This window comes from Elgaria multicarinata, chromosome 11, assembly GCF_023053635.1.
Source record: "Elgaria multicarinata webbii isolate HBS135686 ecotype San Diego chromosome 11, rElgMul1.1.pri, whole genome shotgun sequence".
NCBI classification, from domain to species: domain Eukaryota; kingdom Metazoa; phylum Chordata; class Lepidosauria; order Squamata; family Anguidae; genus Elgaria; species Elgaria multicarinata.
This window is the reverse complement of record NC_086181.1, coordinates 35,800,619-35,872,707: the sequence shown is the minus strand read 5'-3', so window position 1 is coordinate 35,872,707 and position 72,089 is coordinate 35,800,619. Positions and strand designations below refer to the sequence as shown.

At 44.7% G+C, this 72,089-nt stretch overlaps 2 protein-coding genes across 2 annotated transcripts; both read left to right on the top strand.

Moving 5' to 3' along the window:
* The first annotated feature begins 19,465 nt into the window (after positions 1–19,465).
* LOC134406621 (vomeronasal type-2 receptor 26-like) lies at positions 19,466–21,385 on the top strand. The gene is made up of 2 exons (XM_063138128.1): positions 19,466–19,697; positions 20,475–21,385. Exons 1-2 carry the CDS (start codon positions 19,466–19,468, stop codon positions 21,383–21,385), a joined length of 1,143 nt encoding a protein of 380 aa, XP_062994198.1.
* An 8,446-nt stretch (positions 21,386–29,831) lies between these two features.
* Positions 29,832–46,249, top strand: LOC134405702 (vomeronasal type-2 receptor 26-like). Its single transcript, XM_063136946.1, has 6 exons — positions 29,832–30,122; positions 30,958–31,812; positions 32,739–32,875; positions 33,243–33,453; positions 44,948–45,074; positions 45,339–46,249. Exons 1-6 carry the CDS (start codon positions 29,832–29,834, stop codon positions 46,247–46,249), a joined length of 2,532 nt encoding a protein of 843 aa, XP_062993016.1.
* The last annotated feature ends 25,840 nt before the right edge of the window (positions 46,250–72,089 follow it).

Sequence of the window (72,089 nt, the reverse complement as noted above, 5' to 3'; positions counted from 1 at the left end):
ACTGTGATCAGCACTGCTATTATTGAAAACCCCACTGGCAACCAAAAGCCATGTGTGAAAACCATTCCAGACCTGCCCATTTTAACTTTAATGTGTTTATTTGGTGCACAGTGTATAAAGACTTCATCCCAAACCACATGGACTACCCTCGCCTGGAATGTCAGTTTGATATTGTGTCCACTTGAGGTTTAATACATTTTCTGTTAGACAAAGAGGCCTCGATTGGTGCATAGGTGAAATCTCTTCCTCCTTCTGTAGTAAAGTTGACTGTAACTCTTACCAGGACAAACGCTAGTTGGGCAAGTGAATCTTGGAGATTCATGGAGTCCATGGAGATCTGCAGCCGGGAGTTCAGGCAAGATTTTTTTGCACTCACTTTGATTTTGCTGCTGCTACAGGATTCGTCTAGCAAGAGTCTGAACTCCACCATCTGTAGATGGCAGACAACAACTCAAAGTCATTCATATAGTCGGACAGATGAGATTACCATTGGTGAATTTGTATCTCTTACACTTGCTAAAGTGATTCTGACTGGGTTTGTTGAAAATCCAGTTTCCTCCTCAACTGCCTTGTAAGTAGTTCTTTCTTTTCATTTTCTTTTCATTATGAAATGCTCTACTGGGCCAAATGATCATTGTCATCTCAACAAAATAAGTGATTCCCTCTTCCCCCACTCACACATTTTTGTTTTTATCATGCTGATATAGATTCAGGCTAATTTCCTTTATACTGCTTTTAGCTGGTAAAAAATGGGGCATTGCCAACTAACCCACCCGCTGAATTCAAGCAAATAATGTCTGCATTGCATATGCATAAATTGATAAGCTATGTGTTTTGCACTGGGCAGTGGAGTTTCATGTTTGAATTAAAATGGTCTGTTTTCTTCCCATTTACACATTGTACACACTGACTGACACACTTTGGACACTGCAATTGCTCTGAGGTTCCATGGCTTTAAGCAGTCTGTATTCAGTGAGTGTTAGCAAATATTGGGCCAGAAGACAGGTTTTGACATGATCCCTTTTAAATATGGATTTTCCTGAAATCAGATTTGCTCCTCCCAGGGCAGATGGTAGCCAGTAATGTGATGCATAGATAATAATAAAAAACCCAATTCCATACATACATAATAGAGTTGGTTCAATATGATGGGCTAGAGGCACTCAGCAAGGTTTTTAAAATAAGTCAGGCTCCATGTACTTTCACCATTCCAAAACATAACAGTGTGATTTTAATGTGAAATCCTGGAAAACAGTTGTGAGTCAACATATAAACAATGGGTGATCTAAAAAAGGTAGCATTGGAGACTCTGGGGGAGAGAGATAGGTTGACCATTTTTTCCATATTGCTAGGGTAAGGCGCGTGAATGGATTGGAGATTTGTTTGACGATGGTCCAGGAAGTTTTTAGGAAGGGGAGAGCTGGGATTGTGGGTTGTTGGAATATTGTTTCTATTTGTACCCAGGGAATACTAGTCTCACAGTTGATTATTTTGACTAGCTGCCTAAGCTGGAAGGCCTCAAAGTACATCAGTAAATTGGGCATTCCTAGGCCTCCTTTTGTGCGTTTCCTATATAACATCCCTTTATTTATACGGGAACGTTTGCCGTGATTGACAAAGCGGTCTAGTGTAGCTTGCCATTTGGAGAAGGACTTAGGAGGGATATTTATAGGTAAGGCCTGATAAAGGAATAATATTTTGGGCAATAAAGACATTTTTATTGCGGCTATTCTGCCAAGATATGTGAGTTTTAGTTGGCTCCTTTTAGTAAGGTCATGGAAGATCTGATTAGACAGTTTCCCAAAATTTCTTTTAGGCAGCTGCAGTGGGTCTTTTGTAATAGTCACTCCTAGGTAGCGAAACCCCCCATAGCATGGTTTGAAGCCTGTTTGGACACACAGAGAATTTGTAGTCTCTAGGGGAGTGTTCAGTGTCATAAGAATTGATTTTTCTTTATTAATTTCGAGACCTGAGACTTTTTTAAAGTCTTCTAACTCACATAGTAGCTGAGATAGGCCTCTAGAAGCGTTGCTGAGCATAAGAAGCATGTCATCAGCATAAAGATTTATTTTATGTTCTGCTCCCTGGATGTATATGCCCTTTATATCTTTGTTGGTTCTTATTTTGGAGGCAAGACTTTATATTATTATAGCAAAAAGGAGGGGGGATAATGGGCATCCCTGTTTGGTACCTCGAGAGAGTCGAATGGGACGAGAGTCAAGCCCATTGACCCCTACTGAAGCGATGGAAGTAGAATAGAGCTGGTTTATGATATTCTTGAACTTAGAGACGAAGGCCATAGCTTCTAAGAGTTCTTTTAGGAAGCACCACTCAATGCGATCAAAGGCTTTGAAAGCGTCGAGAGAGATAAGTATTGCTGGTTGTTTGGTCGTGTGGCAATATTGAACTATATTAATGACTCTTCGTATTGAGTCAGCTGCACTGCGTCTTGGTATAAAACCGGTTTGATCTGGATTGATATAGGAAGCTATAAATGTGTTGAGTCTTGCAACCAAGACTGCTGTAAAAAGTTTGGCATCTACATTTATCAAGGCAATGGGTCTATAAGACTCCATTTTTATTGGATCTCTGCCTTGCTTGGGGACCACCACTATTTTAGAGATCTTCCAAGACTCTGGAATCTGACTACCCTCCTGGATTGCTACAAATAAACGGTGCAGCCAGGGGATGAGTTGCTCTCTAAAAGCCATGTAGAATTCTGCACTAAAGCCGTCAGGACCGGGGCTTTTCCCCTTTTTTAAGTTTTTAATTGCTTCATTGATTTCTTCTACTGAGAAAGGGCTATCCAGGTAAGCCCTATGTTCTGTTGAAAGTTTATTAAGAGGTATCTGGTCTATATAAGATGATATAGTAGGTGCATCTGAGTTGTATAAGGAGGCATAGAATTTTGCAAATTCTTCTGTTATATCCTCTCTATCCGAGTATAGCTTGCCTGAGACTGAGCGGATTTCCTTGATCTGGGCCTTGTTTTTCCTTTTAGATAGCGCATGGGCCAATAGCTTGGAAGACCGGTTGCCAAATTCATAGTAGGTGGCCCTGACCCTAGTGAGTTTGATGTGGATAGCTTCAGTCTCTAGTTGGTTAAACTCATGCTCTTTTAATTGAAGTTTATCATATATCTCTTGTTTAGGGGAGATCTTTAAATCTTACTCCAGTCTCTTTATTTCTTCTCTAAGACTCTTCCTTGTAGTGTCCCTGGCTTTACAAAGACAGCCCTGCTCACTCAGGCAATGTCCCGGAGGGTCGCCTTCATTGCGTCCCATATTAAGTGAGGTCCAGCATCGATTATGTCGTTATCCATGAAATAGTTGTTAATCGCTGTTTGCAAGTTGGATTTGGCCTTGGCATCAGTTGCTAAAATTGGACGAAAGCGCCAAAATCTAGGCTTCTGTTTAAGCTGCCTTGCCAGGGCCATGGACACCATTGCATGATCAGATACCAATCTAGGGCCAATAGATGTCTTGTAGATTAGATGGAAGAGATCTTGAGATGTTAGAAAGTAGTCTATTCGTGAGAATGAATGATGTCTGCATGAAAGGAATGTAAACTCTTTGTCAGTAGGATGTTGCAGGCGCCAGACATCAACCAAACCCATATCATCAAGAAAATCCTGTATTCTTTGGCCCTCCTTTGATCTAAACGCTGAAGGGGGGCATCTGTCTATGAAGTTGTCAAGACATAAGTTGAAGTCCCCACCTAATATCAGGTGTCCTTTCTTAAATATCTTAAACATCTGCTGAAATTCCCTTTTCAATACAACTGTTAAAGATACAGGAGCACTGTCCTCCTTTTCATATGGTCACCCTAGCTAAGAGTGTTGGTTTCTTTAAATCATTAATTATTGCAGCAACATCTCATTTACTTAGATCAGGGATGGGCAACTTATGGACTTCTAATTGCTTGGCCCTAAAACTCCCATGGTCACTTACAATTGAATAGGGCTGATCAGAGTGGTATGTTTTGGCCCACATTTGGAGGACCAGTAGTTACCCACCCTCATCACAGATGGATACATCATAATGTAAGCTGTAACACACTTGATTCTGTGATGTAAGGATCGAAGTCTACATTCAAATCTTATTGCAGGATGATCCCTAAAAACTACCAGCATGTCCTTGCTTTTGTTTTTGCCATGGGTGAGATCAATAAAGATGCCAAGTTATTACCCAACATCACACTGGGAGCCAAAATCTATGACAATGCTTTCAATGCAATAAGGACTTACTGGACCACTCTGGATCTGCTATTCAGAGGACTGAGGAATCCTTCTACTTACAAATGTAACAGGAGAGAGGAACCCATGGCTGCCCTTGGTGGGCTCAACTCCCAAACGTCCATCCAGATGGCCAACGTCTTAAATATGTTCAAGATTCCACAGGTATGTGTGTAAAGCAGAGGAAGGCTAACTTTGTGAGCTTGAAGCTCATTTGAATTTTTGAGGAGGTATTGAGGGTCCCATTACAAAATTGGCTAGTGTTGTTGTTCTCAACAATTTGGGGTCAGAAAGAGAAAGAAAGAAAGAAAGAAAGAAAGAAAGAAAGAAAGAAAGAAAGAAAGAAAGAGGACACCTGCAGATATCTTGAAGTCTGGGAAATGGGGTTGATGAAATGTGGGACCTTTGGCATTCAAGGCATGCAATGATTCATTTTATGAGTGAACTCATACTCCCGCAGACTGGCAGACACACACAAAAGCTCACTCACTCACTTACACTCTCGTGGCACAGAGGAAGCAAGTGTTTATTGGGGTTGGAAGCCACTGAAACTAGGCACCTTCTGCATGCAAAGAACTTTGTCTTCTTCATAAGTGCAATCACACAGTTGGACTCTAGATTTCCTCAGCAAATGCTAGTGAACATGTTTAAACCATAGTTATGTTTTTAAATCAAGGTTAGTATTGGTTCACATGACACGGCTAAGACATGGATCACATAGCATGCTAAACCATAATGTTGAGCACAAAAATGCTTAACCACCGTGGCTTAGCATGTCATCTGAACAGGGTTGATGAAGGGGAAGGATCTGATTGGTGGTAAAGCTTAGTGACAAGTCAGAATTCACAAAAGAAGTGGCTTGTACATCTGCATTCCCACACACAGGGAAATGATGGTTAGAGCACATTTCCTTCGGATGTCCAGTGTCAGTTTCCATTGAAGAAAAAAATGAATGCCATTCACTCATTCACTCACTCACTCACTCACTCATTCAGATACGGCATCTTTCCCACTAGCTCAGCTATGGCTCCTTTGATCCAGTGTTGAGTGACAAAATTCAGTTCCCTTCCTTCTACCGGATGGTCCCAAATGAAGATCCTCAGTATGTCGGGATTGTTGGGCTGCTCAAGCATTTTGGATGGAACTGGATTGGCCTCATTGTCTCAGAGGATGACAGCGGGGAAACTTTCCTTTGGACCCTGAGACCACGGCTCCTGCAGAACACTATCTGCATTGCTTGGACTCAAGTGATCCCAACAGCGACAGAATATTTACCAAATAAGATAATACAAGAAAAATTGCTACCGATTAGCTCTGCCCTCTTTTTGAGTGACATCAATGTGGTCCTTGTGTATGGGGATGGTCAGTCTGTGGAGGGTTTTCGAATGGTTTTGTACTCAGCTGAATTCTTTTATAAGCGCCCATTGGAAAGGGTATGGATCATAACTGCTCAATGGGATTTCACTGCTGTATCCATTGGGGCAATGCTCACCTCAAGGACTTTCAATGGCACCTTGTCATTTACATTCCATACAAATCTGGTGCCAGGATTTCAGGACTTTCTTGAGAGCATCAATCCATTTCAGTCAACGATTTATTTCATCCAGCAGTTCTGGATCAATGCGTTTCTCTGTTCGCTCCCACAATATAACCTTTATGTGCCAAACAAGGAAAGCTGCACTGGGCAGGAGAAGCTGGGAAGACTCCCTGGACCTTGGTTTGAAATGGGGATGTCTGGCCGGAGTTACAGTATCTACAATGCTGTTTATGCTGTAGCACATGCTCTCCATGCCATGGATTCATCGAGAGCCCTGAAGAGAGCAATGGGAGATGAGGGGAAATGGAGCCTCCTGAAAGTTCAGCCATGGCAGGTAGCTGCAGCTATCAAACATAATCATAAATCCTAAAATAATGTAGAACCTTTAAAAACAAAATAAGGGAAACAAAAAATCTATTTAAAAATCAAGGGGACTGTCCAATTCCAGGCTCCCTTGAATGAAAATGAAATGATTATCTAAATCCATTTCAATCCAGCTTCAGGTTTGGTTCAGCATTCATCGTCACAATAAAAGGGCAGGAAAGAGGTAATGGGAGTGTAACCTTCTCAATAGCTTATTGTACTATTATCCATTGTATCCTTCTGAATCAATTATGTGAGCTGGGAGTTGAAGCGTGGTGAAATGTGGTTCAGATAGTTGTTGCAGGGTCAGTTCCGAAAGATTGTCCCGGTTGCTTTCTTCTTGTGCCCTTGAAACTTGCTCTAGATCATCCCACAGGTGACCATCTTGACCCTCATGCTTTTTATTATCAATGGGAATCTGCTGGTTATCCAGGAATTTGGACATCAGAGCAATTAGTATGTGGCGGACATACACCTCTACATCTCCAAGCATGCTATGTGATCTAAGTCTTAGCATTGCTAGTGAACCAGTACTAACCCTGGTGGTTACATAACCATGGTTGAAACATGTTCACTAGTATTTGCTACAAAAATATTAGCAGCTTGACCATAGTTTTGTGTGTTGTCTGCACAGGCCCAATGTCATGAAAGTCAGGTGAAGCTCTGGAAGCTCTTGGGTTCAGTAATGGACTGTATGAGCATTAACAAACTGAAGCTGGACCTAAACAAGCCAGAAGCGCTGTAGGTAAGTGGGCTTTGTGTCCAGCTATAGGCATGCCCAAGGTGTGTACCCGGTGTGCCCAGTCACACCCTTATGTCAAAAGCAATAAGTGCTGAATTGAGGGGGTCATTGAGTAGGGATCCAAACACAGGGGCAACAACTTTCTGGCTGCACTGCTGCCACACCTACAAACTGCTGCCTCCAGGAGAAGACCATTCCCCCTGGCAGAAGGAGCAAAAAAGGAATTGCTGTGCTGGGAGCCTCTCTGCCGGCAGCCATGCTTCAAAGAGGGCAGGATGAGGGTCCCCAAAGGCTAAAATTGCCTCATCAGCCCCTCTCCTGGCCAGTGTCACCACAAAGCCCAACCAATGCAAACCCCAACCCCTGCAATGGCCCTCCCATGGTCAGGCAACCCAAATGCAGGTTAGGAACGTTAATTTTTACTATTGATCTGCCTTCTGCCTTTGGATAGACTTTTTTTTAAAAGTGGCGTATCTGCAAAGTACATCATCTTGTGGATTTATGCCGGGCAGATACATTGACAAATGGTACTCAGGACATAACTTGGCTAAATTTCGAAGACAGAATGCTCACCCTTTCCACAAGATTGGCCTTAATTTGTATTTTTGTTTGTTTGTTTTCTTGCAATCTAGCTTCACTCTTTTCTCAGGAACATCAGATTTAACAATAGTGCTAAGGAAGAAATATCCTTCAATGAGAAATGGGAGCTTGCAAGTGGATTTGATATCATCAACCTGGTCACATTTCCCAACCAATCCTTCCAGAGAGTCCGAGTTGGAGAGATGGACCCTCAAGCTCCTCCAGGCAAAGAGTTCAAAATCAATGCAAGTGCTGTTACGTGGAACCCCAAGTTTAAGCAGGTGGGTGTTACTTTCATACCTCTTCCTTCATCATCATCATCATCATCATCATCATCAATCAGCATACCCTGTATAATGTTCAAATATGTCAGAGATGCCTATTTCTCAAAGTATGCTTGTTATTCTCTGCCCTTACTCTGGACAATGTGTGTGAGCACACACACACACACACACACACACACACACACACACACACACACACATTAATGTGATTTATTAAGTTCACAATTATCTGGAGCATACTTACTTTTTATGTGTGGAGGAAAAGACAGAATTGAATGCCAGCTGATGTCTTTTTTGGGCTCCTCTAAGTGAGTGATTATTGCATGCACATGATTGGCCACTCAGGATATTTGTGCATCAATTACACGATGTCGTCAACAACCAAGTTGTCTCCCAAGCTATTCCCTGAAAATCCATCTATGAAAAGAACCACTTTTAATGTGCTAATATCAACAACAACAAAAGTGGGATCATCTGGGGGCGTGGCTTGGCTCTGCTCAAGATGGAGGCCTAATCTCTTGCTGCTCTGAACCGTGGGTACAGTAAGCATTTGGAAACTGGCTATAAGCACTAGTTTTTTTCTTAAAAGTGGGGGGAATAGTGAGGGGATGCAACAGAGACTGCAGCCAAGGAGAGAAGCTGCAAAAAAAAAAAAAAAAACAAGTCTCAGAGGCTTTGACACTGACAGCCTATTTGACAGTGCAGATAAAACTGAGAAGGCCGCAATGGCAGCAACAAAGCCTAAGGCCGGAAAAAATAGCAGGGAATTAGAGGAGACTGTTAGCAATCATGATCTCCTTCAATACATCAAGCAATTAAAACATGATTTAACAGAAAGCTGGACTGTAGCCTTTAAAGCGCTCGAAGTCACAGTAAAAGAATTAGCCAACAAACAAGCTGAAACGGCCGTATCTGCAAATACAGCCGTGGAAATGGGAATGAAATCACAATCCCAAATTAAGAAAATGACAGATGCAGTGAGAGATTTGCACATTCAGCTGGAGGAACATCAAGATCACAGCAGACGTCGAAATTTTAGGGTACGTGGGATCCCAGAAAAAGAAGAGGGGAGAGACATGATCAAGTTCATAACAACCTGGCTTTCTGGCTTAAACTTAGGAACCCAGATTTCAGGAGAAGACATAGAAAGGGCACATCGATCCTTGGGAAGGGCAAACAACAATGGCGGTCCCCCGAGAGACATTATAATATGCTTTGAACGGTATACAAAGAAAGAGCAAATATACAAAGCTTTGCGCAATCTCCATAAATCAAATATGAGGGCGTAGATCTTCAGATTTATCAGGACTTATGCCCAGACACCCTAGCACGTCGTAAGCGTTTTAAACCTTTCACAGATGTTCTCTGTATGGCCAACATTCATTACCGGTGGGGCTTCCCCTTTAAACTAGTGGTTCAGCAAGATGGTTGTTTCTACACAGCCTCATCTGGAACCCAGGCGATTGCCTTATTGAAAAGCCTGCACTTGGATCCTCCAGACTGTGCTACAGGTGACACCCCCATGGGCTCATGTGGCCACTCTCCAGATTGGTCAACTGCTCGAGGGCACAATAGAAGGGTTGGAATTTGACGTCGTCTAACAAGGGCAGATGGTTCTCCAGACCACAGTCGCTCCCCTCACCCAGATTGAATATGGGTACTCATTGATTTGTACGGCTTACTAGGGAGGCTTGGCTTTCACCCAATCCCGTGTACTGCACCTCCTACACACATATTTAACAGGCTTTCCTTGAATACCTATAACCCCATCTATGTGGGCTTTCAGCAATGCCCACGGTTCAAAAGAACGTTATGATTTTCATATCAGATGTTTAGAATTATTTCCCCACCTGTTGCCCCCTGGAAATGCCCACAGGTGACGATCACTTCTAGTGATTTCGTGGAGGTCTCGCTTGTTCAGACCTCAGCCAATCGGTGGCATTTGTTTGTTATGTTGTTTTGTTATATTAACGTTGTTCAACATGGTAGTTCCCTCCACGTGCATGCTTTCACTGGGTGTCCTATATCCTCTACTTTGCTTTCTATGCAGTGGTTCATATCATCTAAGCACTACTTACCAATAGCTTTGTTTTTTCTGGACTCTGATGGCTGACAAACTGAAAATTCTATCATTTAATGTAAAGGGTCTGGGTTCCATACTAAAACGTGCCAAAGTGGAACTGCTGCTCAGGAAAGAGCGACCCGACATCGTTCTGCTACAAGAGACCCATCAGAAATCTCAATTGAAAAACAAAATTAAGGCCAGATGGATTAAACACTACGTATGCTCCCCTGGTTCTTCCAAATCAAGAGGAGTAGCCATAATTGTGGCCATTTCAGATCTTGGACACATGCTGTGATACACAAGGCCGTTACATTTTCATTTCGGGACTCTTGGGCTCTGAGCAACTCACAATTGGATCTATCTATGCCCCTAATGTTAATCAATGCTCATTCCTTCAGGGTATATTTTCTACCCTAGACACTTTTAAAAAGGGTCAGGTAATCCTTGGAGGTGACTTCAACACTGTACCCAATGATGAGATGGATCACTCTAAGGCTAAGTCTGGTCGACCCCAATCCTCAACTTTTCTCACGGACCTTCTTCAGGAACAGGGCTTGTGTGATATCTGGAGAGTTCTACATCCGCAGGATAGAGACTTTTCCTGTTTTTCTGCAAGACATCGCTCCTACTCCCGTATAGATCTCCTCCTCTTATCTGAGCCCTTAAAGGACAAAGTGACTACAGCTGACATAGGCAACATCACAATGTCAGATCATGCCCCAATTTGGATTGACTTGACACTTTCAGAAGATCGCACCAACTCTTATTTCTGGCGCATGGACCCTCATCTTTTAACTAAACAATCAGTTCGAGAACAACTGCAAAAAGATCTCTCTGAATACTTCCAATTCAATGACCTGCCAGAAATCTCAACTGATATCTTATGGGATTCTATGAAAGCGGTTCTTCGAGGATCGTGCATCAAAGAGGCTTCACAAATAAAGAAGAAGAGAGAGGCAGCACTCACCAAGCTACTGTACAACATTTCTCATCTCGAAGCGCTTCATAAACACACCGGCAGTCAAAGGACATATAGACAACTAATGGGTAAACGTGGTGAACTTATTGCTTTAGACACACGTACTGTACATATATCCTTGGCATTTCTTAATCGTTATTATCACGAATTTGGCAACAAAAGCTGTAGGCTTTTAGCCAAAGCCTTACGCAGAAAAACGGCTAAATCTTGGGTCTCACATATCAAGTCACCACAGGGGGACCTTCTTTATAAGAATGAGGAAATTTGTAAGGTATTTGAAAATTTCTACCAAAAATTATATACTACAGACAGCCCTGATGTGACCAAGATAGATGCATTCTTAGACAGGCTGATTATCCCTAAATTAAAAGTAGAACATAGAACTCTTCTTAATAGTCCCGTAAGAGCTGAGGAGATAGAAGAGACCATAAAACGTTTAAAAAATGGGAAATCACCAGGCATAGATGGTCTTGGGGGGGGGATTTTATAAAGCTTTTAAAGTCACCCTTACTCCCTATTTAGTGAGATTATTTAATTTTATTATTTATTATTACTATTATTACTTATTTATTTATTTATTTATTTATTTATTTATATAGCACCATCAATGTACATGGTGCTGTACAGAGTAAAACAGTAAAACAGTAAATAGCAAGACCCTGCTGCATAGGCTTACATTCTAATTAAATCATGGTAAAACAATAAAGAGGGGAAGAGAATGCAAACAGGCACAGGGTAGGGTAAACAGGCACAGGGTAGGGTAAAACTAACAGTATAAAGTCCAAACAACATCAAGTTTTAAAAGCTTTAGGAAAGAGAAAGGTTTTTAGCTGAGCTTTAAAAGCTGCGATTGAACTTGTAGATCTCAAATGTTCTGGAAGAGCATTGCAGGCGTAAGGGGCAGCAGAAAAAAATGGATGAAGCCGAGCAAGGGAAGTAGAGACCCTTGGGCAGGCGAGAAATATGGCATCAGAGGAGCGAAGAGCACGAGCGGGGCAATAGTGTGAGATGAGAGAGGAGAGATAGGAAGGAGCTAGACCGTGAAAAGCTTTGAAGGTCAACAGGAGAAGTTTATATTGGATTCTGAAGTGAATTGGAAGCCAATGAAGAGATTTCAGAAGTGGAGTAACATGGTCAGAGCGGCGAGCCAGGAAGATGATCTTAGCGGCAGAGTGGTGGACAGAAACCAACGGACTGATGTGAGAAGAAGGAAGGCCAGAGAGAAGAAGGTTGCAGTAGTCCAGCCGAGAAATAACCAGTGCATGAACAAGAGTCTTGGCAGAAGAGACAGACAAAAATGATCGAATCCTGGCAATATTATACAGGAAAAAACGGCAGGATTTATCTACTGCCTCAATATGAGGAATAAAGGAGAGCGAGGAATCAAATATAAAGCCAAGACTACGAGCTTCCTTGACTGGAGTAAGCGTAACATCATTGACAGTAAGAGAGAATGAGAGATGAGGAGAAGGTTTAGGAGGAAAAACAAGCAATCCAGTCTTTGCCATATTAAGTTTCAAACGACGATGCAGCAGCCAAGCTGAGATATCTGAAAGACATGCCGAGATACAATCGTGAACATCAAGAGAATGTTCCGGAGATGAAAGATATAATTGTGTACCATCGCCATACAGATGATATTGGAGGCTATGAGATTGAATAAGATTACCCAAGGGCAACATGTATAAAGAAAACAACAACGGGCCAAGCACCGAGCCTTGCGGAACCCCTACTGAAAGGGGAAAAGAGGAAGACAAGCTGCCATTAGCCAACACGCTGAAAGAGCGACCCGCTAGATAGGAGGCAAACCAGTTATAGACAGAGCCGCAAAGTCCAAGGTCATGAAGGGAATCTAAGAGAAGATCATGTTCAAAGGCTGCAGTTAGATCAAGGAGAATAAGAATGGAATAAAGGCCTTTAGACTTGGCAGTAAGAAGATCATTGGTGATCTTAGTAAGGGCTGTTTCAGTGGAATGCAAAGGACGGAATCCAGATTGAAAAGGATCCAGAGCAGAGTTACTAGAAAGAAAGTCAAGACAACAAGAGTAGACCACACGCTCCAGGATCTTTGAAACAAAAGGCAACAAGGAGACAGGTCGGTAGTTAGACAGAGCTAGCCTATCAAGAGTAGGTTTCTTGAGAATAGGAGAGACTGTAGCATGTTTAAAAGCAGAAGGAAATGAACCAGACGACAGAGAAAGATTAATAATATGAAGCAAGGAAGGGAGGATAGCGGGAATAAGATTAATAAAGACGCGGGAAGGAATCGGATCACGAGAACAAGTGGAAGGCTTCGAGGAGCGCAGTATTGTAGACAGTTCATTAGCTGAGACCGAAGGAAACGTAGAGAAATTTGCAGGAGGAACTGACAGAGGAGGAACAGGAACTGGAAGAGGAGCAGAGCTGGCCAGATCAGAGCGAATAGTTTGGATTTTAGCATTGAAAAAAGAGGCAAAGTTATTAGCAGACAGAGAGGTGGGAAGAGATGGTGGATTAGGCTTCAGAAGAGAATTGAAGGACGCAAAGAGCCGCTGAGGATGCATAGCATTTGACTGGATCAACGTTGAGTAATACTGCTGTTTGGCCAGTGAAATGGCAGAAGAGAAAGAGGAGAGTACAAATTTGTAATGGACAAAGTCCACTCAGTCCCTGGTCTTACGCCAAAGGCGCTCAGCTGCCCGGGAACAAGAGCGAAGGTAGCGGAGGAAAGAGGTGAGCCACAGTTGGGGTTGAGAAGGGCGAACTATCCGAGTTGTAGATGGAGCAAGATTATCAAGAGTTGAAGATAAGGAGGAATTAAAGAAGGAGACAGCAGAGTCCAAGGAGACAGCCGAAAAGACAGAGGGAAGAGAGGAGGCTAGAGACTGAGAAAAAGCCTCATAATTGATAGATTGCAAGTCACGACAAGAGCGAGAAGCAGGACATGAAGGAGGAGGATTATGAGTAAGATTGAAGGAAACTAGATGATGATCTGACAGAGGAAAGTCAGCAGTGGAAAAGTCCAAAACAGAGCAATTCCGAGTGAGAACAAGATCCAGACAGTGTCCAAGGGAATGTGTGGGTACATCAGACTAAAGCTTAAGATCATAAGAGGAAGATAAGGAGCGAAATCGTAGAGCAGAATCCTGGAAACGCACACGCTTGATAACCATTCCTAAGCCAGGACGAGATCCCCACCTAGTGAACTCTTATCTCCCAATAGCGCTTCTTAATCAGGATGCTAAACTCTTCACATCCTTGCTTGCTCATCGTCTGAACCAGTTTATAACAGAATATGTAGATGAAGATCAAACAGGTTTTATGACAGGTCGACACTTAGAAGATTCAGTGCGCAGGATACTTAACTTAATTCACCACAGCGAAAGCCAAAAGTCTCCTTTGGCACTGTTTTCTCTTGATGTTTTCAAGGCATTTGACCGCTTGGAATGGCCTTTTATTTTCTGCTTATTTCATAAAATGGCGTTTGGTAATCAATTTCTTAAGGTATTGAAGTAATTGTACTCTGATGCTAAGGCAACAGTATGTGTTAACTCTTGGGAATCAAAAAGGTTTCAAATAACTAGAGGCACACGTCAGGGCTGCCTACTCTCTCCACTTATCTTTGCCATTGCAATAGAAGCCCTAGCAACCTCAATTCGGGCAGACCCAGCTATATCGGGGCCTAGAATAAATGGGAGACATCATTGAATCAACTTTTTGCTGATGATATATTGCTTATGTTAACAGAACCTAAGGTTGCTCTTCCTGCTCTTCGCACACATCTGGATACCTTCAAGGAAGTTGCTGGTCTGGAGGTCAATTATGACAAATCTGATTTGCTCTGTGTTAATATCCCTTTGGCTGAACAGAAAAATATTCAACGAATTTTCAAAGTCACTTTAAGATTTGGCAGTTTAAAATACTTAGGCATTCAGATCACTAAGGAAATCTAACAACTGCGCATATGCAATTTTGATCCTTTATGGAATGCGCTAAGAAAAGATATGACACTGTGGAAGAAACTTAAATTATCTTGGCTAGGGAGGAATGCAGCCCTGAAAATGACTTTGTTGCCTAAACTGTCTTTTTTATTTCATACCCTGCCAGTAGAGATTCCTGGAAATGAGTTCAAACGTTGGCAACAAGCTCTATCCACATTCAGTGGAGGGGGCAACCGTGTCAATCAAGCGACACTATTCCGACCAACTAAACTAGGGGGGTTTGGTGTCCCAAATCTTAGGCTGTACCATGATGCTTTTCAATTGAGGCAACTACTCAAAATAATTAGAAATGAGACAGCAATCCCGTGGGTGTCAATTGAAAGCGCCCCCTGCATCCCTACGATCAGGGCGATCCCATTCCTTCCAACACTGAAAAAACATATTCAAACAATTAATAACCCGTTTTTGAAAGCAAATTTAAAGGTATGGGCAAAGTGGGCAAAATGGTTTGCACCATCCCCTTCCCCCCTAACCCTGATTTTAGACCACCCCCGATTCAGAGATCAATTTAAGTACAGACAATTTGCAGGTTGGGAAGAAAAAGGTTTTTTCCATATTCGTGACCTCTTTATACAAGGAAAAACCATATCAATGCAACAATTAGAGGCAAAACTGAGCCCACTCCCTTGCACCTGGCTCCAAAAACTGCAAATAGTCTCTTTTGCAAATGCTCTATATCGATTCCATAACATTCCACGCTCGCTTACTATATTTGAGAAAGCTTGCCTGACTTATTCTAGAAAGGTTAAAGGGGGAGCTTCTGATATATATCACATGATGTTGAATTGTCAATTCCCAGATAAGGGAGGGTTAAAAATGATTTGGGAACATGATCTGTGCACCAGTTTCACTGAAGGTGAATGGAAAAACTTATGGCAATCAGCACCCTATAAAACAATATCAGCAAAAGTTAAAGAGCTCACTCTGAAAATCACTCACAGGTGGTATATCACCCCTGTTAGACTGCACCATATTAGTGGTAATATATCCCCGCTCTGTTGGCGTGGTTGCTCAGTTCCTGGCACTTATATTCATCTTTGGTGGGAATGTCAACAGGTCAAAACTTTTTGGTCAAGGGTTTTCCAAACCATTACAAACATTATTAATGTTGAAGTAGAAACTGACCCAGTACTGGCTCTACTTTCTATTTTTAGGAATGCCAATAGAAACATTATTCCCAAAGCCTTGGTCACCCATTTGCTGGTTGCAGCCAGGTGGGAAATTGCCTAATTCTGGAAAAGTGACAGACCTTTTGACCATCAACGCTGGTTTAATAAGATTTGGAAACTAGCTTTAAATGATAAATTGACACAACATAGCAGGTTAGCAAGAGGAGAAATAACATCAGACACATTTGTGGAAAACTGGTTGGACTTCTTCACATTTATTAATATGAATCCTGGCGAACCTAGATCCCCAATGACTCAGGAATCCTTTTGGTCAGAGGTTCTAACTTAACCTGCATCTTTTTCTGTACCAGGTGCTTATTGAAGGAATGAACACCCATGTTTTTTTATAGTGGTGTTATGGGAACATCTATATTGTTGTTGAGTGCTTTCTTTTACTCTGTGTATTTATTGTATTTGTCCTTACTTGAAAATCAATAAAAATAGTATTAAAAAAAAAAGTGGGATCATCCACCACTAGATGGTGCTGTCTCAATGGAACTGAATTGAGCACACTTAGAGGGGAAGTATTCAAATCACATGGTCGCCCTCTGCATCCATGTAGTGCAGCCCATACCAATCATGCAAAAGGAGCAGGAAGCCCAAAGCCAAGGGTAAGCGATGCAATTTCCCTTTAAGGTTGAGGTGTTCTCAATCTCAGTTCTTATGATTAGGAAAGGATGAATCTATCTATTTCATTTCCTGTAATGCTAATACTTTCTCAGGAATTTTGTACACATATTTGACACAAATTTCCCCTCTATGCTTTTTGTATGCTGTTTTCATGAATGTATACATTTCTGTACACACGGTTTTGATTGGAGCACTGCAACACAAAATTTGGAGCAGAGTGAAAAATGAAGGATAATTGTATCCCCATTTGCAGATTAGTTTGCAAAGTGGATATTAGGTCCATTGATACTGAAATGTTTGTGAAGTTCAAATCATTTTTTGAAGCAGCTAAATTATAGCTATTTGGATTTCAGATATTTAGGAATGTGATCCTTTTGTTGCGTACTTTGGCAAAGCTTAAGTAGCAGTGCTCCAGCATTTGGCTCCCTGCACGGCTGACTGAGTGCCTTCCTCATAAGAAATACTCACATAAGTTGTTTCTTCAGCAATAGAGTTTACTGAGGCATATAATATTAACGTTCCTATACAAAATCTTCCTTAAACAACGAGAGACATACACACCACGACCATCATCGACCAGCAGGCAAAATATTCCATATGTGCATATATATATACACACACACACACACACACACACACACACACACACACACACATATATATATATATATATATATATATATATATATATATATACACACACACATTTCATAGACAGTATTATGACACAGTTTCATCATCCAATAATTCAATTAAGGAATGAGGCGAGAAATTCTTTCCTTATCTTCGACCTCCACAGTTCCAGCACAGAGGAGCAACACCTGCATGAAGCTCTGTGCCAAGTCTAGTTTTCTTCCAGGGCTTGTCTTTCTGGAGATAAATTTTCAGCCCTGACACCCTTTCAAAACTTAACAACAGAAAACTACATGATACAATAGATACAAATACATTCATGTTTTGCAAAACTCAAAACCTAGTTTACCAATTAATTCTGTATGATGTTGTATGACCAAAGGCTTTGTAACAGTTTGGTTTGACTCACAATACACCAACTTGATGAAACCTCGACTGATGTGCTCTTTAACATTATAATATTTAATTGCAACATGTTTGGTCTTGGATTTTAACATATCATATTGAGCTAAAGCAATACAGGATTGGGAATCTTCATTCACTTTCACTGGTAAAGAAAATGGTATTGTTAAATCCTTTAACAACTGTACAAACCAGGTCTCTTCACCACATAACTCTGATAAAGCAGCAAATTCAGCTTCACATGAAGAAGTCACCACAAAAGTTTGCTACCTTGAATTCCAACTTGTAAGTGAGTTCCCAAACTTGATTACTAAACCGCTGATGGACTTCCAGTCTTCCAGGCTTCCTGCCCAATCGCTATCTACAAAACACTCAAGTGTTTGGTTTTCTGCAGACTCTAATCGTAAACAGAGTTTCTCAGTAGCCTATAGATATCTCAACACTCTTTTCACACCTTGCCAAGCAGTAGTTGTTGGCTTAGACACATGTTGGCTTAGAATACCCACATGCTATATAGCACATGCTATATCTGGTCTTGATCATTGACTCAGGTATAACAAACTTCCAATCACTGAGTAGTATAACTCAGGGTCATTGAAATTCTCATTTCCTATGGTTTGGTGAAAATCTGTGGCCATAGGACTCTGTACATCTTTACAATCTTGCATTCCACAGAAATCTAGCAGGTTTACAATTTTTTGCTTTTGATTGAGTAAATAACTTCCATCATCAGTTTTTGTTATTTCTATACCCAAATAATGATTGACTTCACCCAAAGATTTCAACTTATAAAAACTTTCCAGTTGGCTTGTGAGCTTTTGAATGTGGCCTGTGGAACTACCTGCTACAAGTAGATCATCAACAAATGCCAGTACAATCATGTAATCACTACCTGTACCCTTGGTGTACAGGCATGGGTCTGCAATGCTTTCTTTGAATCCCATTTCACTGACCAATGTGGAGTTTAGGCAATTGTTCCAGCATCTGGCACTTTGTTTCAGACCATAAAAAGCTTTTTTCAGTAACCAAACCTTATCTGGCTGTTTCTCAAAACCAGGTGGCTGCTTCATATAAATCTCTTCTTCAGGCTCTACATTCAGAGCTTTGTAGGTGCTTCAGAATGTATAATTCAAATGTTTCACATTAGTTCCTTCCCCCATCACACACACATCTTAAACAATGTTCAATAATGCAGAGCCAAAGTCACACATACACTGTTATCAAGTGGATATGTTGTTTGTTTATTTACAATATTTATATTCTGTTGCATATCTAAAATAGATTCCGGCCACCACACCGAAAGCTCTTCTCCTAGTGAAATCCAACTGGGCCATAGATCCATGTGGAACTACCAGAAGCATGCTCTCTAATGTCCTCAAAGAGCAGGCAGGTTGGAAAGGAGGAGGGCACTCTCTCAAGTATCCTGGTCCCAAGTTGTTTAGGGCATTGTCACTAGTACCAAAACCTTAAACCTGGCCCAATAGCAAATAGGCAGCCAGTGTGGAGTTGTTTTAATAGTTATTAAAATATTTATAACCCATCCTTTGGCTTTAACACCCTCATGACTATAATAGTCTGAGATGCATCAGAGTTGGATCCCTAATCTACTTCCCATAGGTGCACACAACTACAATTAATAGTACCCAAAGCTCTAGCATAGAATAGATAACATCTGTATGCACTTAGAAGAAAAGAAGCACAACATTCTGATATACAATCGAACAATTCACATTTCATATGAAGGCAATATACATGCATGGACTTTGTATGGCTTAGCCTTCTGTACACTCAAGAAAGAACATGTTAGTTGTGACTCAGAGGCACAGACAATGGAATAAACTGCATCACTGGGGTAATGAACTGTAACGATGGATTGGATGTTTCAAACTTCAGAGATAAAAATCATGAGATTAGATCTTACGCAGCCAACACGAAGAGTCAAGGATCACTTGGGGTTTGTGGGCCTACACTCCTTGCCATGGGAATGGCGAATCCTTTTTGTCAATAGTATTGCCATTATCACCACCTTTCAGTTACCTGAGAGCCACCAGGAGAACCAGCAAAGTAGTGCTTGTAAACTCACCTGTCTTCTCCTTCTAGGTGGGTGTGAGAATTAGGTCCAGTAAGCCCAGTCTTCACCACCATCCGAAACGAGAGAGCAAGTGAGTGAGTGGCAAGAACTAGTTTTTACCAGTGGACCGTTTCTGTGTTTGGGGAAGAGAGTGAGTGACAAGGTGTGTGAGATGAATTATCACCAGGATTTATGGTGATGGGTGTTTCTCGGGGGTACATCCTTGACATCTTCACCACTTGAGATGCCAGTCACAAGTTGTTGCAATGTTGCAGGGCAAAAAAAGATGTAGTTGAGAATTAGAGCAATGAAGACAAACTAGCTTAGCCAAATGTCCTTCCTTGTGTTTACCATTAGATGCTGCCCAGTTCGACCTGTGTCGAGAGCTGCCGCCCTGGACAGAGCATGTTGATCCAACAGGGACAACAAATCTGTTGCTATGATTGTATTCAATGTGCTAAAGCAATGATTTCAATAATGATAGGTAAGTGAAGGAATCTCGATTTACATGGAAAACGTACCAGAACTTTAAAAATGTGTGTCTACTGTAACTCAGTCATTTTTACGTGTTTGTGTGTGTGTGATTGTGTTTGTGTTTATTGGAAAGAATAACCATTACTTTAACTTTTGTAAACCACACAGTGTGATTGTGTGTATTGCAATGTAAAACCATAAATAGGTGAAGGTGAAACTGAATACTACAGCTTTGTTGTCTAAGCCTAATAATGTGTTTTGTTTGTCACCATTAAAAATAGTAGTTGTCAACTAAGAACAGGGAGTACTGAGACTTTTCTCATGACTTTCAGATGCAGACCAATGTGAGAAGTGCCCAGAAGATCAGTATCCAAACAAGAACCAGGACCAGTGTATTCCTAAAGACATAAGTTACTTATCCTATGAGGAGCCTTTGGGGGCAATTCTTGTTTCCTCGGCTCTTTTCCTTTCTGTAATCACAGTTGTGGTGTCGTGGAGCTTCATTCAACATCAAAATACTCCCATCGTCAAAGCCAACAACTGGAGCATCACGTGTGCCCTGCTCTGCTCTCTGCTGCTCTGCTTTCTCTGCTCCTTCTTGTTCATAGGAAGGCCTGGGAAGGTGACCTGCCTTCTGAGGCAGACTGTGTTTGGCATTGTCTTCTCCATTGCAGTTTCTTGTGTTTTGGCCAAAACCATCACTGTGGTTTTGGCCTTCATGGCCACAAAGCCTGGAAACAGAATGAGAAAATGGGTTGGGAAGAGGCTGGCAGTATCAGTCATCATTCTCCCTTCTCTTATTCAAGCTGGCATCTGTGCAGTGTGGTTGGTAATCTCTCCTCCCTTCCCAGAGTTTGACATGCACTCCCACATTGGCCAGATCAATGTGCAATGCAACGAAGGCTCAGACATCATGTTCTACCTTGTCCTGGGCTACATCAGTTTTCTTGCTATCGTCAGCTTCACGGTAGCTTTCTTTGCCAGAAAGTTGCCCGATACTTTCAATGAAGCCAAGTTGATCACCTTCAGCATGTTGGTCTTCTGCAGTGTTTGGGTGTCCTTTGTGCCCACCTACCTAAGCACCAAGGGGAAATACATGGTGGCCGTGGAGATCTTCTCCATCTTGTTCTCTAGTGCTGGCTTATTAGGTTGCATCTTTCTCCCCAAATTCTATATTATTGTTCTGAGGCCTGAGCTGAACACCAGAGACCAGCTAGTAAGCAAGAAGGGTCGTAAGTACTGACTTTTTCCCCTTCTTCCCCTAATTTCTTTCCCCTCTTCTTCTGTACTGTCTTTTTGACTATTTTAAAAAAAGGTTACATCCATAGGCAATGCCATTTCTACTTTTATGTTAAGCATTTAGCAAGGTGTATGTACTCAAGAAACAATAAATAATAATTTATTAGCTCGTTATGTGTATTTATAATTCAGCAACAGGAAAAAAACAAAACCTTCTTTCCAGTTTCAAAAGGAGTCAAAAGAGAAGAAATATATCAAGGAAGAGGCTTCAGTTTCTTGGATGCCATTAGGTTTTAGATCGGATAGAATAGGACCCTGCACTGTCCTAATGTTCTGGTTGCTTTGATTTTTCTTCTACTCTATTGGACTGATACATGTGATATTGGCATGAAGGTGGGCCTATGCACACCATTTCAACGTGGAATTCAGAGAATAACTTCCTAGTGGTTTGTGCTTAGTGAGTAAGATCTGTTTCTCAGCTGTTCCATCCCTAATGACATAGGAATTGCAATAGCTGAGAATGAGCAGTAACCTTGTAGTAGGGCATCCTTTGATGACATTGGCTTTCACCTGCACCACATACAGAGGACGTCATGGAAGAAATGACAAAGGGATGGACTCCTTGGCTGCTTTGGGGAGAGCTAATCTATGTGTGTGAGGGCACATACTGGCTCAGGGTAAGGAGTCATGGCTCAGTGGCAGAGCACAAGTTTGAGGCTCCTTTTTCAGTCTCCAGCATTTGCTGCAAGGGTAGTCAACATATGTCTCTCCAGATGTTGAGGGACTGCAGCATTGACCATGCTTTTTGTGGTTGATGGAGTCCAACAAATCTGGAGGGCCCATGATTCCCTATCCCTGATCTACTCTTTAATAGATTGCATACCTGAGGGATCACCTTCTCCCCTACCAACCTGCCTGGTCAATGAGGTCATCTGAGGGCATGCTCCTGGTGATTCCACAAAGACCCATCCTTTGATTGGAGTCCACCAGGGGAAGAGCCTTCAGCATTGTGGCCCCCCTCCTATGGAACTCCCTGCCTCTGGAGGTCAGGCAGGCACCAACTTTTTATTCCTTTCAGCGCCTCCTGAAAACATCATTATTCCAGGAAGCTTTTCCTTAATCACCAGCCATAGTTCACTGTAAATTTTGCTTTTAAAAAAATCTATTTTAAAAGTGTTTTATTCTGTTTTTATATTAATTTATCTTGTACAGCGCTCCCAAAAAATTCAATTGGGGGCAGTATATAAATAACGTAAATAAATAAATACATGGGTGAGAAAGCTGGCCATATGAAAAAGAGTTCAGGGCTCCTGGATCTTTAACCATTGTGATGAAGAGGGAATGCTGCATGCATACAAATTAGGGCTGTGCACACACACCCCAATTCGCTTCGCATCAATTTGGACTCAGTCCGCCTCGCCTTGGATCTAAATCTGAATTGAGATTTGGATCGCAAAATCATTCTTTTTTTCAAGTTCCCATAGACTTGCATTGGGAAAAATAAACATCTATAAAAAAATTATTTTTTAACATAGAAATATGAAAGTTGGTGACCTTACTGATGCCCTGGATGAAATTGGTGCCAATTTCAGACACATCTGTCCAGTGGAATTTCTACAATCCACTGCTAAAAATGCAATTTTTCCAGAAACAGAGCAACCACTCAAAGCAAAGCTCAATGTAAGGTCTGTAATGAAGTTGGCACTATTCCTTCCCTCATCTCTCTATGTTTTTGGAGTGCAAATCTCCCCTACTTGAGTCTTCTTTGGTGTGTTCTGAAGCTAATACATCCCTGAGACTGTACCCATTCAGACAAGAAACAGGGAAAGCTGCCTGCCTGCAATACACACATTACCTGGCTGGGAGCCATATGCCTCAGAAATTGAGTCAAACCAGCCCTACAAGGCAGGACCATGCAGTAATATTGGGGAAGTGCACAGGCAGGCAGGTGGTAGCTAGCAGGTAGCTATGCGGGCATGAGTAAGTGAGCCAAGGATTGTCTCGATTCAAAGCCAGAAACACACACCAGGCAGCGAGGAAGCTATGTGGGTGGGCACAGAGATCCCAACAGAAAGCAAACAACAGCCCTGTGAGGCAGGCACAGAGGAGGAGAGGCAGCAGTCAGCTATGCCCATGAAGCACTGGGAGCAAGTATGCCTTAGGCTTGTGGGGTTGACCCACCCAGCCCATCTACATCTCCCAGGCACCAGGAGGTCAGAGAGACAGGATGGCCCAGAGAGGCTGGCAGAAAGCAAACAAACCGGTCCTGAATGGTTCAGAATATAGTCAGTTAGAGATTATTATTATTATTATTATTATTATTATTATTATTATTATTATTTATTTATTTATTTATATAGCACCATCAGTGTACATGGTGCTGTACAGAGTAAAACAGTAAATAGCAAGACCCTGCCGCATGGGCTTACAATCTAATAAAATCATAGTAAAACAATAAGGAGGGGAAGAGAATGCAAACAGGTACAGGGTAGGGTAAACAGGCACAGGGTAGGGTAAAACTAACAGTAGAAAGTAACAGTAGAAGTCTGCACAACATCAAGTTTTAAAAGCTTTAGGAAAAAGAAAAGTTTTTAGTTGAGCTTTAAAAGGTGCGGTTGAACTTGTAGTTCTCAAATGTTCTGGAAGAGCGTTCCAGGCGTAAGGGGCAGCAGAAGAGAATGGACGAAGCCGAGCAAGGGAAGTAGAGGCCCTTGGGCAGGCGAGAAACATGGCATCAGAGGAGCGAAGAGCACGAGCGGGGCAATAGTGTGAGATGAGAGAGGAGAGATAGGAAGGAGCTAGACCGTGAAAAGCTTTGAAGATTAACAGGAGAAGTTTATATTGGATTCTGAAGTGAATTGGAAGCCAATGAAGAGATTTCAGAAGCGGAGTAACATGGTCAGAGCGGCGAGCCAAGAAGATGCTTTGGCATCCCCTTAATAGGAGGCTAGGAGGAAGATAGTTTCAGGGTCCTTCAGAGTTAACTTACTCCCTGGTAAGCACAAATAATAATAATAATAATAATAATAATAATAATAATAATAATAATAATAATAATAATAATAGCCGCCTGCCTGTTTCTAATAGGAAAAAGGGATTGCAAAGCATCTCCTTAATCCCCTGTCTTGCTGAGACTCTCATTGTCTTCTACTTTGTGTGTGTGTGTGTGTCTGCTGTGTGTTGTGCACAAGCAGTATACAATAAAGCACACATTTATAAGAATTCCATCAAAATACAAGGGTTGAACCCATCTGCTTCAAAGTTGGAATGGCTTGAAGCCCTACTGAAGCCCTATTATGGTGCTAATTTTTATGCCTGTATCTGTAATTTCATTTCGTTTTGGGGAAACGTGGTTACTTCTCAAGGTGCTAGACCCCAATGAGGTTTGAGTTGGAACTTTAAAAATCCTCCCAAAAAAACAAGGGATGAACCAATATGCTTCAATCTTGGCATGCCTAAAGCCCTACTTATGTCATGCCCCTACTTGAGGAGTGCTCCTTAGAGAAGAAGCTGAAGCCCCAGACCAAAGACCACCATCAGATCCACAGGAGCCAGAGCCCTCATGGGAGGTAGTTGCAGGACCATCGCTGCCAGGAGAAAGGGACTCTGCCTCTGAGGCAGAGGCTGAACACCCCTCTGACCCCCGGGGAGCGACGTCGCCTCAAGCGACAGGCTAGTAAGACTCATGTGTGACAGAGTACTTGCCTGCAGAAAAGGTCTCTTCAGTAGGGCTCTGAAAGGAGAACTTTGATTACTGCAGCTGAGCTCTGGGTGGGGTCCAACAGGCTTTGGGCTTAAAAGCCGGCATTTGGAATCAGCCAGTTTTGGAACAACTTTGGTCCATCCTGCCTTGGACCGTGCTTCCTGATACCCGGTTTACTGACCTTTTGGACTGCCTATCAACTCTTCCTCTGGACTGTGTAATGTACTGATCTTTACCTGTTTCTGTGGCTACTCTAGTTTTTGCCTGACCCTCTTGACTGATTGACTGCATGTGCTCTGATCTCGGCCTGGATTGATTGTCCCTCTGTATATACCTGATCTGCACGTAGAGCATCCTACAGCCTAAGCAGGACAACATAGGACCTATCATGGTGCTACGTTTCCTCTCTTTATCTTTAAAAATGACAGTGTATTTGCAAAAACTTAAATTTAAAACATCAATTTTTAAAAAAATCCTCAAAATCAGTGGTTGAACTGAGATGCTTCACGCTTTGTAGAGATGAAGCACTACTGAAGCCCTATCGTGCCAATTTTTGATGTCTGTCTGCGCTTGGGAAAGTGTCCAAATCAATCTGAATCCATCCAAAATGATTCAGAAGATGCTGATCCACTTTGGACTGATGTGGACATGTTTTATTGCTCTTCAGATCTATTTCAAAACAATCCGAATCATCCTAATTCACCTCGGATTCAGGATTTGGACCCGAAGCAATGCACAGCCCTAATACAAATGATACCCGTGGAAATTCCCTTTTCAACACAACTGTTAAGGATACAGAAGTCCTGTCCTCCTTTTCATATGGTCACCCTAAGTGAGATGCTTTTTCCTGAGCCATTGCTAGTTAGAATAAACAATCCTGGGCTCTCTGTTCTCTAGAAAAGTTAGTCCATAGTCAACAAGGATAGCAATATAAAGTGGACTTTTCTTTCCTCCCACTGGTCAGGTCCGAATTCCTCTATTAGGCCAACTATCCAGATTGGAACTGAGCAGATTGGAACAACAATGATTTGCCATATAATTAACATTTTTTTAAAAAAAGGAAATTACTGTGATCAGCACTGCAATTTTTGAAAACCCCTTTGGCAAACAAAAGCCATGTGTGAAATCAATTCCAGACATGACCATTTTAAGTTTGATGTGTTTATTTGGTGCACAGTGTATAAAGACTTCATCCCAAACAACATGCACTACCCTCGCCTGGAATGTCAGTTTAATATTGTGTCCACTTGAGTTTTGATACATTTTCTGTTACACAAAGAGGCCCATGCCTCGATTGGTGCATAGGTGAAAGCTCTTCATCCTTCTGTAGTAAAGTGGACTGTAACTCTTACCAGGACAAAGGCTAGTTGGGTGAGTGAATAGGTGGCCATGGAGATCTGCAGCCGGGAGTTCGGGCAAGACTTTTTAGCACTCACTTTGATTTTGCTGCTGCTAAATGATTCTTCTAGCAAGAGTCTGAACTCCACCATCTGTAGATGGCAGACAAATACTCAAAGTCATTCAAATAGTCAGGCAGATAAGATTACCATTGGTGAATTTGTATCTCTTGTACTTCCTAAGGTGATTCCACCTGGTTTTGTTGAAAAACCAGTTTCTCCCAAAGATGGCTTGTAAGTAGTTCTTTTTTTCCCTTTTTCTTTTTAAATGCTCCACTGCGCCAAATGATCATTGTCAGCTCAACAAAATAAGTGATTTCCTCTTCCTTCACTCCCTCATTTTTGTTTTTGTCATGCTGATATAGATTCAGTCTAATTTCCTTTATACTGCTTTTAGCTGTTAGGAAACAGGGCACTGCCAGATAACCCACCCGCTGAATTCAAGCAAATAATGTCTGCATTGCATATGCATGAATTGATAAGCTATGTGTTTTGCACTGGGCAGTGGAGTTTCATGTTTGAATTCAAGTGGTCTGTTTTCTTCCCATTTACACATCGTACACATTGAGTGACACACTTTGCACAGTTCAATTGCTCTGTGGTTCCATGGCTTTAAACAGTCTGTATTCAGTGAGTGTTAGCAAATATTGGGCCAGAAGACAGGTTTTGACATGATTCCTTTTAAATATGGATTTTCGTGGAATCGGATTAGCTCCTCCTGGGGCAGATGGTAGCCAGTAATGTGATGCATAGATGGAAAAAAACCCACTTCCATACATACATAATTGAGTTGGTTCAATATGACGGGCTTGAGGCACTCAGCAAAAAATTTAAAATCAGTCAGGCTCCGTGTACTTTCACCCTTCCAAACGTAGCAGTGTGGTTTCAATGTGAAATCCTGGAGAGCAGCTGTGAGTCAACATATAAACAATGGGCTCATCAGCACCGTGCAGGATATTGCACTATAAAAGTGATATGTAAAAGGCAGGAGCCACACCAAGCAGTACATAGTGGTATGAAAGTAGTATATGGTATGTGTCAATGGCTCCCAACAGTTGTCAGTGCACTTCAATACCACTCTAAAGCAGTAGTGTGGCTCCTGCCTTTTATATACCACTTTCATACTGCAATGTGCTGCATGGTGTAGATGAGGCCAATATTGAGCTCAATAGACCAATACTCTGAGTTCGCGTAAGGAAGCTTCCTGTGTGCAAGGTGTTACAAACACAAAGACGCCAAGCTGATTTCATCCCTATCCATCTAAACACCCACGAGCATGTCACTTCACAAAGTACAGAGTTTTCTGCACGGCGGTGGGTGGGTGGGCAGTCTTACAGGTGGGGCAGAAATTGTTGCCAATTTCTTGTATTGTTCTTGTAATTATAAAGAGCAAGAGGGGAAGAGAGAAAGAGGAAAGGAGGTGGTTAAAGTGTGAGAGGGGTAAAGGAAAAAAAGACCGGTGGAAAGAAGGTGAGTCCCAAGGAGAGACAGGAGAGCAGCAGAAGGAGAGAGGGAAAGAAATGTTCCCCCATGGTTTGCTCAACCCTTAGGTAGAAAAAAGGGCAGGAAGAACGGTTCAATCTGCCATCCACCATGCGGGTTGTGTTCTAGCCTCTTCTTTCTTTGTATTCCATGCTTCTTTGGAAAACTTTGAAATAACAATATATCTTCACAACAACCCAAGAGGTAGCATTTTACACAAGCACTCTTAGGCCTAAAATACACCTGCCATTTATCCCGGAGTGGACTCAAGGTCATTGCTGTGGGTCCAAATGAGGCACAGCTGATCTTGGAGTGAACCGAGAATGACCACTCGGTTCTTCCATGATATCTGGGATTGCTTTTGTCCTGTTTTTTTTCTGGTCCTGGGACAATCCCAAGGTTCACAGGCGGTGTGGCTCTGCCTCCTGGTGTCCTCCCTCTTCCGCATGAGTAGTGGGGCTCAGGAAACGGGCAAGGAGTCCATGGGCATCAGGTGTGAGGGGGAGAGCATTTTTGCCATCTTTGTCAGGGCTCTCAGTGCTTTCCAGCACCAAGTTTGGTGTGTGTGTGTTTTTTAAATGTACCTTCACGCAGGATCATTCCAGTGCTGTTGTGCAAATGCCTCTGCTTGTAAAAAATCAATTGCACCCCAGAATGGCTCTGCTTTACTTCTGGGAAAACTCACTGGTGTCTGACCCCTGAGGAATGATCCTGGAAGCGGAAAACCGAGTGATCATCCCTCTGTACTCCTGGAAGACCTCCAGGTGTACATTAGAATCATAGAATAGCAGAGTTGGAAGGGACCTACAAGCCCATCAAGTCCAACCCCCTGCTCAATGCAGGAATCCACCCGAAAGCATCCCTGACAGATGCTTGTCCAGCTGCCTCTTGAAGGCCTCTAGTGTGGGAGAGCCCACAACCTCCCTAGGTCACTGATTCCATTGTCGTACTGATCTAACAGTCAGGAAGTTTTTCCTGATGTCCAGCTGGAATCTGGCTTCCTTTAACTTGAGCATGTTATTCCGTGTCCTGCACTCTGGGAGGATCGAGAAGACATCCTGGCCCTCCTCTGTGTGACAACCTTTTAAGTATTTGAAGAGTGCTATCATGTCTCCCCTCAATCTTCTCTTCTCCAGGCTACAAATGAACAGGGGTTTGGAGAACTTAGGTTTTTCATATCCAAACCAAACATGGGAGCCACTTCATCCTACTGGCTGTGCTATTTAAATTGCCTAAGACGGTTATCCTTGTATCATCAGTAAGGCTAACCTAGGGTGACCATATGAAAAGGAGGACAGGGCTCCTCTATCTTTGATAGTTGTATTGAAAAGGGAATTTCAGCAGGTGTCATTTGCATATATGAAGAACCTGGTATAATTTCTTCCAACACCACAGTTAAAGCTTCAGGTGCCCTGGCGTCTTTTAAATCTGGTCACCCTAGTATATTTCCTTCAGCTTTAACTATGGTGATGAAGAGGGAATTTCACCAGGTTCTTCATATATACCAATGACATCTGCTGAAATTCCCTTTTCAATACAACTGTTAAAGATACAGGAGCACTGTCCTCCTTTTCATATGGTCACCCTAGCTAAGTAGTGTTGGTTTTTTTAAATCATTAATTATTGCAGCAACATCTCATTTACTTAGATCAGGGATGGGCAACTTATGGACTTCTAATTGCTTGGCCCTAAAACTCCCATGATCACTTACAATTGAATAGGGCTGATCAGAGTGGTATGTTTTGGCCCACGTTTGGAGGACCAGTAGTTACCCACCCTCATCACAGATGGATACATCATAATGTAGCTGTAACACACTTGATTCTGTGATGTAAGGATCGAAGTCTACATTAAAATCTTATTGCAGGATGATCCCTAAAAACTACCAGCATGTCCTTGCTTTTGTTTTTGCCATGAGTGAGATCAATAAAGATGCCAAGTTATTACCCAACAGCACACTGGGAGCCAAAATCTATGACAATGCTTTCAATGCAATAAGGACTTACTGGACCACTCTAGATCTGCTATTCAGAGGACTGAGGAATCCTTCTACCTACAAATGTAACAGGAGAGAGGAACCCATGGCTGCTCTTGGTGGGCTCAACTCCCAAACGTCCATCCAGATGGCCAACATCTTAAATATGTTCAAGATTCCACAGGTATGTGTATAGAGCAGAGGAAGGCTACCTTTGTGGGCTTGAGGCTCATTTGAATTTTTAAAGAAGTATTGAGGCTACCAACCTAATGTTGGTGTTCTCAACAACGGGGGGGGGGGCAAAAAGAAAGAAAGAAAAATGACACCTTCAGATATCTTGAAGTCTGGGAAATGGGAGTTGATTAAATGTGGGACCTTTGGAATGCAAGGCATGTAATAATTCATTTAATGAATGAACTCATGCTCACACAGGCCAGCAGACACACACAAAGGTGCACTCACTCACCTACACTCTTGTGGCACAGAGGAAGCAAGTGTTAATTGGGGTTGGAAGCCACTGAAACTAGGCACCTTCTACACACAAAGAACTTTCTCTTCTTCATAAGTGCAATCACACAGGTGGACTCTAGATTTCCTCAGCAAATGCTAGTGAACTTGTTTAAACCATGGGTATGTGTTTAAACCAGGGTTAGTATTGGTTCACACAACATGCTAACACATACATAACCTAGCAAGCTAAGCCATAATGTTTAGCTCAAAAATGCTTAACCACTGTGGCTTAGCATGTCATCTGAACAGGGTCAATGAAGGGGATGGATCTCTAAGATGGTAAAGCTTTGTGACAAGTCAGAATTCACAAAAGAAGTGGTTTGTACATCACCACTCCCACACACAGGAAAAATGATGATTTATCAAAACGGCCAAATTAGTTGACTGAGCTTCTAAAATGCAGCATATTCCATTCGGATGTGCAGTGTCACTTTCCATTGAAGAAAAAAATGAATACCATTCACTCATTCATTCATTCAATCAATCAGATATGGTATCTTTCCCACTAGCTCAGCTATGGCTCCTTTGATCCAGTGTTGAGTGACAAAATTCAGTTCCCTTCTTTCTACCGGATGGTCCCAAATGAAGAAATTCAGTATGTCGGGATTGCTGGGCTGCTCAAACATTTTGGATGGAATTGGATTGGCCTCCTTGTCTCAGAGGATGACAGCGGAGAAACTTTCCTTCGGACCCTCAGACCAAGGCTCCTGCAGAACACTATCTGCATTGCTTGGACTCAAGTGATCCCAACAGTGACACCATTTTTACCAAATAAGATACTCCAAGAAAAATTGTTGCCGATTAGTAATACCCTCTTTTTGAGTGACATCAATGTGATCCTTGTGTATGGGGATGGTCAGTCTGTGGAGGGTTTTCGAATGGTTTTGTACTCAGCTGAGTTCTCTCATAAGCGCCCATTGGAAAGAGTATGGATCATAGCTGCTCAATGGGATTTCACTGCTGCATCCAATGGGGCAATGCTCACCACAAGGACTTTCAATGGCACCTTGTCATTTACATTCCATACAAATCTGGTGCCAGGATTTCAGGACTTTCTTGAGAGCATCAATCCATTTCAATCAACTATTTATTTCATCCAGCAGTTCTGGATTAGTGCGTTTCTCTGTTCGCTCCCACAATATAATCTTTATGTGCCGAACAAGGAAAGCTGCACTGGGGAGGAGAAGCTGGGAAGACTCCCTGGACCTCAGTTTGAAATGGGGATGTCCGGCCGGAGTTACAGTATCTACAATGCTGTTTATGCTGTAGCACATGCTCTCCATGCCATGGATTCATCGAGAGCCCTGAAGAAAGCAAGGGGAGAGGGGGAGAAATGGAGCTTCCTGAAAGTTCAGCCATGGCAGGTAGCTGAAGCTATCAAACATAATCATACAACCTAAAATAATGTAGAACCATTAAAAACAAGGGGGGAAACCAAAAGGCTATTTAAAAATCAAGGGGACTGTCCAATTCCAGGCTCCTTTGAATGAAAATGTAATGATTATCTAAAACCGTTTAAATCCAGCTTCAGGTTTGGTTCAGCCTTCGTCACCATAATAAAAGGACTGGAAAGAGGTAATGGGAGTGTAACCTTCTCAATGGCTTATTATACAATCAACCATGGTATCCTTCTGAACGAATTCTGTGAGCTGGGAGTTGAACCGTGGTGAAATATGGTCCAGAAAGTTGTTGCAGGGTCACTTCCAAAAGGTTGTCCAGGTTGCGTTCTCCTTGTACATTTGAAACTTGCTCTAGATCATCCCATGGGTAACTATCTTGTCCCCCATGCATTTTAATATCTATGGGAAGGGATTTGGAGATCAGAACCATTAGTATGTGGAGGACATGCACCTCTACGTCTCTTAGCATGCTATGTGAGCTGTGTCTTAGAATGGCTTATGAACCAATAATAACCCTGGTGGTTACATAAAAATGCTTTAAACACATTCACTAGTGTTTGCTGCAAAAGTACTAGCAGCCTGACCATGGATTAGTGTATTTTCTGCACAGGCCCAATTCCATGAAAGTCAGGTGAAGCCGTGGAAGTTCTTGGATTAAGTAATGGACTGAATGAGGATTAACAAACTAAAGCTAGATCCCAATGAGACAGAAGTGCTGTAGGTAAGTGGGCTTGGTGTCCAGACATAGGTATGCCTAAGGGATCCAGGCACACCTTGATGTCAAAAGCAATAAGTGCTGAATTGAGGGGGTCATTGAGTAGGGATCCAAACATTGGGGGGAACAACCCTCTGCCTGCTCTGCTGCCACACCTAAAAACTGTTACCTCCAGGAGAGCACCATTGCTCCTGGCAGCAGGAGCAAAAATGGAATCGCTCTGCTGAGAGACTCTGTCACGGCAGCCATGATCCAAAGAGGCCAGGATGAGGATCCCCGAAGGCTAATATTGCCTCATCAGCCCCTCCTCTGGTGAGTGACACCACAAGGCCCCACCAATGCTAGGGCTTGAGGAACATCTCAAGGAGGGCCTCCTCATCCCCTTGCCCCTTAACTGCAATGGCCCTCCCATGGTCAAGCAACCCAAATGCAGGCTAGAAACATTAATTTTACTGTTGATCTTCCTTCTGCCTTTGGATAGACTTTAAAAACAAAGTGGCATATCTGCAAAGTACATCATCTTGTGGATTTATGCAGTACTGATACATTGACAAATGGTACTCAGGGCACAATTTGGCAAAATTTCAAAGACAGAATGCTCACCCTTTCCCCAAGATTGAACTTAATTTGTATTTTTGTTTGTTTGTTTTCTTGCAATCTAGCTTCACTCTTTTCTCAGGAACATCAGATTTAACAATAGTGCAAACGAAGAAATATCCTTCAATGAGAAATGGGAGCTTGCAAGTGGATTTGATATCATCAACCTGGTCACATTTCCCAACCAATCCTTCCAGAGAGTCCGAGTTGGAGAGATGGACCCTCAAGCTCCTGCAGGCAAAAAGTTCAAAATCAATGCAAGTGCTGTTACATGGAACCCCAAGTTTAAGCAGGTGGGTGTTACTTTCACACCTCTTCCTTCTTCTTCGTCATCATCATCAATCAGAGTACCCTGTATAATGTTCAAATATGTCAGAGATGCCTATTTCTCAAAGTATGCTTCTCACCACTCAGGAAAACGGATATCGCCTGCCTGCCTGTTGCTGCTCTTCTATTTTCTCTCTGTCTCCTTTGCTTCTTTGTGGGGTTTATGCTATGTGCCTGGGAGGGAGGATACTGAGCCAAGTGGGGGAATCTGAGTCGGCGCCTGTTAGTGTAGTGATGGGCAGTGGAAGATATGGCGTTGTGAGAAGGACTTGCCAGTTTAGGGGAACACGGAGCAGACAGTTAATGGCTGTCACTTGTTCCGGCTCTCCTCGCACCTGCAGGTTTGTTGGTTGCCCTATCAGCCAGCCCTCGGGCCTCCAGATGCTGCTTTTAAATGCCAGATCAGTGCATAACAAGACCTCCCTCATCCACGACCTTATTGTAGATGAGGCAGCTGATCTGGCATGTATAACCGAGACCTGGGTGGGTGAACAGGGAGGAGTTAGTCTTTCCCAGCTATGCCCACCGGGGTATATTGTTCAGCATAAAGGTAGACCTGAGGACCGGGGAGGGGGGGGTTGCTGTGGTCTATAGGAACTCTTTCTCCCTCTGCAGGCTCCCTGTCCATGTGACTACTGGTCTGGAGTGTTTGCACTTTGCGTTGGGCCAACGGGAGAGATTAGGGTTCCTGTTGGTGTACTGCCCACCCTGCTGCTCAACAGGCCCCCTGGCTGAGCTGACGGAGGTGGTCTCAGATGTGCTGTTGAGAGCCCCCAGACTTTTGATTCTGGGGGATGTCAACATTCACGCCGAGGGCATCTTATTCGGGGCAGCTCAGGATTTCATGGTCTCCATGACAACCATGGGGCTGTCCCAATATTCCATTGGACCAACGCATGTAGCAGGGCATACTCTAGACTTGGGTTTTGCAACTGGACTGGGAGATGGTGATCTGAAAGTGGGGGACTTCACATCTGTCCCCGTGTCATGGTCAGATCACTGCTTACTGAGGTTTAGACTTACAGCGGCTTTCCCCCTCTGCAAGGGTGGGGGACCCATTAAGATGGTCCAACCCTGGAGACTAATGGATCCAATTGGTTTCCAAAGGGCTCTGGGGAGTTTTCTGGCTGATAGGGCTGGCTGTCCTGTCAACACCCTGGTAGACCTGTGGAATGCAGAAATGACCCGGATGGTTGACAGGATTGCTCCCGAGCGCCCTCTCCTGAGTACAGCTCCTACGGCTCCGTGGTATACCCCAGAGCTGAGAGCGATGAATCAAAATAGGAGATGGCTTGAGGACAGATGGAAGCGAGCTCCATGAATGGATGTAATCAACTCCTGGTAAGTGCGTACAATACAGCATATTCAAAGGCAGCAAGGGCAGCAAAAAGGCAATATCTTGCAGCCACTATAACATCATTGATCTGCCGCCCAGTGGAACTTTTCAGAGTTCTTCAGGGGCTATTAGATGCAGGCCCCAAGGGTATTGTAGAACTCTCTGAGGACCAGGCACTTCCAGGACAAAATCTTTGTCATCCGTCAGGACTTAGACTCCAGTGTTATAGCAGTTGCATCTAGTGAGGTATCCAGAGCGCAGGCTTGTCCTGTTTTCTTGGATGAGTTTCAGTTGCTACAGCTCGAGGATGTTGACAAGGTGCTTGGACAGGTCCGTGCGACCACCTCCGTACTGGATCCTTGCCCCTCTTGGCTAATAAAAGCTAGTAGGGATGGAACAGCTGGCTGGGCCAAGGAAGTGATTAATGCCTCTCTGTGAGAGGGAGTGGCCCCTGAAAGAGGCGGTAGTGAGACCACTCCTGAAGAAAACTTCCTTGACCCCGGAAAATCCTAATAACTATAGGCCCGTGGCAAATGTTCCATTTCTGGGCAAGGTCCTTGAGCAGGTGGTTGTGGGCCAGCTCCAGACACTCTTGGATGAGACTGATTATTTGGATCCATTTCAGGCAGGCTTCAGGCCTGGTTTTGGCACGGAAACAGCCTTGGTCGCCCTGTATGATGACCTATGTTGGGAGAAAGACAGGAGAGGGAGTGTGACTCTGTTGATTCTCCTCGACCTCTCAGCGGTTTTGATACCATTGACCATGGTATCCTTCTGGGACGACTCACTGAGCTGGGAGTGGGAGGTACTGCTTTGCAGTGGTTCCGCTCCTATTTGGTGGGTCCGATACAGAAGATGGTGCTGGGGAACGTTACTCGGCCCTGTGGACTCTCAAGTATGGGGTCCCGCAGGGGTCGGTTTTGTCCCCCATGTTGTTTAACATTTACATGAAGCCGCTGGGTGTGGTCATCTGGAGCTTTGGAGTGTGCTGTCATCAGTATGCTGATGACACACAGCTCTATTTCTCCTTTTCATCTTCAGCAGGAGAGGCTGTGGATGTGGTGAACCGGTGCCTGGCTGCGACAATGGACTGGATGAGGGCTAATAAACTGAAACTCAATCCAAACAAGACTGAGATGCTGTTAGTAGGTGATTCCGCTGACAGGACGGGGGGTGTTCTACCGGTTATGGATGGGATTGCACTCACCCTGAAGGAGCAGGTTCATAGCTTGGGGGTTCTTTTAGATCCATCATTGTCACTTGAGGCTCAAGCAACCTCGGTCGCAGAGAGTGCCTTCTATAAACTCTTGTTGGTGGCCCAGCTATGCCGCTATCTAGACATGGATAACCTGGCTTCAGTTGTCCATGCTCTGGTAACCCACAATCATCTGCAGGCAAAGAATTCAAAATTAATGCAAGTGCTGTTACATGGAACCCCAAGTTTAAGCAGGTGGGTGTTACTTTCATACACCTTCCTCCTCTTCCTCCATCATCATTATCAATCAGCATAGCCTGTATAATGTTCAAATATGTCAGAGATGCCTATTTCTCAAAGTATGCTTGTTATTCTCTCCCCTCACCCTGGGCAAAGCACACACACACACACACACACACACACACACACACACACACACACACACACTAATGTGATTTATTAAGTTCAAAATTATCTGGAGCATAATTACTTTTTATGTGTGGATGAAAAGACAGAATGGAATGTGAGCTCATGTCTTCTTTGGGCTCCTCTAAGTGAGTGATTTATTACACGCTCATGATTGGACACTCAGGGATGTTTGAGGATCAATTACACAATGTCATCAACCATCAGGATGTCTCCCGAGCTATTCCCTGAAAATCCTGCTGTGAAAAGAACCACATTTAATGTGATAATAGCCAAAAAAGTGGGATCATCCACCACTAGATGGTGCTGTCTCAATGGAACTGAATGGAGCACACTTAGAAGGGTAGTATTCAAATCACATGGTTACCCTCTGCACCCATGTAGTGCAGCCCATAACAATCATGCAAAAGAAGCAGCAAGCACAAAGCCAAGGGTAAGCAATGCAATTTGCCTTTAATGTTGAGGTCTTCTCAATCTGACTTGTTAGGATTAGGAACGGATGAATCTATCTATTTCATTTCCTGCAATACTAACACTTTCTCAGGCATTTTGTGCACATATTTGACACAAATTTCCCCACTATGACTTTTTGTATGCTGTTTTCATGAATGTATACATTTCTGTACACACTGATTTGATTGGAGGACTGCAACACAAAATTTGGAGCAGAGTGAAAAATAAAGGATAATTGTATCCCCATTTGCAGATTAGTTTGCAAAGTGGGTATTAGGTCCATTCATATTAAAATGCTTGTGAAGTTACAATCATTTTTTGAAGCAGCTAAATTGTAGGTATTTGGATCTCAGATATATAGGAATGTGATGCTTTCTAGGTGCTTCAGAATGCATAATTCAAATGATTCACATTATTTCCTTCCCCCGTCACACACACACATCTTAAACGATGCTCAATAGTGCTGAGCCAAAGTCACACATACACTGTTATCAAGTGGATATGTTTTTTATTTATTTACAATATTTATATACCGTTCCATATCTAAAAAAGTTTCCGGAGTGGTGAAAATATTAAATAAAAAACAGTAAGAAGATTTTAAAAAGATGAAAACAGCATATTAAAATTGTTTATTTCAAAACAATACCAATAAAAATGGTGGCTGGTCAGTTATGGAATGCTTCCTGGAAAAGAGCTGTTTTCAGGAGGCACCAGAAGCAGTAAAGTGTTGGTGCCTGCCTGAACCCTAGAGGCATGGAATTCCAAAGAAAAGGGGCCACCACACTGAAGGCTCTTCTGCTGGTGAACTCCAACTGGGCCATAGATCCATGTGGAACCAACAGAAGCATGCTCTCTAATGACCTCAATGACCAGGCGGGTTGGAAAGGAAGAACACACTCTCTCAAGTACCCTGGTCCCAAGTTGTTTAGGGCTTTGATGCTAATAAAAAGAACCCTTAAACTTGGCCCAATAGCAGATAGGCAGCCAGTGCAGTTCCCTCAGCAAAGGAGTTATTTTAATAGTTATTAAAATATTTATAATTCATCCTGTGGCCCCAACACCCTCATGACTATTAGAAACTCTTCATCAGCATTGGATCCCTAATCTACTTCCCATAGGTTCACCCAGCTATGATTAATAGTACCCAACGCTCTTGCATGGAATAGATAACATCTGTATGCACTTAGAAGGGAAGAAACTCAACACTCTGATGTACAATCGAACAATTCACATTTTATATGTAGGCAATATACATGCATGGACTTGGCCTTCTGTACACTCAAGGAAGAACATGCTATTTGGGATTCAGAGGCACAGACAATGGAATAAACTGCATCACTGGGATAATGAACTGCAATGATGGAGTGGACAATATGCAACTCAGAAGTGGTGGTATGGGTGATAAATGAAGAAGCTTTGGAATCGGAGTGATGATTCTAGTTTCAGAGATAAAAATCATGAGATTAGATCTTACAAAGCCATCACCAACAGTTGAGGATCACTTGGGTTTTGTGGGCCTACTCTTCTTGCCATGGGAATGGTGACTCCTTTTCATCAATAGTATTGCCATTATCACCACCTTTCAGTTACCCGAGACACACCGGATGAACAAGCAAAGTAGTGCTTGTAAACACACCTGACTTCTCCTTCTAGTTGGCTGTGAGAATTAGGTCCATTAAGCCCAGTCCTCACCACACCCGAAACACATGGTCTTCAATGTCTATATACTAATGCCCTGATTATGGGAAACAAACAGAATGAACTTGAATTTTTATTACATGAAGGCAAATACGACTTGATAGGTATAACTGAAACTTGGTGGGATGACTCCCATGACTGGAATATAGAGAGCATCTGGATTAAAATAAATGGGGCAAGGAATAAAAAGAACATGATAATCAGAGTCTAGTACCGACCACCCAATCAAGGAGAAGACGAGGACAAAACTTCTGAGAAACAAATTGCCAATGTTTCAAGGAAGTGTGATGTAGTAGTGATGGGGGACTTCAATTACCCTGATATTTGTTGGGAGACAAATTCTGCCAAAAGCGGCCCTTCCAAGAAATTCCTGACATGTGTGGGTGATAACTTTCTCCTACAGAAAGTGGAGGAAGGAACTAGAGGATCGGCAATCCTTGACTTGATATTAACCAATAGGGATGACTTAGTGGATAGAGTGGCAGTTACGGGAACTCTGGGGGAAAGTGACCACGTCATACTTGAATTCTTGATTATAAAGGAGACAAAAGCTGAGTGTAGCCATACACATACTCTGGATTTTAGGAAAGCTGATTTTAATAAACTCAGAACTAGGGGTGTGCACGGACCCCCCGCTCCGCTTCACTTGCAGATCCGCCATTTTTCGGAGCGGGTCGCTCCGCCCCGCCCCCGCTCCGCCCACTTCCGCTCCGCTCCGCTCGGAGCTCCGGATCGGATCCGGAGCTCCGTTTTTGCCCCCCCATAGGCTTGCATTGAAAGCTAAAAAAGTAAACAACTTTTTTTCCGTTGAAGTTAGAAACCTCACGTTTGGCACCATGACACCTCATGGGCGTATACACACACACGCCAAGTTTCAAGGCAATCCCATCATCCCCTGATTTTTGGCGAATTTTTGAAAATCGGGCACCCCATTCACACCCCTTGGGATAGCTCCGTCAATTTGCATGTTACAAACCTCAAACTCGGCACCAGGGCAGCTTATCCATGTGTCCACATGCACGCCAAGTTGCAAGCAAATCCCATCATCCCCTGATTTTTGGCGCGGCTCTACCCTCTAACGCACCTCCCATAACCCTAATTCACACCCCTTTAGATAGCTCCGTCAATTTGCACGTTAGAAACCTCAAACTCAGCACCATGATAGCTTATCCACGTGTCCACATGCACGCCAAGTTTCAAGGCAATCCCATCATCCCCTGATTTTTGGGGAATTTATGAAAATCGGGCACCCCATTCACACCCCTTGGGATAGCTCCGTCAATTTGCATGTTAGAAACCTCAAACTCGGCACCAGGAGAGCTTATCCATGTGTCCACATGCACGCCAAGTTGCAAGCAAATCCCATCATCCCCTGATTTTTGGCATGGCTTAACTCACCCCAAATTGTCCCATTCTACAACTACGTCAATTTGCACGTTAGAAACCTCAAACTCAGCACCATGATAGCTTATCCACGTGTCCACATGCACGCCAAGTTTCAAGGCAATCCCATCATCCCCTGATTTTTGGGGAATTTATGAAAATCGGGCACCCCATTCACACCCCTTGGGATAGCTCCGTCAATTTGCATGTTAGAAACCTCAAACTCGGCACCAGGAGAGCTTATCCATGTGTCCACATGCACGCCAAGTTGCAAGCAAATCCCATCATCCCCTGATTTTTGGCGCGGCTTAAACTTTTTAACTCACCCCAAATCAAGTCCCATTCTACAACTACGTCAATTTGCACGTTAGAAACCTATCCTTTGGTCCCATGACAGCTTACCCATGTGTCCCCATGGACACCAAGTTTCAAGGCAATCCCATCATCCCCTGATGTTAGGGGAACTTTTGAAATTTGAACACTCCAGTATGTCAGGGATTTAAAGTTGCAATTGCAGACAGCTCAATGGGGCCAGTTCCAAGGCAATCCCAACATGCCACGAGATAACCCTAAATCTTCTGGCACATTTGAAAAAGGGATTATTGAATTTGATAAAGTCTAAGTGAGCGCAGGAAGGACTTCTCCCCTTAGTCAAAGCAAGACACATACACCATCGCTGCAAGGCGGGAAGGGGAGAATTATTATTATTATTATTATTTATTTATATAGCACCATCAATGGAAAGCAGGCAGGCAGCATGCATTGTAGTGCCGCAAGGATGGCTTGAGCACTAACGCATAGCAAACCAACCCATAAGTGGGCGCAAAGTGAGGCAAAGATGGCTGGTTGTTTCTTTCTAAGCCAGCAGTTACGCCTTGAGGGGCACAGAGGAGGACGATTGGGAGCAAACCAGGCACCAGGCGGGCAGAGAGGCAGGCAGAGTAGGCGAGGAGTCAGTCCTGGCAGATGCCCCACCACAGCAGCACCCCGGGGGAGGCGGGCAGGCAGGCAGGCAGGCTGCGGGCATTTCTGGGGGCACAAGGAAGTGATGGCTGGTTTCTAAGCCAGCATTGCAGTTAGTCACGCATTGCAAACGCAAACCATCCCAGCGAGTCGGTCACCGAGGAGGACAGGCTAGCAGAGGGGCAGGCAGAGTGACATGTCATAGATCTAGTATTGGGGAGGAGTCAGTCCCGGCAGATGCCCCAACACAGTAGCACCCTGGGTGGGCATTGGAAAACGCCATCTTGTGGGTCAATACTTCCCCCACCCCATGTCCTGCAGGGTTGCCTGCCTAACCCTTGTGGGGATGGGAGATGGAGAGCTTAGAGTGGCAGTGCCAGCAGCAGCCTTCGGCTTTCCCCTGGAACCAGTCGCCTTGCCCGCCTCTTTCCCCAGCAAGATCGCCTGGTGCTGCCTATGAAGATGCATCTTCATGCTGCTGGTTCCATAATGCCCTGTCGATGAACCCCTGCTTAGGCTGAGTTTGCAGTGGCGACAGACAGCAAAGCGGGGATCCGCTCCCAACTCAAAGTGGTCCCACACGATGCTTGTCTTTCGTTTCTGTGGTGACACCACCAATTGCCCGCCTGAGCTCTCTGGTGTTGCCACAGAAACAGGGGTGTGGGATGAGACTGGGGAGAGAGCCTCGGCCTGCTGCTGCTCCTCCTCAGCCCCCACATCCTGGAGGCCCACCGCCTCCTCCTCCTCCCCCCCCTCCACTGTGCTGAGGACCTCGTCTAGGTCCATCAGCGGGCTCGTGGGCTGAAAGGAGAATGAAGGAGTTGGGGATACTCCTCCTCCTCTAATGGCACTGCTGCCACGTGCCTCTTGCAAACGGGCACTTTTCCCATTCCCACCCTCAAAAAGAGAACGCCGGGCACAAGTTGCAGAAGAGAGTGGCTCTGCCTGCTGCTTGTCCTGCTTCTGTTTTGGAGCAGTCAGCCAAGGAGTTGCCCGTTTGAGTTTCACAGGAGGAGAGGAAGCCCTGCTGGCAGACTGAGCCTTGCTGCTTTCAGCACGCCTGCTTTCTCTTTTCATGATGACTAACAAAATATTAATACTACTAATACTATGTATAAGGTACTACTAAGAATATGTATAAGAAGAATATAATATGTTTAAATGTAGGGAAATGGGACAAGAACAATAAAATATACTACTACTAATATGTATGAGAATATACTACTAAGAATATCTACAAGAATATAATAATATGTTTTAGAATATTACTAATAAATGTAGGGAAATGGGACAAGAAATGGGACAACCACTACTATAAGAAGAACAAAATATGAATACTACTACTAATATGTATGAGAATGTATACTAATAGACTACTAAGACTATGTCAAAGAATATAATAATAATATGTTTAAGAATAGGGAAATGGTGTGCGTATGCTTTCCCCAAAATGCTCAATCTGTGGCTGCCTGTTGAACTTGACAAAAGCAGCCCACTCCGTCGAAGTTACACAGAGAAGAAAAAGAGAATCCAATTTTTTTGGTATATTTGGTATATAGAAGATAGAAGGAAACACAATCAGGATTTAAGAGAGGGGAGGGGGAAAAAGAACCAACCACTACTATAAGAAGAACAAAATATGAATACTAATATAATATGTATGAGAATATATACTAATGGACTATGTGAAAGAATATAATAAAATATGTTTAAGAATATAAATGTAGGGAAATGGGACAAAAAGTGTGTGTATGCTTTCAAAAGAAAGCTTTCACAAAAGCAGAACAGTCAGGCTTTAATACAGGGAAGGGGGGGGCAACCAACCCAACCACACACTCCAAAATTCAAAAATAAAGTTTATATTAAATCAAAGTAAGGGGAAAACACAGGGCAAACTAAGCTACAAGTCAGAAAGAAGCAAACAAACACACACACGCGCCAAACTAAACCTATATTAAATTAATCTATCTCCAAAGCAGGAGCACTAGCTAAGTAAGTGTTCCCTCCACGAACGCCAACCCACAAAGAGACACAAAACAGAAAGTTCTCAGGGTGGGTCTGCCTTAGTCCCCCCTCCAACGCTGGGATTGGAGGAGGATGCTTTCTGAGGAGATGAATTCTCATCAGGATTGGGAGTTGAATGTGCCTGTCATCGCTTCCAAAAAAATAATAATAATAAAAAAAAAAAACCCAAACCCCGATTTTTAAAAAAATATTGCACGTGAACCACAGCACGCAGAAAGTTGAGAGTGGTCTCAAAATGACCCCCATCCACGACTCTCTGTGCACAAGAATTTTCAGAACGATAGCTTAACCCCCCCCCCCAGTTATCCCCGATTCTTTCCCTCAATGCAATCCTATGGGCGAAAAGCCGAAACGCCGTTTGAGCCCTGCGGTTGACCCGATTTTTAAAAAAATATTGCACGTGAACCACAGCACGCAGAAAGTTGAGAGTGGTCTCAAAATGACCCCCATCCACGACTCTCTGTGCACAAGAATTTTCAGAACGATAGCTTAAACCCCCCCCCAGTTATCCCCGATTCTTTCCCTCAATGCAATCCTATGGGCGAAAAGCCGAAACGCAGTTTGAGCCCCGCGGTTGACCCGATTTTTAAAAAAATATTGCACGTGAACCACAGCACGCAGAGAGGTGAGAGTGGTCTCAAAATGACCCCCATCCACGACTCTCTGTGCACAAGAATTTCCAGAACGATAGCTTCAAAAACAACGTAGTTATGCGCGATTATTTGCCGCAATGCAATCCTATGGCGAAATGTTTTCAAGATGGCGACCGGAGCGCTCCGACTGAACTCGGAGCTCCGAAAAATGGTCGCTTCTCTTCGCCTTGCTTCTAGGGGGTCCGCGGTCCGCTCCTACTCCGCCTCTGGGTAAGGCGGAGCAGGCCAATCCGCTACTGCTTCTACGCTCCTAATCGGAGCGGAGCACATCCCTACTCAGAACTATGATAAGTAAGGTCCCGTGGCAAGTGAGTCTAATGAGAAAAGGAGTGCAGGATGGGCTGGAGTATTTAAAAAAGGAAATTTTAAGGGCACAGTTACAAACAATTCCAACAAGGAGAAAAGATAGAAGACAACAGAGGAAACCAGTGTGGCTCCACAAAAAGCTTAGAGATGACCTGAAAACACAAGAGGATACATATAGGAAGTGGAAGGAAGGCCAGGCTACAAAAGAAGAGTACAGACAGGTGGCGCAGAAGTGCCAAAATGGCGTCAGGAAGGCTAAAGCTGAGAATGAGCTGAGATTAGTGAGGGATGCTAAAAGCACTAAAAAGGCTTTCTTTAGATACGCGAGTAGTAAAAGACAGAGGAGAGAAATGGTGGTTCAACTGCTTAATGAGGATGGCAAATTGATAACAGATGACAAAGAAAAGGCTGAAGTGCTCAATTCCTACTTTGCCTCAGTCTTCTCCCAAAAGCGGGTCTATGATCCCCCTGGAAAAAGTGACGCAGAAGTTGAGGGGGCAGGATTGCAGTTTGAGATTGAAGAAGAAATGGTCAAAGAACACCTAATTTCCTTGAATGAGTTCAAATGTCCAGGGCCTGATGAACTGCATCCTAGGGTAATGAAGGAGCTAGCGGAAGAACTCTCAGAACCTTTGTCTATTATCTTTGCAAAATCGTGGAAAATGGGTGAGGTGCCAGCCGATTGGAGGAGGGCTAACATTGTCCCTATCTTCAAAAAGGGAAAAAAGGAGGAACCTGGGAACTACAGTCAGTCTGACATCCATCCCTGGGAAAATTCTGGAGCAGATTATAAAGAAGTCAATCTGTAAACACCTTGAAATCAATGCAGTGATTACTAGAAGCCAACATGGATTTGTCAGGAACCAATCCTGTCAGACTAATTTGATCTCATTTTTTGATAGGATAACCTCCCTTGTGGACTGTGGGAATGTTGTGGATGTCATATATCTTGACTTCAGCAAAGCTTTTGTCAAAGTACCACACTAGCTTAGCCAAATGTCCTTCCTTGTATTTACCATTAGATGCTGCCCAGTTCTACCTGTGTCAAGAGCTGCCACCCTGGACAGAGCATGTTGATCCAGCTGGGACAACAAATCTGTTGCTATGATTGTTCTCAATGTGCTAAAGAAATGATTTCAATAATGATAGGTAAGTGAAGGCATCTCGATTTACATGGAAAATGTACCAGAACTTTAAAATGTGTCTACCGTAATTCTGTCATTTTTACATGTGTGTCTGTCTGTCTGTGTGTGATTGTGTGTATTGGAATGTAAAACCATAAACAGGTGAAGGTGAAACTGAATACTACAGCTTTGTTGTCTATGCCCAATAATGTGTTTTGTTTGTCACCATTAAAATTAGTAGTTGTCAACAAAGAACAGGGAACACTGAGACTTTTCTCATGACTTTCAGATGCAGACCAATGTCAGAAGTGCCCAGAAGATCAGTATCCAAACAAGAAACAGGACCAGTGTATTCCTAAAGTCATAAGTTACTTATCCTATGGGGAGCCTTTGGGGGCAGTTCTTGTTTCCTCGGCTCTTTTTCTTTCTGTAATCACAGTTGTGGTGTCGTGGAGCTTCATTCAACATCAAAATACTCCCATCGTCAAAGCCAACAACTGGAGCATCACATGTGCCCTGCTCTGCTCTCTGCTGCTCTGCTTTCTCTGCTCCTTCTTGTTCATAGGAAGGCCTGGGAAGGTGACCTGCCTTCTGAGGCAAACTGTGTTTGGCATTGTCTTCTCCATTGCAGTTTCTTGTGTGTTGGCCAAAACCATCACTGTGGTTTTGGCCTTCATGGCCACAAAGCCCGGAAACAGAATGAGAAAGTGGTTTGGGAAGAAACTGGCAGTATCAGTCATCATTCTCCCTTCTCTTATTCAAGCTGGCATCTGTGCAGTGTGGTTTGTAATCTCTCCCCCCTTCCCAGAGTTTGACATGCACTCCCAGATTGGGCAGATCATAGTGCAATGCAATGAAGGCTCAGACATCATGTTCTACCTTGTCCTGGGCTACATCAGTTTTCTTGCTATTGTCAGCTTCACTGTGGCTTTCTTTGCCAGAAAGCTGCCCGATACTTTCAATGAAGCCAAGCTGATCACCTTCAGCATGTTGGTCTTCTGCAGTGTTTGGGTGTCCTTTGTGCCCACCTACCTAAGCACCAAGGGGAAATACATGGTGGCCGTGGAGATCTTCTCCATCTTGGCCTCTAGTGCTGGCTTATTAGGTTGTATCTTTCTTCCCAAATGTTACGTTATTATATTTCAACCTGAGTTAAACACTAGACAGCAGTTAGTGAGGAAAAAGAATGAACAGCTTTGAAGTGGTGACCTCAAACCTTATTTTGTAGCCATAGACATCATTTATTTATTTATTTATTTATTTATTGCATTTTTATACCTCCAAAGCCAAAGCTCACCTGCATATTGCGCTTCTGAGGCTGGGTTACTGGGTTGAATCTGTTCCCCAAATGCTATATTATTATACATTGAGAGGTAGAGCAGCTGTGAAAGAATTGAATTCTCTTGCTTGACGCTTTGAACATTTTATATTTGCTGTATTTCCCTTCCTGGAGTAACTGCTCTCAAGCATCTTCTTTGATTCCACACATATTAGTGGTGGTTGGGCTGTATTTAAATGTTCTCCAACTGTTTTATTACCATTTACAAACTATCCGCATGGCAGAGAGCATCTTGGTGACCCTTTTGGTAAAAAATGGGGGTACCTGCGTTAGCCTTTCCCCATAGCTGATTTCGTATTTATTTATTTATTTATTTATTTATTTATTTATTTTATTACATTTATATACTGCCCCACAGCCGAAGCTCTCTGGGCAGTTTACAACAATTAATGGAGGAATACTGCTATGTGAGTTCCTCCTGCAATGTGAAATAATATAGAGTACGTGCAGGTTTACGAAGCTGCATTACGTTGAGTCCGACCATTGGTCAATCTGGCTCAGAAGTGTCTACACTGACTGGCAGCATGTATCCAAATTTTCAGAGAGGAATCTTTCCCACATCTTTCAAGGTTTAAGCTGTCCCATGGTGTTGTGTAGAATTGAGGGGCCTGGCTTGAATGCAGATGCATCTCTTGGGGAAGCTGCATGGAAAATTGGAAAGTTGCATAAATGACTGGAATCCATTTTGAAGGAAGAGCACCATTATTAAAACTAGCCAGGTACTTGACTGAGTGTCCAGAAACCACACAGGGTTTGATGACCTCTCTCTAGCCATTCCACAAGCTCAAAAGGGATTGTGCAAAGGATCCCAACATCCATAGTGAATCGCCAGGAATACATGTATATATATGAGGCAGTCTTGCCCGTTTGACCAAGAATTTTTGTAAAACCATTTTTCTGTGAGTTTTTTCACCTTGTAAAATAATTTCAAAGGAGTTTAGAGAAATTCATGGAAGAAGGATATCTCAATTAGGCATGTGATCTGCTCCGATTAGGAGCGTAGAAGCAGTAGCAGATTGGCCTGCTCCGCCTTACCCAGAGGCGGAGTAGGAGCAGACCGCGGACCCCTAGAAGCAAGGCGAAGAGAAGCGACCATTTTTCGGAGATCCTAGTTCAGGCGGAGCGCTCTGGTCGCCATCTTGAAAACATTTCGCCCATAGGATTGCATTGCGGCAAATAATCGCGGATAACTACATTGTTTTTGAAGCTATCGTTCTGGAAATTCTTGTGCACAGAGAGTCGTGGATGGGGGTAATTTTGAGACTACTCTCACCTCTCTGCATCGTGCCGGTCACGTGCTAGAATTTTTTAAAAATCGGGTCAACAGCGCGGCTCAAACGGTGATTTTCGGCTTTTCGCCCATAGGATTGCATTGCGGGAAAGAATCGGGGATAACTGGGGGGGGGCTTTAAGCTATCGTTCTGAAAATTCTTGTGCTTAGACAGTCGTGGATGGGGGTCATTTTGAGACTACTCTCACCTCTCTGTGTCATGTGGTTCGCGTGCTATATTTTTTAAAAAATCGGATAAACAAACATTACAAACAGGGACAGCGCGGGTCAAACGGAGTAGGGGTGTGCACGGACCCCCCGCTCCGCTTCACTTGCAGATCCGCCATTTTCCGGAGCGGGTCGCTCCGCTCCGCCCCCGCTCCGCCCACTTCCGCTCCGCTCCGCTCGGAGCTCCGGATCCGGATCCGGAGCTCCGTTTTTGCCCCCCCATAGGGTTGCATTGAAAGCTAAAAAAGTAAACAACTTTTTTTCCGTTGAAGTTAGAAACCTCACGTTTGGCACCATGACACCTCATGGGCGTATACACACACACGCCAAGTTTCAAGGCAATCCCATCATCCCCTGATTTTTGGCGAATTTTTGAAAATCGGGCACCCCATTCACACCCCTTGGGATAGCTCCGTCAATTTGCATGTTAGAAACCTCAAACTCGGCACCAGGGCAGCTTATCCATGTGTCCACATGCACGCCAAGTTGCAAGCAAATCCCATCATCCCCTGATTTTTGGCGCGGCTCTACCCTCTAACGCACCACCCATAACCCTAATTCACACCCCTTTAGATAGCTCCGTCAATTTGCACGTTAGAAACCTCAAACTCGGCACCATGATAGCTTATCCACGTGTCCACATGGACGCCAAGTTTCAAGGCAATCCCATCATCCCCTGATTTTTGGGGAATTTATGAAAATCGGGCACCCCATTCACACCCCTTGGGATAGCTCCGTCAATTTGCATGTTAGAAACCTCAAACTCGGCACCATGAGAGCTTATCCATGTGTCCACATGCACGCCAAGTTGCAAGCAAATCCCATCATCCCCTGATTTTTGGCATGGCTTAACTCACCCCAAATTGTCCCATTCTACAACTACGTCAATTTGCATGTTTGAAACCCCAAAGTCGGCACCATGATAGCTTATCCACGTGTCCACATGGATGCCAAGTTTCAAGGCAATCCCATCATCCCCTGATTTTTGGGGAATTTATGAAAATCGGGCACCCCATTCACACCCCTTGGGATAGCTCCGTCAATTTGCATGTTAGAAACCTCAAACTCGGCACCATGAGAGCTTATCCATGTGTCCACATGCACGCCAAGTTGCAAGCAAATCCCATCATCCCCTGATTTTTGGCGCGGCTTAAACTTTTTAACTCACCCCAAATCAAGTCCCATTCTACAACTACGTCAATTTGCACGTTAGAAACCTATCCTTTGGTCCCATGACAGCTTACCCATGTGTCCCCATGGACACCAAGTTTCAAGGCAATCCCATCATCCCCTGATGTTAGGGGAACTTTTGAAATTTGAACACTCCAGTATGTCAGGGATTTAAAGTTGCAATTGCAGACAGCTCAATGGGGCCAGTTCCAAGGCAATCCCAACATGCCACGAGATAACCCTAAATCTTCTGGCACATTTGAAAAAGGGATTATTGAATTTGATAAAGTCTAAGTGAGCGCAGGAAGGACTTCTCCCCTTAGTCAAAGCAAGACACATACACCATCGCTGCAAGGCGGGAAGGGGAGAAGGGAGGGAAAGCAGGCAGGCAGCATGCATTGTAGTGCCGCAAGGATGGCTTGAGCACTAACGCATAGCAAACCAACCCATAAGTGGGCGCAAAGTGAGGCAAAGATGGCTGGTTCTTTCTTTCTAAGCCAGCAGTTACGCCTTGAGGGGCACAGAGGAGGACGACTGGGAGCAAGCGTGCCGGAGGGTGCTGGCCACTAACCGCAAAGCCCATCTCCCAGGCACCAGGCGGGCAGAGCAGGCGAGGAGTCAGTCCTGGCAGATGCCCCACCACAGCAGCACCCCGGGGGAGGCGGGCAGACAAGCAGGCAGGCATGGGTTGGCAGGCCCAGAAAAGCTGGTACCTTGCACAAGTAAGCCATAGATCTGTGGGGGAGTCAGTCCCAGAAGATCCAGCTACCTCACAAGGATGGCTCCCAGGCAGGCGGGCAGGCGCCTCCACTGTAGTGGCTGTGCTCAACTCGGCGGGCGCACTACAAGACGAGTTGAAGTGAGAGCTCACTTCTCAGGAAACGTAGTGGCTGTGCTACGGGAGATCGGTGGACTGCTGGAGCTTAGCTTTTTCTCTGAGGGGAAGTCCATGAGTTGAAGTGACAGCTTGCTTCTCAAAGACAGGGTTACAGCGGAAGAGGGGTGGGACGAGACCGGGGAGAGAAGCTCGACCAGTGACTACTACTAATCCCCACATCCTGGAGGACCACAGCATCCCACACAAAGTGGCTGTGGTGAAGTCAATGGCTGTCATGAGTCGAAGTGAGTGCTGACTTCTCAGGAGGAAACTTAAACTGTCCCTAGTATGCACTAAGTGGCTGTGCTATGGGAGTTCGGTGGACTGTTGGAGTACCAGCCGCAATTGGGGAAGTGAATGAGTTTCAGTGAAAGGTTGCTTCTCAAAATCAGCACACAGATCAAGGACTCCATTTGATCCCCGAGCTATCTAAAGGGTGACCCGTGGACTGCTGGAGTTTTCCTCCGGTTCCCGGTGGCTGGGATGGGTCTCGGCTTCTCAAAGCCATGGCACTGCTGCATATGCAGTGCAGCTTCTCGAAAGAGAGCTGTCCCACGGAAAAACGGTGCATTACTGGAGCTTAGCTTTTTCTCAAAGGGGAAGTCAATGAGTTGAAGTGAAAGGTTGCTTCAGAAGTCTATGGCTTTCATGAGTTTCAGTGACAGCTTGCTTCTCAAAGAGGGCGTTACAGCGGAAGAGGGGTGGGACGAGACCAGGGAGAGGAGCTCGACCAGCTGCTGCGACTAATCCTCACCCACATCCTGGAGGACCACAGCATCCGCAGTAGTGGCTGTGGTGAAGTCAATGGCTGTCATGAGTTGAAGTGAGTGCTCACTTCTCAGGAGGAAACTTAAACTGTCCCTATGCACTAAGTGGCTGTGCTATGGGAGTTCGGTGGACTACTGGAGTACCAGCCGCAATTGGGGAAGTCCATGAGTTGAAGTGAGTGCTCACTTCTCATTAAACTTAAACTGTCCCTATGCATAAGTGGCTGTGCTATGGGCGTTCGGTGGACTGTTGGAGTACCAGCCGCAATTGGGGAAGTGAATGAGTTTCAGTGAAAGGTTGCTTCTCAAAATCAGCACACTGATCGGGTCACCCAGAGGACCACAGCCTGTACGTAGTGGCTGTGCTGAAGTCAATGACTTCCATGAGTTTAAGTGAAAGGTTGCTTCTCAAAGGCGAGGACTTGCCTGTTTCATTTTCGCAGCGAGACAGGCAGCTGCAGTAACACTCACAACCACACACACAAGGACAGCTTTTGCACAGAGGCTCATGAGTTCAAGTGACAGCTTACTTCTCAAAACCATACTTCGGGATCAGGGAGTACGTCTTCCACTCCCAGGGCACTCCAAAGGGCGACCCGTGGACTGCTGGACTTTACCTCCCTCAGTTGGGGAAGTGAATGATGAGTTTAAGTGAAAGCTTGCTTCTCAAAGACGGGTTACAGCAGAAGGGGAAGAGGAAGAGGATGAGACTGAGGAGAGAGAGGTTGCTTCGGAAGTCTATGGCTTTCATGAGTTTCATGAGTTGAAGTGAGTGCTCACTTCTCAGGAAAATTAAACTGTCCGTACACACTAAGTGGCTGTTCTATGGGCGATCGGTCGACTGCTGGAGTACCTCCCACACATAGGGGAAGTCCATGAGTCGAAGTGAAAGCTCACTTCTCAGATAACTTGAATTGCGAGACTGGGGAGAGACGCTCGGCCAGCTGCTGCAACTAATCCTCCTCACCCACATCCTGGTGGAACAAAGCATCCACCGAGAAGTGGCTGTGGTGAAGTCAATGGCTGTCATGAGTCGAAGTGAAAGGTCACTTCTCAGGAGGAAACTTAAACTGTCCCTATGCACTAAGTGGCTGTGATATGGGCGTTCGGTGGACTGTTGGAGTACCAGCCGCAATTGGGGAAGTCCATGAGTTGAAGTGAGTGCTCACTTCTCAGGAAAATTAAACTGTCCGTACACACAAAGTGGCTGTGGTATGGGCGATCGGTGGACACCTGGAGTACCACCCGCACATAGGGGAAGTCCATGAGTTGAAGTGACAGCTTGCTTCTCAGGAGGAAACTTAAACTGTCCCTACGCACTAAGTGGCTGTGCTATGGGCGATCGGTCGACTACTGGAGTACCACCCGCACATAGGGGAAGTCCATGAGTTGAAGTGACAGCTTGCTTCTCAAAGACAGGGTTACAGCGGAAGAGGGGTGGGACGAGACCGGGGAGAGAAGCTCGACCAGTGACTGTTACTTATCCCCACATCCTGGAGGACCACAGCATCCACAGTAGTGGCTGTGGTAAAGTCAACGGCTGTCATGAGTCGAAGTGAGTGCTCACTTCTCAGGAGGAAACTTAAACTGTCCCTGTGCAGTCAGTGGTTGGGGAGAGAGGCACGGCCAGCTGTGCCTCCACCGTAGGGGCTGTGCTCAAGTGTCTGAACTTGAAGTCGAAGTGAGAGCTCAAAATTGCTCCATATGAGACTGGGGAGAGAAGCTCGACCAGCGACTGCTACTTATCCCCACATCCTGGAGGACCACAGCATCCGCAGTAGTGGCTGTGGTGAAGTCAATGGCTGTCATGAGTTGAAGTGAGTGCTCACTTCTCAGGAGGAAACTTAAACTGTCCCTATGCAGTCAGTAGTTGGGGAGAGAGGCACGGCCAGCTGCTGCAACTAATCCTCCTCACCCACATCGTGGTGGAACAAAGTATCCACCAGGAAGTGGCTGTGGTAAAGTCAACGGCTGTCATGAGTCGAAGTGAGTGCTCACTTCTCAGGAGGAAACTTAAACTGTCCCTGTGCAGTCAGTGGTTGGGGAGAGAGGCACGGCCAGCTGTGCCTCCACCGTAGGGGCTGTGCTCAAGTGTCTGAACTTGAAGTCGAAGTGAGAGCTCAAAATTGCTCCATATGAGACTGGGGAGAGAAGCTCGACCAGCGACTGCTACTTATCCCCACATCCTGGAGGACCACAGCATCCGCAGTAGTGGCTGTGGTGAAGTCAATGGCTGTCATGAGTTGAAGTGAGTGCTCACTTCTCAGGAGGAAACTTAAACTGTCCCTATGCACTAAGTGGCTGTGCTATGGGCGTTCGGTGGACTGTTGGAGTACCAGCCGCAATTGGGGAAGTGAATGAGTTTCAGTGAAAGGTTGCTTCTCAAAATCAGCACACAGATCAAGGACTCCATTTGATCCCCGAGCTATCTAAAGGGCGACCCGTGGACTGCTGGAGTGTAACCTCCCTCACCCTCAATTGGGGAAGTGAATGAGTTTCAGTGAAAGGTTGCTTCTCAAAATCAGCACACTGATGGAGTCACCCAGAGGTCCACAGCCTCTATGTAGTGGCTGTGCTGAAGTCAATGACTTCCATGAGTTCAAGTGAAAGGTTGCTTCTCAAAGGCGAGGACTCGCCTGTTTGCTTCTCAAAAAACCATACTTCTGGATCAGGGAGTACGTCTTCCACTCCCAGGGCACTCCAAAGGGCGACCCGTGGACTGCTGGAGAGAGGCAGCCTGGCTAGTGGTGGTGGTGGTGCCAGGCATTGCCTTGCCCCCTGCTTGCACCTCACCTAAACGTGCAGTCAATCATGGACAAACGGTTGTAAACCGCCCAGAGAGCTTCGGCTGTGGGGCGGTATATAAATGTAATTAAATAAATAAATAAATAAATAAATAAATAAATAAATGGAGTCTTTTGGAACTGGGTGGAAAACTATCCGGATGAGTTGACTAAGCTGTACCGGACGCCACAGAAATGAAATGAACTCAAGTGCGGTGCTTTGCCCTCACAGTCAGTCACACACACGCACGGTGACAAACTCTGCCTAGTGCCTACAGAGAAAAAACCAGCCTGCCTGAACTGTAGTGTGCCTGCCAACCCAAGGAGGGGTGGAATTAAAGGGAGCCTGCCTGTCACTCCCACGAGGGCTTGAGGGTGGGGTATCCCAGCAGGGGGAGATTGCCCTTCAGAAAGACCAGCTGCTCCACCAAGTCTGGCTCCAAGCGAGAGCGGTGAGGGGTCACTATGTCGCCCGCCATAGAGAACACCCTCTCGCTTGGAACACTGGTGGGTGGGCAGCTGAGTCGATCCATGGCCACCCGCGCCAGGTCCGGCCAAATCTGAAAACGGGATGACCAGTAGGCCAGGGGGTCCATGGAGGAGTCCTCGATGGGCTCTGACAGGTAACGCTGCACGGTGGTTGCAGCGTCATCCTGGCTGGTGGCTGGGGAGGGTCTCTGCCCAAACACGGTGTGCAGAGCCTCTTCCCAATACCCCTCGCCTGTGCTGCTGCTGGGAGGGATGCAGGTGAGGCTGCTGCTGGTGCTGCTGGTGCTGCTGCGGGGAGGGGTGGCCTGCTCCTCTGCCTCACTCTGCCCCACCCTCTTGGCCCATGCCGCCCGCACTTCGCCCACCAGCGTTTCCACCCAGTGCTGCCTGCTATTTGGCCCACAAAGCCCATCCTTCACACGAGGGTCGCACATGGCTGCCAACATGTGGACCCTGTCGGTTTGGATGGGCTCCAGCCTCCGCGTCACGCCGTCCCTCAGCCTAGTCACCGCTTCGCGGACCTCGGGCTCGAAGCGCCTGCCGGTGACGGGATCCCTGTACTCCAGAAAGTCGCCCATCTGTTTCTGGAGATGCCTGCATACAGGGATCACCTGGCTGAGGAGGGCAGAGCTTTTGCTCAGGGTCTCGGTGGCGTTCAGGAACGGCTTGAGGACCGCCACCAGCTGGGACATGGCGTCCCACTGCTGCTTGCCCAGGTGGTGGACGCCCATGTCCCTGACCCTGAACAAGTCGTGGATGGCACGCTGTTGCTCCACCATCCGCTCCAGCATCAGGTAGGTGGAGTTCCAGCGTGTCACCACATCCTGCACTAGCCTGTGCTGCGGGAGATTCAACTCCTCCTGCTTCTCCCGCAGCAAGCGACTGCCCTTGACGCTGTGGTGGAAATGGCCTGCCACCTTTCTGCAGCTCTCCAGGAGGTTACGGATCCCGGACAGGGGACCGAGGTTGGGCTTGCTGCTGCCCATCCCAAGGCCATCCCTCACCACCAGGTTCCAGACGTGCGCGATGCAGCGGACGCCCTCGAATCCGCCGTCGCGCACCGCCTTCACCATGTTGGCTCCCCCGTCCGTGACCATGTAACCGCGGGTGACCTTCTGCCCAGCTAGCCACCCATCCACCATGCGGTTCATGGCCTCCGTAATCTCCCCTGCCGTGTGGGACTGGTCCATCACTTGCGTGTGGAGGAGGGCCCAGCAGTAGCCCTCCTTGCCAGTCCCTGTAGTGCTGGATCCTTCCTGCCCCACGGCTGCCCACCAGTGTGCCGTCAGGGACAGGTAAGCGTGCACTCCGCCCTCGCTGGACCAAATGTCCGAGGTGAAGTGCACCATCCGTGCCTCTGCCTGGCACAGACGACCCAGCACTAACTCCCTGCAGGAACGGTACAGGGAAGGCACCACCCGCCTGCTCAGGGTGGTGCGACACGGCAGCTTGTAGTATGGCACCACAAGCGCCATCAGCCTCTTGAAGCCTGCGTTGTCGACGAGGCTGAATGGCTGGTCGTCCAACGCCACCATCTCACCGATTGACGTGGTGATCTGGGAGGGCGTTGGAAAACGCCATCTTGTGGTTCCATACTTCCCCCACCCCATTTCCGGCAGGGTTGCCTGCCTAACCCTTGTGGGGATGGGAGATGGAGAGCTGAGACTGGAAGTGCCAGCAGCAGCAGCAGCAGCAGCAGCAGCAGCCGCCGCCTTCGGCTTTCCCCTGGAACCAGTCGCCTTGCCCGCCTCTTTCCCCAGCAAGACCGACTGGTGCTGCCTCTTAAGATGCATCTTCATGCTGCTGGTTCCATAATGCCCTGTCGATGAACCCCTGCTTAGGCTGAGTTTGCAGTGGCGACAGACAGCAAAGCGGGGATCCGCTCCCAACTCAAAGTGGTCCCACACGATGCTTGTCTTTCGTTTCCGTGGTGACACCACCAATTGCCCGCCTGAGCTCTCTGGTGTTGCCACAGAAACAGGGGTGTGGGATGAGACTGGGGAGAGAGCCTCGGCCTGCTGCTGCTCCTCCTCAGCCCCCACATCCTGGAGGCCCACCGCCTCCTCCTCCTCCTCCCCCCCCTCCACTGTGCTGAGGACCTCGTCTAGGTCCATCATCGGGCTCGTGGGCTGAAAGGAGAATGAAGGAGTTGGGGATACTCCTCCTCCTCTAATGGCACTGCTGCCACGTGCCTCTTGCAAACGGGCACTTTTCCCATTCCCACCCTCAAAAAGAGAACGCCGGGCACAAGTTGCAGAAGAGAGTGGCTCTGCCTGCTGCTTGTCCTGCTTCTGTTTTGGAGCAGTCAGCCAAGGAGTTGCCCGTTTGAGTTTCACAGGAGGAGAGGAAGCCTGCTTACTGCTGGCAGACTGAGCCTTGCTGCTTTCAGCACGCCTGCTTCCTCTTTTCATGATGACTAACAAAATATTAATACTACTAATACTATGTATAAGGTACTACTAAGAATATGTATAAGAAGATATAATATGTTTAAATGTAGGGAAATGGGACAAGAACAATAAAATATACTACTACTAATATGTATGAGAATATACTAATATATATATATATATATATATATATATATCTACTACTAAGAATATCTACAAGAATATAATAATATGTTTAAGAATATTACTAATAAATGTAGGGAAATGGGACAAGAAATGGGACAACCACTACTATAACAAGAACAAAATATGAATACTACTACTACTAATATGTATGAGAATGTATACTAATAGACTACTAAGACTATGTCAAAGAATATAATATAATATGTTTAAGAATAGGGAAATGGTGTGCGTATGCTTTCCCCAAAATGCTCAATCTGTGGCTGCCTGTTGAACTTGACAAAAGCAGCCCACTCCGTCGAAGTTACACAGAGAAGAAAAAGAGAATCCAATTTTTTTGGTATATTTGGTATATAGAAGATAGAAGGAAACACAATCAGGATTTAAGAGAGGGGAGGGGGGAAAAGAACCAACCACTACTATAAGAAGAACAAAATATGAATACTACTACTAATATGTATGAGAATGTATACTAATAGACTACTAAGACTATGTCAAAGAATATAATAATAATATGTTTAAGAATAGGGAAATGGTGTGCGTATGCTTTCCCCAAAATGCTCAATCTGTGGCTGCCTGTTGAACTTGACAAAAGCAGCCCACTCCGTCGAAGTTACACAGAGAAGAAAAAGAGAATCCAATTTTTTTGGTATATTTGGTATATAGAAGATAGAAGGAAACACAATCAGGATTTAAGAGAGGGGAGGGGGAAAAAGAACCAACCACTACTATAAGAAGAACAAAATATGAATACTAATATAATATGTATGAGAATATATACTAATGGACTATGTGAAAGAATATAATAAAATATGTTTAAGAATATAAATGTAGGGCAACCAACCCAACCACACACTCCAAAATTCAAAAATAAAGTTTATATTAAATCAAAGTAAGGGGAAAACACAGGGCAAACTAAGCTACAAGTCAGAAAGAAGCAAACAAACACACACACGCGCCAAACTAAACCTATCCTAATCTATCTCCAAAGTCCAAAGCAGGAGCACTAACTAACTAAGTGTTCCCTCCACGAACGCCAACCCACAAAGAGACACAAAACAGAAAGTTCTCAGGGTGGGTCTGCCTTAGTCCCCCCTCCAACGCTGGGATTGGAGGAGGATGCTTTCTGAGGAGATCAATTCTCATCAGGATTGGGAGTTGAATGTGCCTGTCATCGCTTCCAAAAAAAAAAAATAAATAAATAAAAAAAACCCAAACCCCGATTTTTTAAAAAATATTGCACGTGAACCACAGCACGCAGAAAGTTGAGAGTGGTCTCAAAATGACCCCCATCCACGACTCTCTGTGCACAAGAATTTTCAGAACGATAGCTTAACCCCCCCCCCAGTTATCCCCGATTCTTTCCCTCAATGCAATCCTATGGGCGAAAAGCCGAAACGCAGTTTGAGCCCCGCGGTTGACCCGATTTTTAAAAAAATATTGCACGTGAACCACAGCACGCAGAAAGTTGAGAGTGGTCTCAAAATGACCCCCATCCACGACTCTCTGTGCACAAGAATTTTCAGAACGATAGCTTAAACCCCCCCCAGTTATCCCCGATTCTTTCCCTCAATGCAATCCTATGGGCAAAAAGCCGAAACGCAGTTTGAGCCCCGCGGTTGACCCGATTTTTTAAAAAATATTGCACGTGAACCACAGCACGCAGAGAGGTGAGAGTGGTCTCAAAATGACCCCCATCCACGACTCTCTGTGCACAAGAATTTCCAGAACGATAGCTTCAAAAACAACGTAGTTATGCGCGATTATTTGCCGCAATGCAATCCTATGGCGAAATGTTTTCAAGATGGCGACCGGAGCGCTCCGCCTGAACTCGGAGCTCCGAAAAATGGTCGCTTCTCTTCGCCTTGCTTCTAGGGGGTCCGCGGTCCGCTCCTACTCCGCCTCTGGGTAAGGCGGAGCAGGCCAATCCGCTACTGCTTCTACGCTCCTAATCGGAGCGGAGCACATCCCTAAAACGGAGGTTTTCGCCCATAGGATTGCATTGCGGAAAACAATCGGGGATAACTGGGTTGATTTTTAAGCTATCGTTCTGAAAATTCTTGTGCACAGAGAGTCGTGGATGGGGGTCATTTTGAGACTACTCTCACCTCTCTGCGTCGTGCGGGTCGCGCGCTAGAATTTTTTAAAAAATCGGCGGAAAAAATACCTTTTTCAAAGGGCTGAGGGGCAGAGTCAGCTCCCAGTCATGATCACATGATCCCAAAGTTAGAGGAGGGCATAGGCAAAGCGGGTAACTTGGGATTCTGGGAAACTTCTCTTTCTTCATCTGAATGGACTTTTCCCAGTGTTTTTTAACACAGTAGCCCCACCAAATGCACAAACACAACCTGAAATCATATACTAAGCCAAGAATAAGAGATAGAAACACAGCACTGCTACCCACCCTAACTTTGGGGAACAACTGAAAAGATGTGGTGCAAGGGGATGAGCTCCCCTAGGGCATCTCATCGTGGACGTGCCCCCACTCTCTCCTGCACTGGAATGCCATTAGAGCCTTCCAAAGAGAGTAAAACGGTGGAGCAATGCCTATCATGAGTCGAAGTGAGCGTTTACTTCTTAGTGGTGGAGCGATGCCTATTCTGAGTTGAAGTGAGCGTTTACTTCTCAATCTCAGAGCTGTTGGTGAAGCAATGGCTGTCTTGAGTTGAACTGGCAGCTGCTTCCCCCTCCCCCGGGCACGTCCCCCTATTGCTGGTAAAAGACAGATATAGCCTTTTTTAAAAAATTCTTCTTGTTGTTTATTCAGCAACACTGCTGCTTTTAATTCCACCCCTCCTTTGTTTATTTATTGATTTATTCCATTTTATATGCATTACTGGCTTATCCTTGGCTCACTTCCTTATGCCCCCAGAAATGCCAGCTGCATGCCTGCCTGCCTTCCCTCCCTCCTCCCCTGCCCACCTCGCAGGGATGTTGTGTGTGTGTGGCTTTGACTCAGGGGAGAAGTCCTTCCTGCGCTCACTTGGAGTTTTGGAAGTTCCAAATTTTGCAGGTTTAAGCCCTGCCAAAAAACAGGGGATGATGGGACTGCCTTGGATAAGCTGTCATGGTGGTGAGTTTGAGGGGTTTTTTTAACGTGCAAAATTGACGGAGCTATGGAAAGGGGTGTTGGATTTTCATAAATTCCCCCAAAATCAGGGAATGATGGGACTGCCTTGAGTCTCGGCATGCGTATGTATCCCTGGATAAGCTTTCATGGTGGCGTGTTTGAGGTTTCTAACGTGCAAATTGACGGAGCTATGGAAAGGGGTGTGAATGGGGTGCCCGATTTTCAAAAATTCCACAAAAATCAGGGGATGATGGGATTGCTTTGAAACTTGGCGTGCTTGTGTATACCCCCATGAGGTGTCATGGTGCCAAACGTGAGGTTTCTAACTTGAACAGAAAAAAAGTTGTATACTTTTTTAGCTTTCAATGCAACCCTATGGGGGGGAAACGGAGCTCCGATCCAGATCCGGAGCTCCGATCTGGATCCGGAGCTCCGATCCAGATCCGGAGCTCCGAGCGGAGCGGAGCGGAAGTGGGAGGAGCGGGGGCGGGGCGGAGCGGCCCGATCCGAAAAATGGCAGATCTGCAAGTGAAGCGGAGCGGGGGGTCCGTGCACACCCCTAATCTCAATGGCACTTAGCCTGGGTACATAAGAGTGAATCAGAAAAACCAGAGCTCACAGAAGTGTCCCAAATTTCATCCTGAAGCTCGCTTTGACCCTGTTCAGATGACACGCTAAACCACAGTGGTTAAGCATTTTGAGCTAAACGTTATGGCTTAGCATGTCATGTGAACCATGCTTTAGTGTGCCATGTGAACCACTCCTAAGCATGGTTGCTACACAACCACAGTTTAAACACACTAACTAACCATTTGCTGCAAAGGGGTTAATGGCCTAACCATGGCTTAGTATGTTGTCTGAACAGGCCCTCTGACTTGAGTTGCATCTTTCTCCTCAAATTCTACATTATTGAGCTGACCAGCTAGAAAGGAAAAAGGGTCAAAAGTACTGACTTTCCCCATTTATTCCCCTAATTTCTTTCCCCCCTCTTCTTCTGTATTGTCTTTTTGACTATTTAAAAAAATGTTAATTCCATAGACAATGCCATTTCTACTTTTCTGTTGGTTAAGCAGTTAGCAAGGTGTATGAACTCAAGAAATAATAAATAATAATTTATTAGCTCTTTATGTATGTTTATAATTCAGCAACAGGGGGAAAACAAAACCTTCTTTCCAGTTTCTAAAGGAGTGAAAAGAGAAGAAATATATCAAGGAAGAGGCTTCAGCTTCTTGGATGCCATTCGGTTTTTAAAAGGATTGAACATGTCTCTGCACTGTCCTAATCTTCTGGTTGCTTTTATTTTTCTTCTACTCTATTGGATTGATACATGTGATGCTGGCATGAAGGTGGGCCTATGCACACCATTTCAATGTGGATCTCAGAGAATAACTTCCTGGTGTGTTCTGCTTAGTGAGTCAGATATGTTTCTCAGCTCTTCCATGCCTAATGACATAGGAAACGTAGCAGCTGAGATGAACAGTATCATTGTGGTAGGGCGTCCTCTGATGACATTGACTTTCATAAAACCTCCTCTGGATGTTGCACCTGCACCACATACAGAGGACTTCATGGCAGAAATGGCCAAGGGATGGACTCCTTGGCTGCTTTGGGGAGAGCCTATGTTTATGTGTGTGAGGGCGCATACTGGTTCAGAGGAAGGAGTCATGGCTCGGTGCCAGAGCACATGTGTGAGGCCCCTTGTTCAGTCTTTTGCTGCAAGGGTAGTCAACATATGTCTCTCCAGATGTTGAGGGACTGCACCATTGACCATGCTTTCTGGGACTGATGAAGTCCAACAACATTTGGAGGGCCCACAATTCCCTATCCCTGATATACTCTTTAATAGATTGCATACTTGAGAGAACACCTTCTCCCCTATCAACCTGCCTGGTCACTGAGGTCATCCGAGGGCATGCTCCTAGTGGTTCCACAACGACCCATCCTCTGATTGGAGTCCATGAGTAGAAGAGCCTTCAGCATGGTGGCTCCTTACTATGGAACTTTGTATTCCTTTCAGCGCCTCCTGAAAACGTCATTATTGCAAGAAGCCTTTCCTTAATCACCAGCCATAGGTCATTGTAAATTTTCTTTTAAAAAAATCTATTTTGAAGTGTTTTATTCCGTTTTTATCTTATTTTGTCTTGTACACCACCCTTAAATTTTCAAATGGGAGCAGTATATTAATGTTGTAAAAATAAATAAATAAATAAATAAATGGGAGATTAGGCTGGCCACATGTGGATTGATAATGTGATTTATTAAGTTGACTTTTCTGTCTTCCCACTGGTCAGGTCCCAATTCCTCTGTTAGGGCCAACTATCCAAGAGACATTAGTATCCTTTTTTAAAGTATGATTTCCTATAGAATAGCAGCGGTATTGTGGGATTACAGAGAAATGTTATCTTTGCTTGTGTCAAGACCTGAGCAGATTGGAACAACAATGATTTGCCATGTAATTAACATTTAAAAAGAGAGGAAATTACTGTGATCAGCACTGCTATTATTGAAAACCCCACTGGCAACCAAAAGCCATGTGTGAAATCCATTCCGAACCTGCCCATTTTAGCTTTGATGTGTTTATTTGGTGCACAGTGTATAAAGACTTCATCCCAAACCACATGCACCACCCTCGCCAGGAATGTCAATTTGATATTGTGTCCACTTGAGCTTTGATACATTTTCTGTTAGACAAAGAGGCCTCGATTGGTGCATAGGTGAAATCTCTTCATCCTTCTGCAGTAAAGTTGACTGTAACTCTTACCAGGACAAACGCTAGTTGGGCAAGTGAATAGGTGGCCATGGAGATCTGCAGCCGGGAGTTCGGGCAAGATTTTTTTGCACTCACTTTGATTTTACTGCTGCTACAGGATTCGTCTAGCAAGAGTCTGAACTCCACCATCTGTAGATGGCAGACAACAACTCAAAGTCATTCATATAGTCGGACAGATGAGATTATCATTGGTGAATTTGTATCTCTTACACTTGCTAAAATGATTCTGATTGGGTTTGTTGAAAATCCATTTTCCTCTACAACTGTCTTGTAAGTAGTTCTTTCTTTTCATTTTCTTTTCATTTTGAAATGCTCTACTGGGCCAAATGATCATTGTCATCTCAACAAAATAAGTGATTCCCTCTTCCCCCACTCACACTTTTTTGTTTTTATCATGCTGATATAGATTCAGGCTAATTTCCTTTATACTGCTTTTAGCTGGTAAAAAATGGGGCATTGCCAACTTATCCACCCGTTGAATTCAAGCAAATAATGTCTGCATTGCATATGCATGAATTGATAAGCTATGTGTTTTGCACTGGGCAGTGGAGTTTCATGTTTGAATTAAAATGGTCTGTTTTCTTCCCATTTACACATTGTACGCATTGAGTGACACACTTTGCACACTGCAATTGCTCTGTGGTTCCATGGCTTTAAGCAGTCTGTATTCAGTGAGTGTTAGCAAATATTGGGCAAGAAGACGGGTTTTGACATGATCCCTTTTAAATATGGATTTTCCTGAAATCAGATTTGCTCCTCCTAGGGCAGATGGTAGCCAGTAATGTGATGCATAGATAATAATAAAAAACCCACTTCCATACATACATAATAGAGTTGGTTCAATATGATGGGCTAGAGGCACTCAGCAAGGTTTTTAAAATAAGTCAGGCTCCATGTAATTTCAACATTCCAAACCTAAGGGTGTGGTTTCATTGTGAAATCCTGGAAAGCAGTTGTGAGTCAACATATAGACAATGGGCTCTTCTAGCAAGAGTCTGAACTCCACCATCTGTAGATGGCGGACAACAACTCAAAGTCATTCATATAGTCAGACAGATGAGATTACCAGTGGTGAATTTCTATCTCTTACACTTGTTAAAGTGATTCCGCCTGGGTTTGTTGAAAATCCAGTTTCCTCCTATGGTGGCGCGTGAGTAGTTCTTTAATTTCCTTTTTCTTTTTCTTTGAAATGCTCTACTGGACTATATGATCATCGTCATCTCAACAAAATACATATTTCCCTCTTCCTCCCCTCTCTCATTATTGTTTTTGTCATGCTGATATAGGCCATTTCTACACCTTCCTTTTCCTCCTGGGAACATGCCCAGATCGTCCCTGTGCATCCAAATGACACACAGGGGGTCCCGGGAGCAAGCAGGGATGATCCCTCCATTTTCCTGGGATAATCCTTAGGTGTAGAAAGGGCCATAGATTCAGGCTTATTACCTTTATACTGCTTTTAGCTGGTAGGAAACAGGGCACTGCCAGCTAACCCACCCACTGAATTCAAGCAAGTAATGTCTGCATTGCATATGCATGAATTGATAAGCTACGTGTTTTGCACTGGGCAGTGGAGTTTCATGTTTGAATTCAAGTGGTCTTTTTTTTTTACTTCCCATTTACACATTGTATGCATTGAGTGACACACTTTGCACGCTGCAATTGCTCTGTGGTTCCATGGCTTTAAGCAGTCTGTATTCAGTGAGCATTAGCAAATATTGGGCATGAAGATGAGTTTTGACATGATTCCTTTAAAATATGGATTTTCCTGAAATCGGATTAGCTCCTCTTGGGGCAGATGGCAGCCAGTAATGTGATGTATAGATGAGAAAAATAACACCACAGATTCATAATAGAGTTGGTTCAATATGTCAGGTTTGAGGCACTCAGCAAAGTTTTTAAAATCAGTCAGGCTCTGTGTACTTTAACCATTCCAAACCTAAGGGTGTGGTTTCATTGTGAAATCCTGGAAAGCAGTTGTGAGTCAACATATAGACAATGGGCTCATCGACACCATGCAAGTGGTATATAAAAGGCAGGAGCCACACCAAGCACTACATAGTGGTATGAAAGTGGTATTTGGTATGTGTCATGGGACCCAACAGTTGTCAGTGCACTTCAATACCGCTATAAAGCAGTAGTTTTGATCCTATCTTTTATATACCACTTTCATAGTGCAATATCCTGCATGGTGTAGATGAGGTCAATATTGAGCTCAATGGACCAATGTTCTGAGTTCGTGTAAGGAAGCTTCCTGTGCGCAAGTTGTTACAAACACAAAGACACCAAGTTGATTTTATCCCTATCCATCTAAGCACCCACGAGCATGTCACTTCACAAAGTACAAACAGAGTTTTCTGCACTTTGGAGGGGGGGAGTGTTTACAGGTTGAGCAGAAATTTCTGCCGAATTCTTGTATTTGTAACTCTTGTAATAATAAAGAGCAAGGAGGGAAGAGAGAAAAAGGAAAGGACGTGTAGTGAGAGATGAGTAAAGGAGAAAAAGGCAGGTGGAAAGAAGTTGAGTCTTAAAGAGAGACAGGAGAGGAGCAGAAGGAGAGAAGGAAAGAAATGTTTCTCCTTGGTTTGCTCAACCCTTGGGCAGATCAACCATTAGATAGAAAGAAGGGCAAGAAGAATGATTTAATCTGCCAGCCACCATGTGGGTTGTGTTCTAGCCACTTCTTTCTTTGTATTATTCCATGCTTCTTCGTGAAACTTTGAAATAACAATATATCCTCACAACAACCCAAGAGGTAGCATTATACACAAGCACACATAGGCCTAATCTACAACTGCCATTTATCCTGGGGTGGACTCAAGGTCATCGCTTCAGGTCCAAATGATGCACAGCTGTTCTTGGGATGAACCGGGAATGACCATTCAGTTCTTCCGGGATATCTAGGATTGCTTTTGTCCTGTTTTTTTTTTCCTGGTCCTGGAACAATCCCAAGGTTCACAGGAAGTGTGGCTCTCTCTCCTCTGGTCCTCTGTCTTCCCCATGAGTAGCAGGGCTCAGGAAACAGGCAAGGAGCTGTGCAGGCAGAGTCCACGGGCATCAGGGGTGAGAGGGAGAGCATTCTCTCCATCTTTCTTCATTGTGTGTGTTTTTTGAAACGGACCTTCGCGAAGGATCATACCCGCACTGTTGCGCAAATGCCTCCACGTTTAAAAAAACAATTGCACCCCAGAGTAGCCCTCCTTTACTTCCGTGAAAACTCGCTGATGTGTGGCCCCTGAGGAATGATCCTGGAAGTGCAAATCCCAATGACCATCCCTTCCCACTCCTGAAAGGCTTCCAGGTGTAGATTAAGCCTTAGTAAACTTTACAAAAGAAAAGAGGCTTGGAGAACTTGGGTTTTTTGTATCCAAACCAAACACGGGAGCCAATTCATCCTACTGGCTGTGCGGTTTACATTGCCTAAGAAGGTTACCAGTATGGCAAGCTGTGTTTATTTTTTTTAATAAAAATTAATTGATTAATTATTGCAGCAACATCTCATTTACTTAGACAAGGGGAGGGCAACTTATGGACTTTAATTGCTTGGCCCTAAAACTCCCATGATCACTTACAAATGACTTGGGCTGATAAGAGTGGTATATTTTGGCCCACATTTGGAGGACCAGTAGTTGCCCACCCTCACCACAGATGGATACATCATAATGTAAGTTGTAACACACTTGATTCCGTGATGTAATGATCAAAGTCTACATTAAAATCTTATTTCAGGATGATCCCTAAAAACTACCAGCATGTCCTTGCTTTTGTTTTTGCCATGGGTGAGATCAATAAAGACGCCAAGTTATTACCCAACATTACACTGGGAGCCAACATCTATGACAATTTTTTCAATGCAATAAGGACTTACTGGACCACTCTGGATCTGCTATTCAGAGGACTGAGGAATCCTTCTACTTACAAATGTAACAGGAGAGAGGAACCCATGGCTGCCCTTGGTGGGCTCAACTCCCAAACATCCATCCAGATGGCCAACGTCTTAAATATCTTCAAGATTCCACAGGTATGTGTGAAGAGCAGAGGAAGGCTACCTTTGTGGGCTTGAGGTTCATTTCAATTTTTGAAGAGGTATTGAAGTTGCCTTTACAAAATTGGCGAGTGTTGGTGTTCTTAACAATGTGAGGCCAAAAAGAAGGAAGGAAGGGGGAGGAGACAGAGGACACTGTTAGATATCTTGAAGTTTGGGGAATGGGGGTTGATGAAATATGGGACCTTTGGCATGCAAGGCATGTAATGATTCATTTTATGAGGGAACTCACACAGGCAGGCACACACACACACAAAGACTCATTCACTCGCTGACACTCTTGTGGCACAGAGGAAGCAAGTGTTAATTGGGGTTGGGAAGCCACTGAAACTGGTTATGTGTTTAAACCAGGGTTAGTATTGGTTCACATGACACGCTAAGACATGGATCCCCCAGCATGCTAAGCCATAATGTTGAGTTCAAAAATGCTTAACCACCGTGGCTTAGCATGTCCTCTGAACAGGGTCGATGAAGGGGAGGGATCTGAGAGGTGGTAAAGCTTAGTGACCAAACAGTATTCACAAAAGAAGTGGCTCCCACATGCAGGAAAAATGATGGTTTAGGTCTCAAATATGAAAACAGCCAAATTAGTTGACTGAGCTTTTAAAATCCAGCACATTTCCCTCGCATGTCCAGTGTCACTTTCCAAAAAGGAGAAAAAAATGAATGCCATTCACTCACACATTCATTCATTTATTCACTCACTCATTGTATCTTTCCTACTAGCTCAGCTATGGCTCCTTTGATCCAGTGCTGAGTGAAAAAATTCAGTTCCCTTCCTTCTACCGGATGGTCCCAAATGAAGATCCTCAGTATGTCGGGATTGTTGGGCTGCTCAAGCATTTTGGATGGAACTGGATTGGCCTCATTGTCTCGGAGGATGACAGCGGAGAAACATTCCTTCGGACCCTGAGACCAAGGCTCCTGCAAAACACTATCTGCATTGCTTGGACTCAAGTGATCCCAACAGTGACAACATATTTACCAAATAAGATAATCAAAGAAAAATTGTTGCCGATTAGTAATACCCTCTTTTTGAGTGACGTCAATGTGATCCTTGTGTATGGAGATGGTCAGTCTGTGGAGGGTTTACGAATTGTTTTGTTCTCAGCTGAGTTCTCTCATAAGCGCCCATTGGAAAGGGTATGGATCATAACTGCTCAATGGGATTTCACTGCTGTATCCAATGGGGCAATGCTCACCACAAGGACTTTCAACGGCACCTTGTCATTTACATTCCATACAAATCTGGTGCCAGGATTTCAGGACTTTCTTGAGAGCATCAATCCATTTCAGTCAACGATTTATTTCATCCAGCAGTTCTGGATTAGTGCGTTTCTCTGTTCGCTTCCACAATATAACCTTTATGTGCCAAACAAGAAAAGCTGCACTGGGGAGGAGAAGCTGGGAAGACTTCCTGGACCTTGGTTTGAAATGGGGATGTCCGGCCGGAGTTACAGTATCTACAATGCTGTTTATGCTGTAGCACATGCTCTCCATGCCATGGATTCATCGAGAGCCCTGAAGAGAGCAATGGGAGATGGGGGGAAATGGAGCCTTCTGAACGTTCAGCCATGGCAGGTAGCTGCAGCAATGAAACATAATCATAAAACGTAAAATAATGTAGAACCATTAAAAACAAGGGGAGGGGGAGCAAAAATCTATTTAAAAATCAAGGGAACTGTCCAATTCCAGGCTTCCTTGGATGAAAATGAAATGATTATTTAAATCTATTCCAATCCAGCTTTAGGCCTGGTTTAGCCTTTGTCACCACAATAAAAGGGCAGGAAACAGATAATGGGGGTGTAACCTTCTCAATGGCTTATTGTACTATTAACCATGGTATTCTTCTGAACCAATTCTGTGAGCTGGGAGTTGAAGGGTGGTGAAGTGAGGTTCAAATAGTTGTTGCAGGGTCAGTTCCAAGACATTGTCCCAGTTGCTTGTGCCTTGTGCCCTTGAAACTTGCTCTAGATCATCCCACAGGTGACCATCTTGTCTTTCATGCATTTTAACATCTATGCAAAACTGCTGGTTATCCAGTGATTTGGACATCAGAGCCATTAGTATGTGGTGGACATACACCTCTACATCTCTTTGACCCAGTTGAGTTGACATGCTAAGCCATGCTAGTTATGCATTTTGAGCCAAAAATTAAGGCTTAACATGCTATGTGATCTATGTCTTAGCATGTCATGTGAACCAATACTAACCCTGGTGTTTACATAACCATGGTTTAAACACATTCACTAGCATTTGCTGCAAAAGCACTAGCAGCCCAACCGTGGCTTAGTGTGTTGTCTGCACATGCCCAATGTCATGAAAGTCAGGTGAAGCTGTCAAAGTTCTTGCATTCAGCAATGGACTGTGTAATGATCCGAGGCGTGGGCAGCCAGACTCTAGGGCTAGGCCGCTGGGATCCGGGAGAACTAAAACATAACAGAGCCCCATACAAGACAGGTAGTCTGGAAAGGTCTTACTTTAATAATACTAGCAAGATATGGCAGAGCCCAAGGCAAAAGCAAAGTCCAGGCATGAGCAGGATTCAGAGTCCAGGAGTACACAAAGTCTAAGCAGGGTGAGAGACAAAAGCAGAGTCTAGGAATAGCAGGGTTCTGAGGCCACAGCTACACAAAGTCCAAGCAGAGCCAGAGCCAGAGGCAAAGTCTAGAAAGAAGCAGGTTTCAGAGGCCAAAGGCAAACCAGGGTTCAAGCAGGGGTCCGAGTCTCAGAACAGCAGGATTCCAGCAGGGCCAGAGGCAAGGGACATGGTCACAATGAAACAGAGGTTCAGACACAGCAAGGCCTGAACTTGCAGGAACCGGCTACAGCAGATCCAAAAGATCACATTGCTGAGGCAAAAGCTAGAACAGAAATGCTGGACTTATAGCCCTTACCCTAGCTGCTCCCAGCTGATCCACATCAGCCCCCATGGAGTACTGCTGGCAAAGGGCCTAAGTCCAGCAAGCACTCTGCAGCACAACAGCTCCTGACAGTGGGCCTGGGTCCTGCAAATACTCCGCACTAGCACGGATCCTGACAGACTGGATGAGCATTAACAAACTTAAGCTGGATCCCAACAAGGCAGAAGTGCTGTAGGTAAGTGGGCTTGGTGTCCAGACATAGGCGTGCTGCAAGGGTTTGCCAGGTGTGTCCAAGCACACCCTGATGTGACACGCAATAAGTGCTGAATTAAGGGGGTCACTGAGTAGGGATCCAAACACAGGGGCAACAACGCTCTGGCTGCTCTGCTGCCACACCTAAAAACTGCTGCCTCCAGGAGAAGGCCATTCCCCCTGGCAGCAGGAGCAGAAAAGGAATTGCTCAGCTGGGAGCTTCTCTGCCGGCAGCCATGCTTCAAAGAGGGCAGGATGAGGGTCCCCAAAGGCTAAAATTGCCTCATCAGCCCCTCTTCTGGCCAGTGTCACCACAAAGCCCCACCAATGCTAGGACTTGAGAAACGTCTCCTCATCCCCTCCTCTGTCACCTACAATGGCCCTCCCGGGGTCAGGCAACCCAAACGCTGGTTAGGAACATTAATTTTACTGCCTTCTGCCTTTGGATAGACTTTTTTGTAATAAAAGTGGTGTATCTGCAAAGTACGTCATCTTGTGGATTTATGCCAGGCAGTACTGATACATTGAGAAATGATACTCAGGACTAGGGGTGTGCACGTACCCCCCGCTCCGCTTCATTTCCAGATCCGCCATTTTCGGAGCGGCCCGCTTCGCCCCGCCCCCGCTCCGCCCACTTCCGCTCCGCTCCGCTCGGAGCTCCGGATCCAGATCGGAGCTCCGGATCCAGATCGGAGCTCCGGATCCAGATCGGAGCTCCGTTTCCCCCCCCCCCCATAGGGTTGCATTGAAAGCTAAAAAAGTATACAACTTTTTTTCTGTTCAAGTTAGAAACCTCATGTTTGGCACCATGACACCTCATGGAGGTATACACACGCACGCCAAGTTTCAAGGCAATCCCATCATCCCCTGACTTTTGGCGAATTTTTGAAAATCGGGCACCCCATTCACATCCCTTGGGATAGCTCTGTAAATTTGCATGTTAGAAACCTCAAACTCGGCACCAGGACAGCTTATCCATGTGTCCACATGGACGCCCAGACTCAAAGCAGTCCCATCATCCCCTGATTTTGGGGGAATTTATGAAAATCCAACACCCCTTTCCATAGCTCCGTCAATTTGCAAGTTAAAAAAAACCTCAAACTCACCACCATGAAAGCTTATCCAGGGATACATACGCACGCCGAGACTCAAGGCAGTCCCATCATCCCCTGTTTTTTGGCGGGGCTTAAAGCTGCAAAATTTGGAACTTCCAAAAGTCTAATTGAGTGCAGGAAGGACTTCTCCCCTGAGTCAATGCCACACACACACAACATCCCTGCGAGGTGGGCAGGGGAGGAGGGAGGGAAGGCAGGCAGGCATGCAGCAGACATTTCTGGGGGCATAAGGAAGTGAGCCAAGGATAAGCCAGTAATGCATATAAAATGGAATAAATCAATAAATAAACAAAGGAGGGGTGGAATTAAAAGCAGCAGTGTTGATGAATAAACAACAAGAAGAACTTTTAAAAAAAGGCTATATCTGTCTTTTACCAGTAAGAGGGGAGTGGACGTGCCCGGGGGAGAGGGAAGCAGCTGCCAGTTCGACTCATGAAAGCCATTGCTTCACCACGAGAAGTAGAACTTTCACTTCAACTCATGATGGGCATTGCTCCACCACTAAGAGAAGTAGAACGCTCACTTCGACTCATGATAGGCATTGCTCCACCGGGTTACTCTCTTTGGAGGGCTCTGATGGCCCTCCAAGTACAGGAGAGAGTGGGGGCACGTCCACGATGAGATGCCCTAGGGGAGCTCATCCCCTTGCACCACATCTTTTCAGTTGTTCCCCAAAGTTAGGGTGGGTAGCAGTGCTGTGTTTCTATCTCTTATTATTGGCTTAGTATATGATTTCAGGTTGTGTTTGTTCATTTGGTGGGGCTACTGTTTTAAAAAACACTGGGAAAAGTCCGTTCAGATGAAGAAAGAGAAGTTTCCCAGAATCCCAAGTTACCCGTTTTGCCTATCCCCTCCTCCAACTTTGGGATCATGTGATCATGACTGGGAGCTGACTCTGCCCCTCAGCCCTTTGAAAAAGGTATTTTTCCCGCCGATTTTTTAAAAAATTCTAGCGCGCGACCCGCACCACGCAAAAAGTTGAGAGTAGTCTCAAAATGACCCCCATCCATGACTCTCTGAGCACAAGAATTTCCACAAGAACTCGGCACCATGGTAGCTTATCCATGTGTCCACATGGACGCCAAGTTTCAAGGCAATCCCATCATCCCCTGATTTTTGGGGAATTTTTGAAAATCGGGCACCCCATTCACACCCCTTTCCATAGCTCCGTCAATTTGCACGTTAGAAACCTCAAACTCACCACCATGACAGCTTATCCAGGGATACACATACGCCGCATGCCGAGACTCAAGGCAGTCCCATCATCCCCTGTTTTTTGGCGGGGCTTAAACCTGCAGACCTCTCAATGGGGCCATTTCAAAGGAAATCCCAACATGCCATGAATTGGGGAGTAGAGATCAACCTATATGAATCTTCTTCCACACTTGAAAAATGGATTTGGAACTTGAGCACAGGAAGGACTTCTCC

Bases quoted from the DNA above. Each gene is read 5' to 3' on its own strand.
- LOC134406621 (XM_063138128.1), top strand. From the start codon at position 19,466: ATGGATTGGATGTTTCAAACTTCAGAGATAAAAATCATGAGATTAGAT. The intron at 19,698-20,474 runs GTGGGTGTGAGA...CATGACTTTCAG, and splicing joins CACCTGTCTTCTCCTTCTAG to ATGCAGACCAATGTGAGAAG.
- LOC134405702 (XM_063136946.1), top strand. From the start codon at position 29,832: ATGATCCCTAAAAACTACCAGCATGTCCTTGCTTTTGTTTTTGCCATG. The intron at 30,123-30,957 runs GTATGTGTATAG...CTTTCCCACTAG, and splicing joins ATATGTTCAAGATTCCACAG to CTCAGCTATGGCTCCTTTGA. The intron at 31,813-32,738 runs GTAGCTGAAGCT...TGTTACCTCCAG, and splicing joins TGAAAGTTCAGCCATGGCAG to GAGAGCACCATTGCTCCTGG.